The 72089-nt window shown below is 40.1% G+C and overlaps 1 protein-coding gene across 4 annotated transcripts; it reads right to left on the bottom strand.

Moving 5' to 3' along the window:
• Nucleotides 1-50955: 50955 nt before the first annotated feature.
• LOC112869611 (sulfotransferase 1C2) lies at nucleotides 50956-68993 on the bottom strand. 4 transcript variants are annotated; one of them, XM_086701470.1, is made up of 8 exons: nucleotides 68794-68993; nucleotides 65022-65199; nucleotides 64463-64588; nucleotides 58504-58601; nucleotides 54666-54792; nucleotides 54138-54232; nucleotides 53826-54006; nucleotides 50956-51369 (listed from the first exon to the last, which is right to left on the bottom strand). In XM_086701470.1, exons 1-8 carry the CDS (start codon nucleotides 68977-68979, stop codon nucleotides 51257-51259), a joined length of 1104 nt encoding a protein of 367 aa, XP_086557596.1. In that variant the 5' UTR covers nucleotides 68980-68993; the 3' UTR covers nucleotides 50956-51256. The 4 variants fall into 4 exon arrangements, with proteins under 4 accessions (XP_086557596.1, XP_086557592.1, XP_086557595.1 ...); XM_086701466.1 differs by lacking the exon at nucleotides 68794-68993 and having other exon boundaries at nucleotides 50960-51369; nucleotides 65022-65187; XM_086701469.1 differs by lacking the exon at nucleotides 65022-65199 and having other exon boundaries at nucleotides 50963-51369; nucleotides 68794-68894.
• Between the last annotated feature and the right edge of the window lie 3096 nt (nucleotides 68994-72089).

Genomic DNA, 72089 nt, shown 5'->3' with positions numbered 1-72089 from the left:
CTACCTTCAATGGCTAGGTAACTCTAAACGTCTAATTGTTTCTTCTTCTTCTTCCTCTTCTCCTTCCCCTCCTCCTCCTCCTTCTTCTTTTTTTAATTTACTTATTTAAATTCAAGTTAGTTAACATACAGTGTAGTATTGGTTTCAGGAGTAGAGCCCAGTGATTCATCGATTACATATAACACCCAGTGCTCATCCCAACAAGTGCCCTCCCTAATTCCCAACACCCATTTAGCCCATTCCCCACCACCACTTCCCCTCCAGCAACCCTCAGTTTTTTCTCTGTATTCACAAGTCTTTTATGGTTTGTTTCCCTCTCCATTTTTATCTTATTTTTCCTTCACTTCCCCTATGTTCATTTGTTATGTTTCTTAAATTACACATATGAGCGAAATCATATATTTGTCTTTCTCTCACTGACTTCACTTAGCATAATACACTCTAGTTCTATCCATGTTGCTGCAAATGGCAAGATATCATTCTGTTTGACTGCCAAGTAGTATTCATTGTGTATGTATATATATGTGTGTATACACACACACACACACACACACACACACACACACACCACATTTTATTTATCCATTCATCAGTCGATGGACATTTGGGCTTTTTCCATAATTTGGTTATTGTCGATAGTGCTGCTATAGCATTGAGGTACATGTGGGCCTTCAAATCAGCAGTTTTGTATCTTTTGGATAAATACCTAGTAGTGCACTTGCTGGGTCATAGGATACTTCTATTTTTAATTTTTTGAGGAACCTCCATACTGTTCTTCAGAGTGGCTGGCTGCACCAGTTTGCATTTCTACCAAAAGTGTAAAAGGGATCCCCGTTATCCACATCCTTTCTGACAACTGTTGTTTCCTGAGTTGTTTATTTTTAATGATTATTTAATTTTGAGAGAGACAGAGAGACAGAGTAGAGGAGGGGCAGAGAGAGAGGGAGAAACAGAATCTGAAGCAGGATTCAGGCTTTGAGCTGTCAGCACAGAGCCTGATGCAGAGCTCACACTCACAACCCGTGTATCATGACGTGAGCTGAAGCTGGAGGCTTAACCGGCTGAGCCATCTAGGTGCTCCTCATGATTTGTTCATTTTAGCCATTCTGGCAGGTGTGAGGTGGTTTCTCATTGTGATTTTGATTTGTATTTCCCTGATTATAAGTGATGTTGAGCATCTTTTCATGTGTCTGTTAGCCATCTGGATGTCTTCTTTGGGAAAGTGTCTATTCATGTCTTTAGTCCATTTCTTCACTGGATTATTTGTTTTTTGGGTGTTGAGTTTAATCAGTTCTTTATAGATTTTGGATACTAATCTGATATGTCATTTGCAAATATCTTCTCCCATTCCATTGGTTGCCTTTTAATTTTGTTGATTGTTTCCTTTACTGTGAAGAAGATTTTATCTTGAGAAGGTCTCAGTAGTTCATTTTGCCTTTGTTTTCCTTGACTTTGGATACATGTCAAGTAAGAAGTTATTGCGGCCAAGGTCAAAGAGATTTCTGCCTATTTTCTCCTGTAGGATTTTAGTGGTTTCCTGTCTCACATTTAGGCCTTCCATCCATTTTGCATTTATTCTTGTGTGTGGTGTAAGAAAGTGGTTCGGTTTTATTCGTCTGCATGTCACTGTCCAGTTTTCCAAGTACCATTTGCTGAAGAGACTGTCTTTTTTCCATTGCATACTCTTTCCTGCTTTGTTGAAGATTAGTTGGTCATACGTTCATGGGTCCATCTCTGGGGCTCTATTCTGTTTCATTGATTAATGTGTCTGTTTTTGTGCCAGTACCACACTGTCTTGATGATTATAACTCTGTAATACAGCTTAAAGTCTGGAATTATCATGCCTCTAGCTTTGGTTTTCTTTTTCATTACTTTGGCTATTTGGGGTCTTTTGTGGTTCCATACACATTTTGGGATTGTTTGTTCTTGCTCTTTGAAGAATGCTGGTATTATTTTAATGAGGGTTGCATCGAATGTGTAGATTGCTTTGGGAAACATCAACATTTTAACAATATTTGTTCTTCCAATCCATGAGCATGGATTTTTTCCCCCATTTCTTTGTGTCTTCTTTAATTTATTTCATAAACTTTCTATAGTTTTCAGAATACAGATCTTTTACCCCTTTGGTTAGGTTTATTCTAGGAATCTTATGGATTTTGGTGCAATTGTAAATGGGATCAATTCCTTGATTTCTCTTTCTGCTGCTTCATTATTAGTGTATAGAATTGCAGCTGGTTTCTATACATTGATTTCATATCCTGCAACTTTGCTGAATTCATGGATCAGTTTTAGCAGTTGTTTGTGGAGTCTTTCACATTTTCACTGTAGAGTATCATGTCATCTGCAAAGACTGAAAGTTTGAATTCTTCTTTGCCAATTTGGAAACAATATTTCATTTTGTTTTCTGATTGCTGAGGCTAGAACTTCCAGTACTGTGTTGAACAACAGTGGTGAGAGTGGACAACCCTGTTGTTTTCCTGACCTTAAGGGGAAAGTTCTCAGTGTTTCCTCATTGAGGAAGATATTAACTGTGGGCCTTTCATATATGGCTTTTATGATGTTGAGGTATGTGCCTTCTGTCCCTACTTTCTTGAGTTTTTTTTTTTTAATTAAGAAAGGATGCTGTATTTGTCAAATGCTTTTTCTGCATCTATGAACCATAGCATATGGTTCCTTTACTTTCTTTTATTAATGGTGTATTACATTGATTGATTTGTGAATATTGAACCAGACCTGTAGCCCAGGAATAAATCCCACTTGATCATGGTGAATAATGCTTTTAGTGTATTATTGAATTTTATTTGCTAATATCTTTTTGAGTATTTTTACATCCAAGTTCATCAGGGATATTGTCTGGTAATTCTCCTTTTTAAGGGGGTCTTTGGTTTTGGAATAAAGGTAATGCTGGCTTCATAGAATGAGTGTGGAAGCTTTCCTTCCATTTCTATTTTTTGGAAGAGTTTGAGAAGAATGGGTGTTAACTCTTCTTTAAATGTCTGGTAGTCCCCTGCAAAGCCATCTGGCCAAGGACTCTTATCTGTTGGGAAATTTTTGATTATTGATTCAATCTCCTTACTGGTTATGGGTCTGTTCAAATTTTCTATTTCTTCCCGTTTGAGTTTTGGTAGTGTGTGTGTGTCTAGGAATTTGTTCATTTCTTCCAGATTGTCCAGTTTGTTGGCATATAATTTTTCATAGTATTTTATAATCTTTGCTTGTATTTCTGTAATGTTTGTGATCTCTCCTCTTTCATTCGTGATTTTATCTATTTGGGTCCTCTCTCTTTTCTTTTTGAGGAGTCTGGCTAGGGGTTTATCAATTTTGTTTATTCTTAAAAAACAGCTTTTAGTTTCATGGATCCATTCTACCTTTTTTTCTTGTTTTTTTTTCTATATAATTTATTTCTGCTCTAATACTTATCATTTCCCTTGTTCTGCTGGCTTTGGCCTTTATTTGCTGATCATTTTCTAGCTCCTTTAGGTGTAACTTAGGTTGTGTATTTGGGACCTTTCTTGCTTCATGAGATGAACTTGAATTGCAATGTACTTTCCTCTTAGAACGGCCTTTGTTGCATAGCAAAGCGTTTATACTCTTGTGTTTTCAATTTCATTTGCTTCCAGTTTTTTAAATTTCTTTTTAAATTTCCTGGTTAACCCATTAATTCTTTAGTAAGATGTTCTTTAACCTTCATGTATTTGAGGGCTTTCCACAATTTTCCTTGTGGTTGATTTTAAGTTTCATGGCATTGTGGTCTGAAAACATGCATGGTATGACCTCGATATTTTTGTAGCTGTTGAGGGCTGATTTGTGACCCAGTATGTGATATATTCTGGAGAATGTTCTGTGTACACTTGAGAAGAATGTGTATTTTGCTGCTTTAGGATGAAATGTTCTGAATATATCTGTTAAGTCTATCCAGTCCAGTGTGTCATTCAAAGCCATTGTTTCCTTGTTGATTTTCTGCTTAGGTGATCTGTACCTTGTTGTAAGTGGGGTATTAAAGTCCCCTAATATTATCATATTGTTACCAATGAGTTTTTTTATGTTTCTAATTAATTGGTTTATATATTTGGGTGCTCCCAAATTGGCATATTTACAATTGTTAGGTCTTGATGGCTAGACCCCTTAATTATGATATAATGCCTTTCTTAATCTCTTGTTGCACTCTTTGATTTAAAATCTAGATGGTCTGATATAAGTATGGCCACTCTGGCTTTCTTGTGATGTCTGTTAGCATGATAGATGGTTCTCTGTCTCCTCACTTTCAATATGCAGGTGTCCTTAGGTCTAACATGAATCTTTTGTAGGCAGCTTATAGATGGCTCTTGTTTTTTAAATCCATTCTTATACCTTATGTCTTTTGTTTAGAGCATTTAGTCCATTTACATTCAGAGTGATTATTAAAAGATATGAATTTAGTGCCATTGTGTTACCTATAGAGTTGGTGTTTCTGATGATGTCCTCCAGTCCTGTGTAGTCTTTGATGTTTTGGTCTTTTTTTTTATTCCCCCTTCAGGGAGTTCCCTTTAAAATTTCTTGCAGGACTGGTTTAGTGGTCATGAACTCCTTTAGGTTTTGTTTGTTTGGGAAACTATCTCTCCTTCTATTCTGAATGACAGACTTGCTGGATAAAGGATTCTTGTATGCATATTTTCCCTATTTGTCACATTGAATATTTCCTGCCACTCCCTTCTGGTCTGCCAAGTTTCAGTGGACAGGTCTGCTACTAATCTTATGTCTCTACCCTTGTAGATTGGGACATTTTGTCCCTAGCTCCTTTTAGAATTCTCTCATTATCCTTGTATTTTGCAAGTTTCAGTATAATATATCATGGTGTTGACCTATTTTTGTTGATTTTGAAAGGAATTCTCTGTGCCTCTTGGACTTGGATGCCTGTTTCCTTTCCCAGATTAGGGAAGTTCTCAACTATAACTTGTTCAAATAAACCTTATGCCCCCCCCCCCCCTTTTTCACTCTTCTTCATCTGGGACTCCTATGGTAGGGATATTAATTCATTTTATGGAATTACTTAGTTTTCTAGGTCTCCCCTTGTGATCTAGTAATTTCTTTCTTTTTTTCAGCTTCATTATTTTCTATAATTTTATTTTCTATTATACCTATTCTCTCCTCTTCTTAAATCCTCACTGTCACTGTATCTAGCTTATTTTGCATCTCACCAAAGCATTTTAAAATTCTTTCTGACTAGTTCTTAGGTCTTTGATCTCTGCAGCAAGGGATTCTCCGGTATCTTCTATGCTTTTTTTCAAGCCCATCTAGTAGTCTTATGACTGTTGTTCTAAATTCTTGTTCAGATTTATTGCTTATATCTGTTTTGAGCAAGTCCTTGGCTGTGATTTCTTCTTGACCTTTCTTCTGGGGAGAATTCCCCCATCTTGTCATTTTGGCTAAGTTTCTGTCTTTTGTGTGTTATAAAAGCTTGCTATATTTCCTGAACCTGAGAGTATTAAAAAGGGGTCATACGCTGTTCAGGGCCTGGCACTACAGGTTTCTGGTGTATGTTGTGTACACTCTGCTGTTGGTTTTGGCTGCTCTTTCCCACTGGTCAGACCTCTGCAGAGCTCCTCCTTGCTTGTGGTGGTGGAGTGCTTAGACCTTTAACTAGGTGTACTTTGATTTGTTTGTTGAAGTAACCCTGGTATAAAAGGGGTGGGGGTGGGGGAAACCTGATACCAAAAAAGAGAAAAGGAAAGGGAACAAAAAAAACCAATCAGAGAATTAAAAAACTATAAGGCTGATTTCAAAGAAAAAGAAAGGAAAAAATGGAGCAAAAAGCAGAAAAAAAGAAAAAAGAAGGGGAAAGAAAAAGAATAAAAAGGCCTGATCCCAAAAGAAGAGAGAGAGAGAGAGAAAGAGAGAGAGAAGGAAATGAAAAAAAAAAAGAAAAATAAAACCCGAATAAGGAACTATGATCCTTATTCCAAAAGATAAAAAGAAGGAGGAAGAAAAAAAGAGAGAGCAAGAGAGAGGGTGAGAGAGAGAGAGAGAGAGAAAGAGCTGTCTGTTCATGCCTGGGTGGTGGTGGCTGTGTGTTGGTCTTCTTGAGGGGAGGCTAACTGCTTTGGCTCAGAGTCACTCTTGCCCCAGTCAATAAGCAGTTTCCAGGCACAGTGGGGCAGGGTTTGGTATAAGTGGTCCCACCTCCACTGGGGGATGCTATGCTGCTCTCTGAAGTTCCACCATGTTGGGAGGAAAAATGTTGCCACCCCAATCTCTCATTCTTGGATCAGGGATTTTAACCCCTGATGTTCAGGTAGCCCTCACAGAATAGAAAGGGAGGTTAGGTTGCCCTATGCCAAAATTCTCTAGCATTTTTTTCTTCAGTGCGTGGCTGGGGATTTAAAACCCAAAGTCTTAAAGGATCCAGCATGGCATGGATCCACTCTCTTTCTCCAGAGTAGACCTTCTCCATCCTGCTGTTGAAAGGACTTTGGCTAGCACCTGTAGGGTCTTTTGCCTTGGGGAGGCAATAAACCCTCTTCCAAAAGTACTCCAGGAAGGAGACTTTTCTCTCCCGGTGCATTCCAGAGATTGCTACACCATGCTATGCTCTCTAGACCCCTTCTCCCAAAAAGTGTGCACACAGCTCTGCTCCAGAGAAACTCGCACACTCCAAAACCTGAGTTTGAACTCCAAAAGCTGTTTGCAAAAAAGAATTGGGACACTCAGTACTTCTTGCTCCCCAGTCTGTGGTTCAGAGAAGTTTTCCTCTTGTGCTAACTCAATGCTGCACTATCTCAACCCCTCTCTCTTTCTCTCTCTTTTGCCTCTCCACAAGAAAGGGTTCTCTTCCCTCTGTGGCACAGCCATTTTTCTCTCCCCCAATTCACATCCATGCACCTCGCACCTGCCAGGCTGTCTCCCTCTAACTGTGAAGATCCTTGTGCCACTCAGAAGACCAATTTCCTAGGTCCAAGTAATCTGACTTCAATACAGCTGTGTTTGAGGGATGAGGAAAGACCAGGGTTCCCCTACTTCTCCACCATCTTAACTCTTCTCCAAATGCCTAGTCATTTCTTTTTGATTGGCTCATTTCTATTGTATGAAGGGTGGTCTATGGTCATACTGTTCCTTGTGGATCATATATTTTCCTTTCTACTTATTTATAGTCAGGTATTTTGTTTGTCAAATTCCTGAGGGAAACCTGAGGGGAAGTAGGTGGTGTCTGTCATATTTTCAAGAGGAACTTTATGCCTGAGGGAGTTTGCTTGAGGTCAGACTTTCCCACAAGAAATGTTTTAAAATAGTATTTTTCCTCACCCAAGGATCTCAGGTCCTAACCTTTCCCTTTCTGCCTATTTTATCCTACCTTTCCCTATCATATCAGTGCCTTATGAGCTGCAAAATGAAAACCAGTGAGGACTGCTTCAGGCTCTTTCAGATGGATCCAAGTGTTTTTCCACATATCCCGACTCCATACAGGTTTATCCATAATCATTCACTCCTTAAAACAACCTACCTAATCAGTGCAAAGGGTTAAAGGTTAGGGCTCATGAGTAATCACTAGCCAGACCACTCTGAGCTCAACCCACTGCTGCTCAACTGGCTACTATGTGAGAGGTTCTACCTGGAGAAGTGCTGTGTACACTGCTAGGAGCAGTTGCTCTGTGGAGGTATATCAGGCTTTTGTCCACTTCCAGAAATGGGACAAAAATCCTAGGGGCATTCTCATCTTCATTTTTCTGTGCTGTATTGCATACCCCATTCCCTATGCCTTCTATAGTCACAGAAATATATAACTTTAATGGTAGTCCTGCTTGGGACATGCCCAGAACTTTAATCTGCTTTACTACTTTTTGCCTTCTCAAATGCCCCTTGCTGCTCTGATCCCCATTTTCATACATATCCTTTCTTTACCAGGCAGCATAAGAAACAGAGGCACTGTGCAAGTGGGGAATAAAAGTCCTCCCAGAACCTAAAATCCCCACAAGGGCTTGTAGCTCTTTCACATTTTTAGGGGTTGGGTAGGCTTGTACCTTATCAATTACAGCTTTGAGGACAACAAGTCTTACTTGTACAGATGACACCCAAAACCTCACGGTAGTGCTTGGGCCTTGAATTTTCTGTGGTTTCATTGCCCATCCTCTCTCTTATAAATGCTCCAGCAAAGCCCGCCTGGGGTTTTGCAGCAGAGGCAAATTGTTACATGTTAACATCATATAATAAATATAATGGGTCCATTTTACTGTTTGTGAGGAGGGTAAACAGGGACAAGTCCCCAGATACCATTCCATTACATATCATAGGACTATGCAGGTAGTCTCGGGGGGAGCACTTGAAAGTTTCATCATGTCCCTTCCACACGAAGGTAAATTGATCTTAGTTATCTGTGCTTGTCAAAGTCTTTTCCATGAATCTCCTTGAAATGAAGACTTTTGCAGGAACACGTTTTTGGCAAAGCATCAGAGTAAAACAATAACATTTCAAATGACAAAAGATATATATGTCATATGATATGTCATATATGTCATATGTATGACATATATCTCTTTACAATGGCCATGGTTAAAGATCTGATGAGAGTTTATTATAATGCAATTGACAAGGGGATACCATTATAACAGGACATATAAGATTTTAGGAATTTCAGGGGTGCCTGGGTGACTCAGCCAGTTAAGTGTCCAACTTTGGCTCAAGTCATGATCTCATGGTTAAAGAGTTCTGGCCTCATGTCAGGCTTTGTGCTGATAGCTCAGAGCCTGAACCTACTTCAGATTCTGTCTCCCTCTCTCTCTGTCCCTCCCCTGCTTGCGCTCTGTCTCTTTCTCTTTCTGAAAAATAAATAAACATTCAAAAAGATTTTAGGAATTTCATACAAATATATCCTAAAAGAAGTTTAGAATCACTTTTTATTTGACAATGCTTTCCATGAAATTTAACATATATAAAAAGTTACATTGTTGTAAAAAAACTTAGCTCTTTAATAGAGAGGGCCCAATTTTCTCATGTAATCAAAAACATGATAAAGACAAAACACAGAATCTTTTTTCTAGGCAAATTACATGAAAGGTAAGGAAAAACATTTGTTTATAATTTCTTATTAAGAGCAGACCAATAATGTAGGAAAACATTGCTCTTTTAACAGAGAGAAAACCATATTCTAATTTCACATCAGTGTACTTTTGATTTTAAAATTCTTTTTTTTTCCTTTTTAACTTACATGAATCCATTCCAGTTGTAGCTTGATCACACATAAAATTCCTTTTTCAATATGTCTCTTCCACAAAACTTTCGCAACTTTCTATATACATTCAGCTTTCATTTCAAAACCCTAGTAATGAATCTGGTACCCACTCCTATGGCTAAAGATTTTCACTGATATCTATGATCTTTGGAGGCTGTGAAGTGAATTCTGGGCATGGGAACTCCTGCAGAAGTCTGTATTTTATTTTATTTTTTAAAAGATTTTATTTTTTTAAAGTAATCTCTATAACCAATGTGGGGCTCAAACTCACAGCTCTCAGATAAAGAATCGAATGCTTTCTTGACTCAGCCACCCATGCACCCCTACAGCAGTGAAATAAGTCACTGAGAGAAAGACAGATATCCTCATATGTGGAACTTGAGAAACTTAACGGAAGACCATGGGGGAAGGAAAGGGGAAAAATAGTTTCAAACAGAGAGGGAGGCAAACCATAAGAGACTCTTAAATACAGAGAACCAACTGAGGGTTGATGGAGGGGTGGGGGAGAGGGGGAAATGGGTGATGGGCATTGAGGAGGGCATTTGTTGGGATGAGCACTGGGTGTTGTATGTAAGCGATGAATCACGGGAATCTACCCCCAAAACCAAGAGCACACTGTATATGCTGTATGTTAGCTAGCTTGACAAATTATATTTAAAAAAAAAAAAAAAAGCTCTCCTCCTACCTTTTTTTTTTCCTGTCTCTGTGGGCAATGTTTTGGTTATCTCTTGGGGTGTTTACATTTCAAAGACATGATAAGAACAGAGAAAGAATGCAAAGTTTTTTCTTAGGAGTTTGGGGGTAATTGTTATTTAAAATTTTCCTATGTATTAGGGGTCAGAAGTCATGGAGCATTTTGTCTGTTTTCTCACCAGTTACCTCTTCATTCTCATCATCTTCCCACGGATTTCACCTCTTAGAGTCCTAATCAGGCTTTGTCATAGTGCCTGGATCTTAATCAGAGACATTTTTTGTCATTCTAGTTTTGCAAAATGGCATGAGGGTCTCCAGTTTATTACCCTGCTCTCCCACCTTGTCTGCCAACCCGAGGCTAGCATGGTAGTAGACATTCCCACATCCTTGTCTAATCTCAGCTTTTCTTCTAACTTTCTAATTTGAGCTCTAGGTGGGCATCAGTGTCCAGCCAAACCGCTCACGTTAGAGGGCCCACTGCCGCAGCCACTTATTTCCCTCCTTTGCTATAGTGTGCTGTGCACAGTTTTTCAAATGTGCTCATCACAGCAGTCAGCAGTTTTGGAGTATCCCTGTATTTACTTGGAGCTCCACAAGCATCTGACATACAGTACACTCTTCCCTACAGATAGGTCAAGAGGTTGATGGCCAACGAAGGATTTCCCTCATGAATGTCCCTTTCCCAAGGTTAGGGAACTTACCTAAGAGAATATGTAGGCTACCCCTCCCCACATAAAGGTTTGCTGGCCAACTTGGAATTTCCCCACAGATGCCTCATTTCCAAGGTCCATATCTTATCTCCTGCCTGGCTCACAAATTGTTGGTTCACAGACCTCTTGAAGCATCCTGGGTATAATCTGAGACTGGCCCCTGTACTCAGAGGGCAGGGGGAGACTAAAGAAGGCGACTCCAGCTTGGGAGGTGGAGGTTTTAACAAGCAAAGGGGACTTGCATACTAGGCTTGTCATGGGCAGCTGCAAGACGAATGGATCCCAGCACCCCCCTGCCAAATCTTAAAAGTTTATAAAGAGGACTTAACAGTGTTCAGTCACATAAACTGTGCAGGTGTTCTCAGGACCATATCACTATCTCAAGACTATGTCTTTGGAGCAGCCTCTGGAAGTGGGGAAGGCAAACAGAACCCACATTCCAAGGGGAGAGCATGCTGAGCTTCCAATTGCCCAGGTCCAGCTCACAGGTCAACCAGTGTTCATGTGTTTTTGATGCCCTTCCCAACAGAATCCCATTCTATTATCTGTTATTTATTTATTTATTTATTTATTTATTTATTTATTTATTATTATTTTTTTCTCTTAGCTTTGTATGCACGTTAATAGAAACCAGGTAGTCACCAAAAAATGGCGACTACACCCTGGATCTGGGGAAAGGGACTCCAAGGAACTCGGGAACTGAGGACTGAATTAAGTGCTAAGGACTAAGAACTCTGTTAGAGCCCCTGTCAGTCCAGATTGATCTGTTAACCCTGGATGGGAAAGCCAATTAGATATGGAGCTCAAATGGAAAAATCCCACACTGAGAGAGACTTACAACAGCCCTTAGAAATGTTGAGAAAGTGAACTCAGAGAGGCTCAAGGGGTGCCATGCTTGTGCCTCTCTTTGTCCTTGGATTCTGTCAGAAGTTTTCTTTGAATTCTGGTGCTGCCACTAAATCTGTTAAGAGAAAATGCAACCAAGAAAATTTGAAGATCTAATTGGCTTTATTTTTATGTTTCATGAATTGGGCATCATCCCATCTAGCAAGTAGGGGCTCCACTGAGCCACAGGTTTTTAAAGGCAGAGAGAGAGGGCATTAAAAAAGGATTTTATTAGCAAGGACTTCATAGCAAGACCCTTCTAAGTTGGAAGGATCTCCCAGGGGATTGCCTCCAGGAAATTCCACTCTGGCTAATTAATGGTTACATTCCTGAGAGGGTTGAAACTACAGTTAGGTTAGGTATTAAATCTTGGTTTAGTGACATGGGGCCTTAACTTAAGTGATTTCACTGGAGAGTTTTTTTTTTTTTCAGCACACCCTAAAGCTACTAGTTGGAAACCTCTGCTCTAAGTGGAAGCTAGGTGGAATTATAGCTTCAAGACCAAAGCCTGATAAGGAGTCTTTCTAGACTTCTCTCTGAAGCTGACTTTAGCCTAGTTCCCATAGTCATGATGTTACTTCACTTAGCAAAAAGTACTGGTTTGTTTTTTCTGGGTCTAACTCTGCACTAGAGCTTGGTTGGCCTCCTTAAGGACAGAGTCTAGAAATTTCTAACCGGTATCCTCCTCAGTTCCTGTGGTAAACATGATTTATAGAAATTGTGAAAATGTACTTTAGGAAACAGACCCCAAAATGTGCATTCCAAAGCATTAAGAAGACATATTAATTTCTCTCTGTGAAGAGAGCAGGATATTGCCTTATACATCTGCTTCCTAGCATTTTAAAATAGATTACATGTGACAGTGCCTGTGGGAATTTCAAAGTCTCTATGGAAGAAGTCATTAGTAACACAGGACTCTGTTTCAAAAAATTTACGTATGAAATTATAATTATTTATGCTACTTAATAATTTTAAAGCTAAGTGATAAGACAGAAAGCAAAAACTAAGAACGAGAGTTATATTTATTGATTTTATGTCTCTCCATGAAAGCACCTGAAGGGCAGGGACTGTGTCTAATTTTTCCTTGATGTTCTGGCATCTACAGCATTAAATGGGTAGATTGCCTTGGATAGTATAGACATTTTAACAACATTTGTTTTCCCAATCCAGGAGTATGGAATGCCTTTCCATTTATTTGTATCATCTTCAATTTCTTTCATCAGTTTTCATCTGAAAACTTTATAGTTTTCAGAGTACAGATCTTTTACCTCTTTGGTTAGGTGTATTCCTTGGTATCTTATGATTTTTGGTGCAATTGTAAATGGGATTAATTCTTTAATTTCTCTTTCTACTCTTTAGTCATTGGTATATAGAAATGCTACAGGTTACTACCTGTCGATTTTGTATCCTATGACCTTACTGATTCATTTATCAGTTCTAGCAGATTTTTGTTGGAGTCTTTCAGATTTTCTATATAGAGTATCATGTCTACAAATAGTGAAAGTTTTACTTCTTCCTTCCTGATTTGGATGGCTTTATATCTTTTGGTAGTCTGCTGTGGCTAGGACTCCCAGTACTATGTTGAATAAAAGTGGTGAGAGCATACATCATTGTCTTGTTCCTGACCTTAGGGGAAAAGCTCAGTTTTTCCCCATGGAGGATGATATTCGCTGTGGGTTTTTCATATATGGTCTTTATTATGTTGAGGTATGTTCTCTAAACCTACTTTGTTGAGTGTTTTTTATCATGAATAAATGTTGTACTGTGTCAAATGCTTTTTCTGCCTTTATTGAAAGGATCATATAGCTTTTATCCTTTTTTTATTGATATAATGTATCATGTTGCTTGACTTGTGAATATTGAACCACACGTGCAACCCAGGAATAAATCTCTGACCGTAGGGAATTATTTTTTTAACGTATTGTTGAATTCGGTTTGCTAGTATTTTATTGAGAATTTTTGCATCTATGCTCATCAGGGGTATTGACCTATAGTTCTCTTTAAAAAAAATTTTTTTTTAAAGTTTATTTATTTTTGACAGAGAGAGAGAGAGACAGAGTGTGAGTGGGGGGTGGGCAGAGAGAGCAAGGGAGGGAGACACAGAATCCAAAGTAGGCTCCAGGCTCTGAGCTGTCAGCACAGAGCCTGACGTGGGGCTACGAGATCATGACCAGAGCTGAAGTCAGATGTTTACCCGACTGAGCCATCCAGGTGCTCCAGACCTATAGTTCTCTTTTTTAGTGGTATGTTTAACTGTTTTTGGTGTCAAAATAATGCTGGCCTCATATAATGAATTTGGAAGTTTTCTTTCCTTTTCTATTTTTTTTTGGAGTAGTTTGAGAAGAATAAGTATCAATTCTTCTTTCAATGTTTGGTAGAATTCACCTGTAAAGCCATCTGGCCCTGGAGTTTTGTTTGTTGGGGAGTTCTTTGATTACTGACTCAATTTCTTTGCTGGTTATTGATATGTTCAAGTTTTATATTTCTTCCTGTTTCAGTTTTGGTAGTTTGTATGTTTCTAGGAATTTGTCTATTTCTTCCATGTGGTCTAATTTGTTGGTATATAGTTTTTCATAATATTCTCTTATGATTATTTGTATTTCTATGGTGGTGTTTGTTATTTCTCCTCTCTCATTTGTGATTTTATTTATTTTAGTCGTTTCTCTTTTTTCTTGACAAGTCTGGCTAGAGGTTTATCAATTTTCTTGATTTTTTTAAAAAGAACTAGCTCCTGTTTTCATTGACCTATTGATTTTTTTTTAGTTTATATATCATTTATTTCTGCTCTAATCTTTATTATTTCTGCTCTAATATTTATTATTTCTAGTTTATTTTTATTTTTCTAGTTCCTTTAGATGTAAGGTTAGGTTGTTTAAGATTTTTCTTGCATCTTGAAGTAGACCTGTATTGCTATAAACTTCTCTCAGAATTGTTTTGGCTGGATCACAAAGGTTTTGGACCACTGTGTTTTCTTCTTTCCTTTGTTTCCATGTACTTTTTAATTTCTTCTTTGATTTCCTGGTTGACCCATTCATTGTTTAGTAGCATGTTATTTAACCTCTTTATATTCATGGTCTTTACAGATTTTTCTTGTGGTTGTATTCTAGTAAGACTTCTGGTAAGAAAATATGCATGGCATGATTTTGATCTTCATGAATTTGTTGAAGTTTGTTTTCTGGGCTAATATGTGATCTATTCTGGAGAATATTTCATGTGCATTGAAAAGAATGTGTATTCTGCTATTTTAGGATAGAATGCTCTGAATAAATCTGTTAAATCCATCTCTTCCAGTGTATCATTCAAAGCCTTTATTTCTTTGTTTATTTTTTGTTTAGACGATCTGCCCATTGATGTAAGCAGGGTGTGAAAGTCCCCTACTATTATTGTATAATTATTGACTAGTTCCTTTTTGTTTGTTATTAACTTTTAAATGTATTTGGGTGCTTCTATGTTGGGTAAATAAATATTTACAATTGTTACATCTTTTTGTTGGATTGTCTCCTTTATTACTACATAGTGTTCTTTATCTCTTGTTACAGGCTTTGTTTTAAAGTCTATTTTGTGTGATATGAGCATTGCTACTCCTGCTGTCTTTTGACATCCATTTGCATGATAAATGTTTCTCTATCCTCTCAATTTCAATCTGCAGGTGTCTTCAGGTCTAAAATGAGCCTATTGTAGGCAGCATACAGATGGGTCTTATTTTTTTAATCCATTATGTCACCCAATATCTTTTGATTTGAGTGTTTATTCCATTTACATTAAGAGTAATTATTAATAGATATGTATTTATTGCCATTTTATTACTTGGTTTTTGGTTGTTTTTGAAGATTTTATCTCATTCTTTCTTGTCTTTCTCTCATGTTTTGCTGATTTTCTTTACTAATATATTTAAATTTCTTTCTCTTTATTCTTTGCATATTCATTAGTGGTTTTTAATATGTGGTTACCATTAGGTTTGTATATAACCTCTTCTGCATATAGCAGTCTACATTAAGTTGATGGTCATTTAAGTATGAACCCATTCTTCTCCCCACATTTTAGGTATATGTTATTATATTTTTTTATCCTTTTTTTGAGAGTTCTTTGACTGATATTTTCCAGAAATATTCATTTTTACTACTTTTGTGTTTCATACCTCTATACTGTCATGTTTGGTCTCTCCTTCCAGTCAAAGTGTCCCTTTTAGTATTCTTTGCAGAGCTGGTTTGGTGGTCATGAACTCCTTTAGTTTTTGTTTGGGAAACTCTTGATCTCTCTTTGTATTCTGAATGATAGCCTTGCTTGATAGAGTATTCTTGGCTGCAGATTTTTCCCATTAACACGGTGAATGTAAGATGCCACTCCCTTCTGGCTCGCAAAGTTTCTGTTGAAAAATCTCCAGTTAGCCTTATGGGTTTTCCCTTATAATTTATAGGCTTCTTCTGTCTTGCTGTTTTTAGAATTTTTATCATTATATTTTGGAAATTTAATTACCAAGTGTCTTGGTGTGGGTCTGCTTTTGTTGATTTTATTGGGGGTTCTCTGTGCCTCCTGGATCTGGACATCAGTTTTCTTTCCCAGATTAGGGAAATTTTCAGCTATTATTTCTTCAAATCAATGTTCTTCCCCCTTTTCTCACTCCTTTTCTGGGACTTGTATAATATGAATGTTATTTTGTTTGATGGGGTCACTGGGTTGCCTAAGTCCATTTTCATTCTGTGTATTCTTTTTTCTCTTTTTTTTTCATCTTGATTACTTTCCATTATTTTGTCCTCTAGGTCACTAATTTGTTCCTGTGTTTCTTCCATCCTGCTGTTCATTCCATCAAACATATTCCTCATTTCATTTATTGAGTCCTTTATCTGTGCCATGTTATTCCTTATCTCACTCATGTCTCACTCATGTCTTTCACACTTTTCTAAAGTCCAGTGAGTATCCTTATGAATATTGCTTTAAATTATCTATGAGTCATGTTACTTATATCTGTTCTGATTAGATCTCTGGCTATGGACTTGTCCTATTCTTTCATTTGGGATAAATTTCTCTGTCTTCTCATTTTTTTGGTCTCTATGTGTTCTAAATAAGATTATATTGTCTAGAACTTATGAAAGAAATGGTTTTTGTTTGTTTTTAAAAAAATTTTAATGTTTATTTATTTTAGAGAGAGAGCAAGAGAACGAGAGAGAGAGAGAGAGAGAGAGAGAGACAGAGCGTGAGTGGGGGAGGGGCAGAGAGAGGGAGACAGAATCTGAAGCAGGCTCCAGGCTCCTAGCTGTCAGCACACAGCTCAAGACAGAGCTTGAACTCATGAACTGCAAAATCATGACCTGAGCTGAAATCAGGTGCCGCCTGACTGAGCCACCAAGGCTCCCTTAAAGAAATGGCTTTTGTTAAAGTTTATTTATTTACTTTGAGAGAGAGAGAGAGAGAGAGAGAGAGAGAGAGAGAGAAAGTTCATAAGAGCAGGGGAGGGGCAGAGAGAGAGAGAGGGAGAGAGAGAATCCCAAGCAGGCTCCATACTGTCAGCACAGAGCCTGATGTGGGGCTTGATCCCATGAACTGTGAGATCACTACCTGAGCTTAAATCAAGAGTTGGATGCTCAACCAACTGAGCCACCCAGGTGCCCCTGAAATGAATGTTTTAATTAAAAGAAAATATAATAGAAGATGGAAAAAGATTGTATATAAGAAACAGGAATGATTAAATGTGTAGCATGTTGGCATGTTGAAATTCACCTAAACACTAAAAATCTACAGATAGAGAGTTAAGAAAAAACTTTAATATTGATACTAGATAGTTGAAGTCACATTGGGGTTAATCCAAAAAGAAAGATCAGAGGGGATCTTGGGGGACTTACTGTGTTAAGCATTCCACTCTTGATTTCAGTTCAGGTCATGATCATGGTTCATGGGATCAAACCCCTGATCAGCCTCTGTGCTCACAGTTCAGAGCCTGCTCGTGATTCTCTCTCCTTCTCTCTCTCTCACACTCACACCCTTGCTCTCTCTCTGAAATAAATAAATAAATAAATAAATAAATAAATAAATGTTTAAAGAGTAAACACAAAAAGCAAATCAGAAATTCAAGACTAAAAATGTCAGTAGCGTTATGCTTTGATTCCTTTCTCTTTTGCATATCTACTATAGGTTTTTACTTTTTATCACCATGAGGCTTATATAAGACATCTTATAGATAGAATAGTCTATTTTAAGCTGATAACAACTTTTACATATAAGACTACCCTTTTACCCCCCTCATTTTTAGTTTTTGATGTTATAATTTATATTTTTACATTGCATACATTAACAACTTATTGTAGCTATAGTTAATTTAAAATATTTCTTTGTGTAACCTTCATGCTAGATTTAAAACTCATTTATATTCCACTATTATAGTTTTAGAATATTCTGAATTTGACTATATACTAAGCTTTATCAATAAGTTTTTTTTGCTTTCATATGTTTACATGTTACTAATTAATGTCTTCTGGTTTCAGCTTAAAGAACTTCCTTTAGCATTTCTTGTACAGCAGGTCTCTTGGTGATTGATTCCTTCAGCTCCTATTCATTTTAAAAAGTCTGTTCTCTCATTTCTGAAAGACAGCTTTACCAAAAAAGTATTCTTGATTGACAGTTTTTTTTCCTTTCCTTTGTTTTTTCTTTTAGAACTTTGAGCATATCACCTCACTTTCTCCTTGCCTGCAAGGTGTGTGCTGAAAACTCTAGTGATAGCCTATGGGTTTTTTTTTTTTTTTTTTTTTTTGTATGTGAAAAGTCTCTCTTCTCTTTTTGTTTTCAAATTTCTCTGTCTTTGATTTTTGACAGTGTAATTACAATGTGTCTCATTGAGGACCTCTTTGGGTGAATCTGGGGACGTTTGAGCTTCAGGTCCCTGGATGTATATAACTGTTTTCAGATTCAGGAATTTTTAGCCATTATCTTTTATTCAGTGTTTTGTGCATATCCTTTATTTGTATAAATTATTGCAAAATATATACTACTCTTTTGTGTGCATGTGTGAGGGCGTATAGCCCTCAATCTGCTTTATTTTTTCCCTAAGTTTTTATTTAAATTCCAGATAGTTAACATACAGTATAATATTAGTTTAATGTGTACAAATTAGTGATTCATCACTTACATATAATACCCGGTGCTCATCACAACAAATGGCTTCCTTAATACCCATCACCTGTTTAACCCAGCCCTCCCCACCTCCACTCCTTTTCCACCCACCTCCCCTTCAGTAAACCATCAGTTTGTTCTCTATAGTTAAGAGTCTGTTTCTTGGTTTGCCCCTCTTTTTCCACCCTATGTTCATCTGTTTTGTTTCTTAGATTCCATCAGCCATTATATCTTTAAATAAGCTTTCTGCCTTTCTCTCTCTCTCTCTTTTCTCCTTTTGGTGTTCCCATGATTGTATATTGGTACTCTTGATGGTACCCTACAAATGCCACAGAATTTTTTAAATGTTTATTTTTGAGAGAGAGAGAGAGAGACAGAGTGTGAGTGGGGGAGAGACAGAGAGAGAGGGAGACACAGAATATGAAGCAGGCTCCAGGTTCCCCACTGTCAGTACAGAGCCCGATGTAGGGCTTGAACCCACAAACCATGAGATCACGACCTGAGCCAAAGTTGGATGCTTAACTGACTGAGCCATCCAGACACCCCTAAATGCCACAGATATTTTTTTTTTTACTTTTTCTAACTCTTTTTTTCCCTCTAAGTGAGTGATTTCAAATGACTTGCCTTGAGTTTGCAGTTTCTGTGTTCATAGTAACAAGTCCTAGAGGTGAAAAATACATCTTTGTTCTTTTCCACTCATCATCTAGGCAGTCCAGTATAATCTTGTGAAAATGCAAAGCTGATTAGCTTGTTCCCCTGTATAAAAATTTTCATTATCTGTACTTTCCTCTTAGGATTAAGTTCAGAATCATAGACCTGGTGTACAAGCCCTGCATGTACACTAGCTCTCCATTTCCCCTTGCCTACAGCTTGCAGGTCATGCTTACCTTCTTTTCTTCCTCAGTAGCACCTTCTTTGCATCTCTCTTCTAATCTTTCTTGCCAGCCTTTTTCAGTGCGTCCTGCTCTGCCATTCTTCTTTTAAATCAGGAGGTCTTAAACTGATGAACATCAAGAGGACTGTGCCTCTCTCTTGGGGGCAGGTTATTGAGAGGATGTGAGCATGGTTGACCCATGAGCTGGAGCCCAACAAATTGGAGGCTCCTCACCCCATGCCCCTTTCTTGGAATGTGGGTTCTGCTTTCCCTTCCTGTCCTCAGAGGCTGCTTAAAGATATAATGTTGAGATAATGCTGTGGTATTGAGAGCATGGATAGTATATGTGACTGAACCTAGTTGACACTTCTACATAAACCTTTTTTAAAGTTTATTTATTTATTTTGAGAGAGAGAGGGAGAGTGTGTGTGGAGGGGGAGGAGGGGCAGAGAGAAAGGGACAGAGAGAATCCCAAGCAGGTTTCCTGCTATCAGTGCAAAGTCTGACATGGGGCTCAATCCCACAAATCATGAAATCATGATCTGAGTTGAAACCAAGAGTCAGACACTTAACCAACTGAGCCACCCAGGTACCCCAGTCTATATAAACTTTTGTCCATTTGTCTTTCCGGTGCCCAAGACAAACCTTATATGTAAATTCCCTTGTTAATTAAACCTACCACATACCAATCTGGAGTGGCCATCTCTTTCTTTGGTCTGTCCCTGAGTTCTAAGAATAGAAGCTGTACTCAGATTGTACCCAGGGAGCTCCTGAAGGGGTTGCAAACTAACATTATCCCTAAAATAGTATGCAAATTTTTGTGTAGATGTGCACTTTGTCAGAAATGAAGACATAACTCCTTCAGATTCTCAGTGGGATTTGTCATTAAAAGTTTAAAATCTTTAATTTAAATGTTGGGTTTTTTTTAGGGCTTTGCTTGGAGCCTACATTTATTCTCATTTTGTTTACTTTTCCTGATTTTTTTTGCCATCTTCTTTCACTGCTGTAAATCTCTTATATTTATTACTCAAAATTTATCCCTAAACAATACCTCTTTCCTAAGCTACAGGCTCCTATATCTGTATCTCCATCTGAATGTGTTGCAAACATTTCAGATTCAATAGGCTCAAAACTCAATCCATCTTCAGACAAACTTCCATTTCTTCCATCATTCCCTTTTCCCATTACTGGTACCACCATCAACACAATTAAAATCACAAATCATACTAGATGTCTCTTTTTCCACTTCTTCCATAACCAACCTTTGACCAAGTCCTATAGATTCTGTCAGTTCTGTATATTTGGAATGCATCTCTTAACTGCCTCTGCCTCACTTTGAGTTTTCTGAATGCTTTCCTGGACTGTTGCCATCATCTTCTCATTGGCATCCTGCTTTCAGTCTATTCTGTTCACTGAACAGTCTATTCTGTTCACTCCTCCACACCACCATGCCCCAGGGAGCTGTCTAAAATTTAAACAGGTTCCTTTCACTTCCTTCTTTAAATTCTTCAGTGGGACCCAAGTAGCTTGCAGGACAAAGTCTAAACATTCTAACACAGCAATGAGGTTCTTCACCTGAGGCTCCTATCTACCTTCCAGGCCTCATTTCTGACCTTGCATGTATTCTCTTAAGTGCAAAGGTCTCAGCTTCTGCTCTTGTTGTAAACAGGAATGCTCTTCCCTTCCTTATCACTTGGAAAATTCCTATTTACTCCTCATGACCCAATTCCTTTGTTACCCTTGTCAAACTTCCTTGTCAAGGAGTTACGTATTCCTACCTTTCTACTTCCAGAACACGGTACTCAGTTCTTCATTATGGTGCTCATCAGATTGCTGTTATAATTATTCTAATTTTACTGTTATCCCCAACCCAGGCCTGGCTCTGACTATACTAATAATATATTGTGTTTGTCTTCAGTCACTTTTTCTTTTCCCTGGACTCCAGATCTACACAGAAAAACATACTAGGGTCAGCAAATTAAGGGCCTGAATACACTCTGGAAAACCAGGAATGGTTTAAGATGCTGATCTTGACAAGAATGTCAAAGGGCACAAAACTGTCCCATGGACAGGGAAGTATAGTGGCTGTTTTGGCTTAGTTCCAAGGGCCCCTCTGTAGGTGAGCACTTCTTTAGACCAGAAGGCAATAAATGGTCTCTTAAGGCTCTGAAAAAGTTGAAACAAATTCCTTAGTGACCAACTGAATATGTATGTGAAAAAGTGCACATTAGGCTTCAATATGGAAAGTAATTTTGATGTTTATAAAAGTTTGACAAAATAACATGGATTTCATCAAGTTTCAGAATGACCAGAACTTGTGTCGTTAGATACTTGAAAGATAGTTTGGCTACAGTGAAATAAAGTAAGAGGATAGTAGAACACATGGTTTCTGAGATTTCTTTAATGCCATCTTCTGATCACTTAAATAAATACTCATGACCTCAAGGCCAAGAGCAGGCCAGCTGTGTGTGAGCTTAAGAAGAATGTTGTGGTTGTAGGAGGCATAGAGTAGGCCATTGCCTACCCCATTGTGGGGTAGGGAAAGATCATGGACTGTCAGGTCAAGAAGATCTGGATTTGCAGTCATCTCTTCTACCTTCAGGTGTTTATTATTGGACAAGTTGTGTAACATCTCTGAGCAGTAGTGTTCCCTTCTGTAACTTCCACTCATAAATTATTGAAGTGATGAAAGATGCTTAAAATTGAGCCTAAAAGATGTTGGTCCTCGCCCTCTTCTCAACATAGGTATGTACTGAGACCATCTGTATCAATGAGAGATGAAGAACATGGAAGATGAACTTAAGTCCAATAATCTATTTATTCCTTTGCGCTCCTGGAAGATACAACATAGGCATAACTGGGCAATGGTTATGACACAAGATTCTTACAGGGAAAACCCATCTCTGAATATTTTCTGCTTCAAATTTACCTTACAGTTTTTCTCCCAGGAAGATAGAGGCAGAAGTTATGTGGAAAGATGAGTTTTCAGGGTCTTTAGGGAAGCCATTGCATTAGCTTGGTCACCTCCCGAAAAATTGTTCTTCTTATTATTTAATGTTTAAAAAGTTTTATATCTTATGTAATTGATTTTGTCAGTTTTTTCCCCTTGATTTCTGGCTTCCGGATTTTATGTCATGTTTAGCTCTTCTTCACTTCTAGATGGTAAAAAAAAAAATCATTTTTGTTTTCTTTTAGTGCTTGGTATTTTATGTTTCATTTTGTATGTTAAGATCTTTGATATGTTGTTGTCCACTTGGTGTCTTATTCACTATTATGTACTCCTCCACATTTCTCATCCTGTTAACCTTCAATAATTACACTAGTACCACTCAGTATCAAGGGATTGTTGACACAGATGCAAATGAAGACCCTAGGACCATGTGGCAGAAATTAGTGTATACACTGATCATTAGATGATCCAGAGCATGCCTTCACAGTATTTTTAAATTGCCATTCAAATAAAATAATAACTAAGAAATTGTTGTAGAGGTCGTGAGGACTCCCCAAAATGTGTCCATAGATGGTCTCTAAGATCAAACCCAAATTACTTAGTGTAGCCTAGAACATTCTTTGAGATATGTTCACAGTTATTTTTAACCCTCATTTTTACCACTTATACGTGACACTGACCAAGTGGTTTTGAAACATAGTGCATGTTTGGCTACTTCAGAGAGGGAGAGAGAGAGAAGAAAATAAAAGACAATAAACATTAGTTAAATTATTTTCCAAATAAAAGTTTATAATTAATTGTTTTTTCAGATTGGGTTAGAATGGATTCCTGTTGAAACAGTTATTAAATATGACCGGTTTCCCATGCTAGTCACCAGTCTCTTTAACTCCATCCTATACCTCAGATACATATGCCAGGAGTATTCCAACAAGAGGTACACACATACACATGCACATACTATACCTTAGTAGTTCAGAGCATGGACTTTAGAAAAAGAATTCCCAAGTTCAAATCTTGGTTCTGTTACCTATTAGTTGTGAATCTTGAGAAAATCATACCCTCTCTGTTTCAGTATCTTCCTCTGTGACAGGGGTATAAAATAGTTACCTCACAAGGTTGTTGTGAAAACTAAATACATTAATACATGGAAAGTGTTTAGAATAATGCCTGGCACATGGGTAAATGCTACAAAAATCTTAGCTATGACTGTACCATTTATTATTTTTTCATGGAAAGTACATTGTAAAATCTCACTAGACACTAGGGTTCTTGGTGCTAGCCTTCCTTGACGTTGGCACTGGGGTCCCACATGGGAAAGCAAGGACTCTATTGGGGGAGGACTAGGTAGATATTCTTTGGCACTTGTAACCCATTGATACTTCATTTAGTAGAGGGAAAGCACCTCTCTATTGTTAAATAGTAGGGTTAAATAAATTTCTAAGTGAAGGGACCTATGTAGATTTGCACAAGAAAAGACAACTTTCATCCAGTATTTAGATAGCATTTTTTTAAATACGAAATTTATTGTCAAATTTGTTTCCATATAGCACCCAGTGGTCATCCTAACAGGTGCCCTCCTCAATACCCATCATCCACCCTCTACTCCCTCCCACCCCCATCAACCCTCAGTTTGTTCTCAGTTTTTAGGAGTCTCTTAAATTTTGGCTCCCTCCCTCTCTAACCTTTTTTTTTCCTTCCCCTTCCCCATGTTCTTCTGTTAAGTTTCTCAGGATCCACATAGGAGTGAAAACATATGGTATCTGTCTTTCTCTGTATGACTTATTTCACTTAGCATAACACTCCCCAGTTCCATCCACGTTGCTACAAAAGGCCATATTTCATTCTTTCTCATTGCCACGTAGTATTTCATTGTGTATATAAATCAAAACCACGCTCAGATACCACCTCACGCCCGTCAGAGTAGCTAAAAGGAACAAATCAGGAGACTATAGATGCTGGAGAGGATGTGGAGAAACGGGAACACTCTTGCACTGTTGGTGGGAATGCAAACTGGTGCAGCCACTCTGGAAAACAGTGTGGAGGTTCCTCAAAAATTAAAAATAGATCTACCCTACGACCCAGCAATAGCACTGCTAGGAATTTACCCAAGGGATACAGGAATGCTGATGCATAGGGGCACTTGTACTCCAAAGTTTATAGATAGCATTTTTAAAGTTTATTTTATTTATTTTAAGAGAGAGAGAGAGAGAGGGAGAGAGAGAGAGAGAGAGAGAGAGAGAGAGAGAGAGAGAGAGAGAATCCCAAGCAGACTCCACTCTGTCAGCGCAGAGCTTGATGTGGAGCTCAATCCCACGAAGTGTGAGATCATGACCTGAGTTGAAATCAAGAGTAAGATGCTTAATGCACTGAGCCACCCAGGAGCCCCTCATCCAGAATTGAAACTATTAAGATTATTTTTTCCTCACCAGAAAGTTTAAGGGAAGAAATGCTACATTCATTTTTATATTCCAATGGTGTAATTTTAAAAATCTGAATGTACACTGATATTTCTAGAAAATGATAATACAGATAATTATTATATGTAACAATAGGGGTTAATTTGAAAAATATTACTATTCAAGGAAAATCAAAGAAATTTCCACTTTTACCATTAAACCCTGACTGCTAATAAGTAATCTTGTTCCTCAACCCTGTTACCTTTTTTTGAACTGTGAAGTTAATCCAATGCCAGCAATATGAAAAGGAAGGAAAAGTAAGAATTCCAAATAATCACAAACCGAAGAAATCTAGATTGAATGAATTTGTTATCAAAAGGCAAAGAAAGACTCAATGTAACAGTGACTCCTACAAAAAAGTTGAATATTTCAGTTTTTTTAATTTTTGAGAGGAGAGAGGAGCAGAGGGAGAGGGAGAGAGAATGTTAAGTAGGCTCCATGCCCAGTGCAGAGGCTGATGTGGGGCATGATCTCATGACCATGAGATCATGACCTGAACTGAAATAAAGAGTTATATGCTTAACCAACTGAGTCACCCAGGTGCCCCTTGAATGGATTTTAAACGGAAAAATAACCTTTGCTCTATTTGGGGGTATTATTTGTTTCTTTATAAGGCTTCATTGGCTATCTCCTCATAGATTCTGGGGAGTTCCTCTCAGCCCCGAGTCCCCTTAGCCTGCCCAAAAAGTGTCTCCCTGTTTGGCTTCTGGGACACTTGGCAACCTGGTCTTGTATCTCTGGGAGGAAGCATGGTTTGGGTGTGTGTGGGGCTGTCGAATTACATGGACTCCAAGCCTATCTCTGGGACATAGGAGTTGAGTGGTTTTGGATAAATTATGTAAAACCACTGGAAATCAAATATTCTTGTGTGTTTTTGAGAATTAGAAGAGAAAATAAGCAGAATCCAGCTTATGGTAGGAACTAAATAAACAATGTGCCCTAATCTTTTGACTGTGTTGATGCTAATATATTGGGAGGGCCAGAGCCAGGACATGTGAGACCATCTTGCTCAGGTAACCCCTGGAGAGAAAGATGTCATTGTTGTAATGGTGCCCTCATGCCAGTTTCCCAAGATCCTGGTTCCCCTTTCCTTAGTACCTTGATGGTGATCTCTGGGTGCTGTCTTAAGTCTCCCCTTTTAGACTGTACTCTAGTACCATGTCTGCTCAGCTCCTGGTTGGTACCTATTCTGCAGTAAAACCAATTTCTCCTTCTCCACTTCCAAAATTAGAGTTAGACTCATCTGTGAAACTTTTGTTGCTTTCTTGTCAACTTATTGTCCTGACTCCGTACTGTTTGGTTCTGCCCAATCCAGGCTGCTTTGAGATCATCACAGAGCTCCTTCTCTACACAGACTGGCTCTGCTTCCTTTTCAGGACACTTGAGGGTGGCCAAGCCTCTCAAAGGAAGTTGTGGTTCCCTATATCTATAGATTCCACCTCTGGGCTTGGCTTTGATGTTGTAGGTGCTGTGAACATCTCAGAAAACCTGGGTTCCCTCAGATGTTGGTCCAGGCCATCCAAGGGCTCCTGCAAGACTTCCTTGCCTCACACTCCAGACTTGCCTTGCAACACAGCCTATTGACAAAGACCCTTACACTATGATTTGAAGTCATCAGTAATTACCCCCTCTAGTCTCAGGAGAGCTGAATCCTACTAGCCCGTGCTCCTGGAGTCCTCAGTATTGCCTGACTTTCAGTGCAGTCTGATATCTTCCTTCCTTCCACGGACCCTAACTGCTAGCTGGAATCTTCCCAGAAATGAATGTTAACCTGAATGGAACCTCAGCAAACTATGACATGGCTCAGGCAAGCTGTGGCTGGAGTTATGTCCTATACCCATATGTGGAAGGTTGTAAAGGGTGAGGGATAAGCCCCTTAGATTTCTCTTCTGAACAAAACTGTTTATTCCAGTTACTAGGGGTGCTGCTGATAGACAGCTCTCAGGTATTCCTTCCTTTCTGGGACCAAGTTCATGCCCCTTTCCTAAGTCAACTTACATCTGGTGATTGGTTGGTACCTGGTCCTCTCACCCAAACTGGGATGGCACCAGCTGTGAAGGGCCATCCCAGCTTCAGAGCATTGGATGAGGCCCTTTCTGGGACTAAGTTGAAGCTTAGTTTCTCCCTTTGTTCAATCCTACCTCCTTCTCTACCTTCCAGAGGAAGTGATCCCAAGAGCACTCCCTTTAAACATAACACACAATTATTTCTGATTCAGAGTCTGCCTTCCATGGAACATGATCTATGACATGGACAGAAAGGGGACTCATTTGGGAAAGAATATCATGAACTAGGATTACAGCAGGCTGACTCAGGTAAGTAGCAGATGAGTACCTAGAACCTTGTATGACCTTATTTGGAGTTAGGGTCTTTACAGAAGTAATAAAGTTAAAATAATGTCATTAGGGTGGGTCCTAACACAATATGACTAGTGTTCTTAAAAAAAGGGGGGTAAATTTGGAGATAGATGTGAATACAGGGTGAACACTATGTGAATATGAGGACAGTCATCTGTAAGCCAAGGAGAGAGGCCTGGAACAGATTCTTCTCTCATAGCCCTCAGAAGGAACCAACCCCAATGACCTGTGATTTCGGAGCTATAGCCCCCAGAACTATGAGAATGACTTTCTGTTATTTCAGTGCCCCAGTGGCACTTGGTTACAGTAGCCCTGAGCAGACTAGTTCAGCTTCTTTTTTATACCTTCCTCTATCTAAATTAGGGGCCACTGATATTCTACCCTTTATTTTTCCTTCTTATCCCTTATTACATGCTGTAATCAAAGATCTGTGTAATGATTTGATTAATGGCTTGATGTCCTACAGACTGCACTGGTAATGCCAGAAGGGCAAAGATAATGAATATTTTATCTATCACTATGTCTGGTGCTGGTCTCTGGTGTTTAAAATATTCTTGATGAGTTGCTGTTGAATAAAAGGAAAACAAATGATTAGCATAGATATTTTGACCTACAGAATCTGTTTTATCTGGTTGTATATTTTCAATAAATCAACTATTCTATTTCTGAAAAAAAAAAAAAAACCTTGGGGGAGCAAGGTACACTCTAACTCCCTTGTCTCCTTCACGTTTATGCTTGGCCATTCCTTCCAACTTGGTCTTAGGCACTAGCGGGGGAAAGTGAAAAGTAAATGAAAGTTAGGATTCACATAGGCTTTATATCCCCAGTGCCTATATCCACAGAGCGCTATTCATTTTTTACAGGTATGTATGTTCAGGCAAACAAAGAGAGGTAATTTGAATGACTCTGCATCCTGAAAGAAACTGGAACAAAATCCTTAATGTTGTGCCAGAATAGCCTTCCCTGACTCTTCCTTGTTGCTGTAAGAAGGAAGAGCAGTGGGAAGATAGGTCAGCTAGGAGGCCAGCCCAAATCCTGGAGGTCATTTCCTGGTCCCCACAAAGATGAGGGATTGAGAAATGTCACTGAAGAAATGTCTAGAGCAAGCTTCCAGGAACCACCCTTTCTTCCTCCCTCTCTTCACCCGCACTTAGTAATTCTTTGTTCTAGGCTTGGTCATCCATGAAGATTTGGAGAAAATATCTTCCCTAGACTGAAAAGAACTGAGTTTCTGTTAGCATGTCATATGTTAAAGGCACAAGTTGATATTGCCAACTGGGAAAGTTCAGCTTGGAATTCCATCCCAACTTCCAAGGTTGAATTAGAGTTACTTAATTCTCAGGACTCTATTTTTTGTAAGCATGAAGTTAGATTGTAATTGAATTTTTAAAAATCAAGGCATAATATACAGTAAAATGCATAAACCACAAATTACATTCTGATGGATTTATTTATACATACACTCATGTAAATACCACTCAGATCAAGGTAAGGAATGTTTCCATCACCTCAGAAAGTTCCTTCCTGCCTCTCTTCAGTCAATGCCTCACTACCAACCAATGCCCAAGGCAAGCACTATTTTGACTTTGATCACCACAGATAAATATTACTTATCCTTTGTTTATTCAAGTATAATTAACATGCAGTGTTATATTAGTTTCAGGTGTACAATATAGTGATTCAACAATTCTGTACATGTCTCAGTGCTCATCAAGATAAGTGTACTCTTAATCCCATTTATCTATGTCATCCCTCCACCTTCCCCTTGTAACATCCAGTCTGTTCTCTATATTTAATAGTCTGTTTTTTGGTTTGTGTCCTTTTTTTCTTTATTCATTTGTTTTATTTCTTTAAAAATTTTTAAAAGTTTATTTATTTATTTTGAGAGAGAGAGAGAGAGCAAGCACGAATGGAAGAAAGGCAGAGAGAGAGAGAGAGAGGGAGAGACAGAATCCCAAGCAGGCTCTGCATTAACAGTGCAGGTTAGGGTTTGAACTCATGAACCATGAGATCTGCCCTGAGCCAAAACCAAAAGTCAGAGGCTTAACTGATTGAGCCACCCAGGTTCCCCTCGTTTGTTTTATTTCTTAAATTCCACATATGAGTGAAATATATATATCTCCATTCATCTATCAATAGACACACTTGGGTTGCTTCCATATCTTGGTTATTGTTAAAAAATAATATATATGTATATTGTTAAAAATATATTTATAGTTAAAATATATATATTGTTATATATATTTATATATATTGTTTAGAAATATATATAATATATATATTTAATGGTCAACAGTTTAAAAAATTGAAGTATAGTTGACATAAAATATTATATTACTTTCAAATGTACAATACAGTTATTTGTTTATTCTTTTTATTTTATTTATATATTTTTTTACATTCATTTTTGAGAGACAGAGTAAGACAGAGAGTGAGCGGGGGAGTGCAGAGAGAGAAGGAGACACATAATCCGAAGCAGGTTCCAGGCTCTGAGCAAGCATTCTGCACAGAGCCCAATGCAGGGCTTGAACCCATGAACCGTGAGATCATGACCTGAGCCAAAGTCTGATGCTCAACCTACTGAGCCATCCAGGTGTCTTGCTTATTCTTTTTTTTTTTTAAGTTTTTATTTTAATTCCCATTAGTTAATGTACAGTGTTACATTAGTTTGAGATATACAATATAGTGATTCAATAATTCCGTACATCACCCAGTGCTCATCATGACAAGTAAGGTAGTGCTTATTCTTTAACTTTACATCAGTGGCATCATATATTGTATACTCTTTCCTGTCTTGCTTTGTTCTCTCAGCAGTTTTTGATATGATTACAAGTGTCAGTAGTTCATGTATTTCTATTGCTGTATACTGTACCATACTATTTGTTTATCCACTCTTCTTTTGATGGACATATGTGTTGATTACAACTTTTGGTGGTTATCAATAAAGCTTCTATGAGATTTTTGTATATTTTATGAGATTTTGTACATTCTATGAGATTGTGTGTGTGTGTGTGTGGACATATCTTATTTCTCTTGGGTATATGCCTAAGATCTGAACTGCTGAGTCATAGATATACTTAGCTCAAGTAGAAACTGCCAGTTTCCCAGTGCACAGATAAGCACACAGATTAATGACTTAATGACGTCAAAGAGCCACATGACTACTTGTCTGAATGACTTCCAAAAGCTTCTAATTCTGAGATTCTTTCTAATAGAGTAGGAGGAAGGGCAGCCTTTTGTTTATCTCAGTTGCTGGCTCAGGTGGGATCAGCCTGGTAGGATTGTAAGTTTCACTCACTTTGGACTGAATCCAGCAAGTCCCCATGTCACTCAGCGCCACTGTGTTGGACAGTCAGGCTTCTCTGGGAATCACCTCTGCTGAATTTCTCTCAGCCTCAAGATTGACAACACTGGAAGGGGACTCTTCTCTATGTCACCTTAAAGGAATTTTAGAGCCCATACTTTTCATCTATTTTGTAGTATGTTTCCTTTGGCATGCTGGACATTAGCTATAATCACAAATTTCAAGCAAGCCATTACATAGGCCATCCAGGAAATATTCGTTTCTCAACTTCACCCTCAGCTACTACTGCTGCTTCCTCTGAGAGCCCTCACATGTGCTGCAAGAGTTTTTCCAGAGAAGACCCACCACCTGGAATCCCGGAGTGAAGGTGCAAAGAAAGGAAGAGTGTGCTAACTGTATCAGAGCTGATTGCTTTATTTCCTTTAGATAAGTCTAGATATTTTCCCATTTATTTTACTCTATCATCTATCTATCTATGTCTATCTATCTATCATCTATCTATCTATCTATCTATCTATCTAATTAGTTTGATCTATCTGAAGTTGCTTTTGAGATTAAAAAGGTCAGACATTGGCTGGCCCAGCTTTAAATTATTGCCTCTCATGTCTGAGTCCACCAGTATGTGGTATTTCTTGAGATGCAGGGGCTGGAACAAGGCATTCCAGGTTTCTGCTTGGCTGGCTGGCTCCTCTGAGTCTCTGCACCAGGGACACTGAGAGACAAGAGGAAGAACTTGGATTTGCTCCCTCTGTGAGCAGAACCCCAAGCCGTTTCTTCCTCCAGTGTGCAATTCCCTCCTGTAGCAGCAGCTGAACCCGGTGTGCAGGTTACCATCACTTACACAACCAGACTTTTATGGCCTCCTCAGGGACATGAGCAGGGCCAAGCAGTACTTCCTCCCCAGAGGTTGGGGTTTCCATTCCAGGTGCCCCATCCCCCAGCTTCTCAGTGTTAGTAATTTTAGTCATTCTGAAGTTGCTGCCTTTGTGATACTTAAGTGTTTTTTCTATTTTTTTGTGGCCAATTTCAAATGATTCAACCTCATATTTACTTGCACATTTGAATTTAATAGTAAGGTCACTCTGACAAAAGGAAAATAATGTTCTCTTTTTCAGTGAGATGCAGACACTTGGCACATGAGAGATTTACTGAGGACAATGTTTGTGAAGGAAAAGCAGGAAGGGGGCTGTCAGAGCATGGTGCAGGACAAACCCCTGTGGAGGAGAGGGGGAAAGAAGAAAGACCAGGTGAGAAAACTCTTAGGCCGTGGTCAAGGTCTAAGAGTTTTATTTTATTTTTTTTTTTAATTTTTAAATTTCTCTTTTTATTGTTTTATTTTATTTTTTTTATTTATATATGAAATTTATTGTCAAACTGGTTTCCATACAACACCCAGTGCTCATCCCAAAAGGTGCCCTCCTCAGTACCCATCACCCACCCTCTCCTCCCTCCCACCCCCCATCAACCCTTAGTTTGTTCTCAGTTCTCAACAGTCTCTTATGCTTTGGCTCTCTCCCACTCTAACCTCTTTTTTTTTTTTTTTTTGTTCCCCTCCCCCATGGGTTTCTCTTAAGTTTCTCAGGATCCACATAAGAGTGAAACCATATGGTATCTGTCTTTCTCTGTATGGCTTATTTCACTTAGCATCACACTCTCCAGTTCCATCCACGTTGCTACAAAAGGCCATATTTCATTTTTTCTCATTGCCACGTAGTACTCCATTGTGTATATAAACCACAATTTCTTTATCCATTCATCAGTTGATGGACATTTAGGCTCTTTCCATAATTTGGCTATTGTTGAGAGTGTTGCTATGAACATTGGGGTACAAGTGCCCCTATGCATCAGTACTCCTGTGTCCCTTGGATAAATTCCTAGCAGTGCTATTGCTGGGTCATAGGGTAGGTCTATTTTTAATTTTCTGAGGAACCTCCACACTGCTTTCCAGAGCGGCTGCACCAATTTGCATTCCCACCAACAGTGCAAGAGGGTTCCCGTTTCTCCACATCCTCTCCAGCATCTATAGTCTCCTGATTTGTTCATTTTGGCCACTCTGACTGGCATGAGGTGATACCTGAGTGTGGTTTTGATTTGTATTTCCCTGATAAGGAGCGACGCTGAACATCTTTTCATGTGCCTGTTGGCCATCCGGATGTCTTCTTTAGAGAAGTGTCTATTCATGTTTTCTGCCCATTTCTTCACTGGGTTATTTGCTTTTCGGGTGTGGAGTTTGGTGAGCTCTTTATAGATTTTGGATACTAGCCCTTTGTCCGATATGTCATTTGCAAATATCTTTTCCCATTCCGTTGGTTGCCTTTTAGTTTTGTTGGTTGTTTCCTTTGCTGTGCAGAAGCTTTTTATCTTCATAAGGTCCCAGGAATTCACTTTTGCTTTTAATTCCCTTGCCTTTGGGGATGTGTCGAGGAAGAGATTGCTACGGCTGAGGTCAGAGAGGTCTTTTCCTGCTTTCTCCTCTAAGGTTTTGATGGTTTCCTGTCTCACATTCAGGTCCTTTATCCATTTTGAGTTTATTTTTGTGAATGGTGTGAGAAAGTGGTCTAGTTTCAACCTTCTGCATGTTGCTGTCCAGTTCTCCCAGCACCATTTGTTAAAAAGACTGTCTTTTTTCCATTGGATGTTCTTTCCTGCTTTGTCAAAGATGAGTTGGCCATACGTTTGTGGGTCTAGTTCTGGGGTTTCTATTCTATTCCATTGGTCTATGTGTCTGTTTTTGTGCCAATACCATGCTGTCTTGATGATGACAGCTTTGTAGTAGAGGCTAAAGTCTGGGATTGTGATGCCTCCTGCTTTGGTCTTCTTCTTCAACATGACTTTGGCTATTCGGGGCCTTTTGTGGTTCCATATGAATTTTAGGATTGCTTGTTCTAGTTTCGAGAAGAATGCTGGTGCAATTTTGATTGGGATTGCATTGAATGTGTAGATAGCTTTGGGTAGTATTGACATTTTGATAATATTTATTCTTCCAATCCATGAGCAGGGAATGTCTTTCCATTTCTTTAAATCTTCTTCAATTACCTTCATAAGCTTTCTATAGTTTTCAGCATACAGATCCTTTACATCTTTGGTTAGATTGATTCCTAGGTATTTTATGCTTCTTGGTGCAATTGTGAATGGGATCAGTTTCTTTATTTGTCTTTCTGTTGCTTCATTGTTAGTGTATAAGAATGCAACTGATTTCTGTACATTGATTTTGTATCCTGCAACTTTGCTGAATTCATGTATCAGTTCTAGCAGACTTTTGGTGGAGTCTATCGGATTTTCCATGTATAATAAGAGCGAAAGCTTGACTTCATCTTTGCCAATTTTGACGCCTTTGATTTCCTTTTGTTGTCTGATTGCTGATGCTAGAACTTCCAGCACTATGTTAAACAACAGTGGTGAGAGTGGGCATCCCTGTCGTGTTCCTGATCTCAGGGAAAAAGCTCTCAGTTTTTCCCCGTTGAGGATGATGTTAGCTGTGGGCTTTTCATAAATGGCTTTTATGATCTTTAAGTATGTTCCTTCTGTCCCAACTTTCTCAAGAGTTTTTATTAAGAAAGGGTGCTGGATTTTGTCAAAGGCCTTTTCTGCATCGATTGACAGGATCATATGGTTCTTCTCTTTTTTTTTGTTAATGTGATGTATCACGTTGATTGATTTGCGAATGTTGAACCAGCCCTGCATCCCAGGAATGAATCCCACTTGATCATGGTGAATAATTCTTTTTATATGCCGTTGAATTCGATTTGCTAGTATCTTATTGAGAATTTTTGCATCCATATTCATCAGGGATATTGGCCTGTAGTTCTCTTTTTTTTACTGGGTCTCTGTCTGGTTTAGGAATCAAAGTAATACTGGCTTCATAGAATGAGTCTGGAAGTTTTCCTTCCCTTTCTATTTCTTGGAATAGCTTGAGAAGGATAGGTATTATCTCCGCTTTAAACGTCTGGTAGAACTCCCCTGGGAAGCCATCTGGTCCTGGACTCTTATTTGTTGGGAGATTTTTGATAACCGATTCAATTTCTTCGCTGGTTATGGGTCTGTTCAAGCTTTCTATTTCCTCCTGATTGAGTTTTGGAAGAGTGTGGGTGTTCAGGAATTTGTCCATTTCTTCCAGGTTGTCCAATTTGTTGGCATATAATTTTTCATAGTATTCCCTGATAATTGTTTGTATCTCTGAGGGATTGGTTGTAATCATTCCATTTTCATTCATGATTTTATCTATTTGGGTCATCTCCCTTTTCTTTTTGAGAAGCCTGGCTAGAGGTTTGTCAATTTTGTTTATTTTTTCAAAAAACCAACTCTTGGTTTCGTTGATCTGCTCTACAGTTTTTTTAGATTCTATATTGTTTATTTCTGCTCTGATCTTTATTATTTCTCTTCTTCTGCTGGGTTTAGGCTGCCTTTGCTGTTCTGCTTCTATTTCCTTTAGGTGTGCTGTTAGATTTTGTATTTGGGATTTTTCTTGTTTCTTGAGATAGGCCTGGATTGCAATGTATTTTCCTCTCAGGACTGCCTTTGCTGCGTCCCAAAGCGTTTGGATTGTTGTATTTTCATTTTCGTTTGTTTCCATATATTTTTTAATTTCTTCTCTAATTGCCTGGTTGACCCACTCATTCGTTAGTAGGGTGTTCTTTAACCTCCATGCTTTTGGAGGTTTTCCAGACTTTTTTCTGTGGTTGATTTCAAGCTTCATAGCATTGTGGTCTGAAAGTATGCATGGTATGATTTCAATTCTTGTAAACTTATGAAGGGCTGTTTTGTGACCCAGTATATGATCTATCTTGGAGAATGTTCCATGTGCACTCGAGAAGAAAGTATATTCTGTTGCTTTGGGATGCAGAGTTCTAAATATATCTGTCAAGTCCATCTGATCCAATGTCTCATTCAGGGCCCTTGTTTCTTTATTGACCGCGTGTCTAGATGATCTATCCATTTCTGTAAGTGGGGTGTTAAAGTCCCCTGCAATTACCACATTCTTATCAATAAGGTTGCTTATGTTTGTGAGTAATTGTTTTATATATTTGGGCGCTCGGGTATTCGGCGCATAGACATTTATAATTGTTAGCTCTTCCTGACGGATAGACCCTGTCACTATTATATAATGTCCTTCTTCATCTCTTGTTACAGCCTTTAATTTAAAGTCTAGTTTGTCTGATATAAGGATGGCTACTCCAGCTTTCTTTTGGCTTCCAGTAGCATGATAAATAGATCTCCATCCCCTCACTCTCAATCTAAAGGTGTCCTCAGGTCTAAAATGAGTCTCTTGTAGACAGCAAATAGATGGGTCTTGTTTTTTTATCCATTCTGATACCCTATGTCTTTTGGTTGGCGCATTTAATCCATTTACATTCAGTGTTATTATAGAAAGATATGGGTTTAGAGTCATTGTGATGTCTGTAGGTTTTATGCTTGTAGTGATGTCTCTGGTACTTTGTCTCACAGGGTCCCCCTTAGGGTCTCTTGTAGGGCTGGTTTAGTGGTGACAAATTCCTTCAGTTTTTGTTTGTTTGGGAAGACCTTTATCTCTCCTTCTATTCTAAATGACAGACTTGCTGGATAAAGGATTCTCGGCTGCATATTTTTTCTGTCTAGCACACTGAAAATCTCGTGCCAATTCTTTCTGGCCTGCCAAGTTTGAAAAGAGAGATCAGTCACGAGTCTTATAGGTCTCCCTTTATATGTGAGGGCACGTTTACCCCTTGCTGCTTTCAGAATTTTCTCTTTATCCTTGTATTTTGCCAGTTTCACTATGATATGTCGTGCAGAAGATGGATTCAAGTTACGTCTGAAGGGAGTTCTCTGTGCCTCTTGGATTTCAATGCCTTTTTCCTTCCCCAGTTCAGGGAAGTTCTCAGCTATTATTTCTTCAAGTACCCCTTCAGCACCTTTCCCTCTCTCTTCCTCCTCTGGGATACCAATTATGCGTATATTATTTCTTTTTAGTGTATCACTTAGTTCTCTAATTTTCCCCTCATATTCCTGGATTTTTTTATCTCTCTTTTTCTCAGCTTCCTCTTTTTCCATAACTTTATCTTCTAGTTCACCTATTCTCTCCTCTGCCTCTTCAATCCGAGCCGTGGTGGTTTCCATTTTGTTATGCATTTCGTTTAAAGCGTTTTTCAGCTCCTCGTGACTGTTCCTTAGTCCCTTGATCTCTGTAGCAAGAGATTCTCTGCTGTCAGCTATACTGTTTTCAAGCCCAGTGATTAATTTTATGACTATTATTCTAAATTCACTTTCTGTTATATTATTTAAATCCTTTTTGATCAGCTCATTAGCTGTTGTTATTTCCTGGAGATTCTTCTGAGGGGAATTCTTCCGCTTGGTCATTTTGGATAGTCCCTGGCGTGGTGAGGACCTGCAGGGCACTTCCCCTGTGCTGTGGTGTATAACTGGAGTTGGTGGGCGGAGCCGCAGTCAGACCTGATGTCTGCCCCGAGCCCACCGCTGGGGCCACAGTCAGACTGGTGCGTGCCTTCTCTTCCCCTCTCCTAGGGGCGGGATTCACTGTGGGGTGGGGTGGTCTGTCTGGGCTACTTGCACATTGCCAGGCTTGTGGTGCTGGGGATCTGGCGTCTTAGCTGGGGTGGGTAGGCAAGGTGCACAGGGGCAGGAGGGGCAGGCTTAGCTTGCTTCTCCTTAGGTGATCCACTTCAGGAGGGGCCCTGTGGCAGCAGGAGGGAGTCAGATCTGCTGCCGGAGGTTTGGCTCCGCAGAAGCGCAGAGTTGGGTGTTTTCGTGGAGCGAGCAAGTTCCCTGGCAGGAACTGGTTCTCTTTGGGATTTTGGCTGGGGGATGGGCGGGGAAGATGGCGCTGGCGAGCGCCTTTGTTCCCCACCAAACTGAGCTCTGTCGTCCGGGGGCTCAGCAGCTCTCCTTCCCTTTGTCCTCCAGCCTTCCCGCTTTCTGAGCAGAGCTGTTAGCTTATGACCTCCCAGACGCTAAGTCGCGCTTGCTGTCGGAACACAGTCCGTCAGGCCCCTCCGCTTTTTGCAAGCCAGACTCAGGGGCTCTGCTTGGCCGGCGAGCCGCCCCTCCGCCCCGGCTCCCTCCCGCCAGTCCGTGGAGCGTGCACCGCCTCGCCGCCCTTCCTACCCTCTTCCGTGGGCCTCTCGTCTGCGCTTGGCCCCGGCGACTCCGTTCTGCTAATCCTCTGGTGGTTTTCTGGGTTATTTAGGCAGGTGTAGGTGGAATCTAAGTGATCAGCAGGACGCGCGGTGAGCCCAGCGTCCTCCTACGCCGCCATCTTCCCTCAACCCCTCCAAGGTCTAAGAGTTTTAGCAAAGACACTGTGGAATTCTTGAGCCAAAGTTGCCTAGTAGAGAAGATACTCTTGCAGGGAAGGTCAGGGACAGGTGAAGGATGAAGTTGGCCAGCAGACCTCAACAACTTCATACCTTGCTTTAGAGACATAACCACCATTTTCCTAAGTTCCATAGTTATTGTTGCAACTATAAACTCTGTGCTTAAAGACCTGCAAAACCAGCGCATTAGTTAACGTAATGTTTTTATTTCCCAAGTGCATGCAAAAAGGAAAAAAATGTACATAATTTCTAGTTCTTGCCTGAACAACTTGAGCAGGTTCAGAAAGTCATTTCTAAATGGAAAATGATAAAGAAAATTAAAAAAACCCACAAGATAAGGTAATAAAATTTCCCCTGAGTATTCTAGATTTTGTCTTCCTCTCTGTAGAGTTCTGTGTGGAAGGTCAGAGAAGTGCCAGGCATCTTCCTCTCACAGTCTTCACTGAAACTCTCATTCTGTGCACTTTGAAGTAACTCTTCCAATCTCCCATTATCCCTGAAAGACAATGAAATCATACTTGAGAGATTGGGTAGGAAGTCTATTCTGAATGCTTTCCCCTTGAAGTGAAATTTTAGACATAAGTGAAAAGCATTAATTTCTGTTACTAATTTTATTGCACGTCACAAGCTATTTTCTTTCAAATAATGGTTTGAGAAAATCTCAGTTATTGGCAGCCTAGTGACAGTTAAAAATTTAATGAGCATATTCTTTCCCAAAATAATAGTTACACAAGAGAATTGTTCTCAATGAGCTTCTTGATGTCTGCAAAGTATCTTTTTTTCATAAATGGGGAGATGTAGAGGTTCACAACTTTAGAAGACAAGGTTTTGTAGCTGGTCATTGGGTTTGTCTTCATAACTGTGAGTGAAGTGTGCTGAACAATCCTTTGACAGTTCTCTCCCTCTAGCTTCTTCCCCACAAACACTCCATCTTTTCATGTTCCTGATGGTGTGTGGGGGAAACAAGTGTTCATTAGGGGATTTTGGTAAGAAAATCAAGAAAAGCAAGGAAACAAAATTGGGAGAGGTTTTTTCAATTCTCTTTATCTTAGTAATCATGCTCTTATTGGTCTTGCTTACCTGAAGAACATGAGGTGTTCTTCATCTTGAAATTCATTACATTATTTTGATTTATTTCTCTCTGTGTTTCTTCTGCTTTTCTCACCATTCAACAGTCTTCACTGTAGCTTCCCTGTCAGAAGATACATTACCTTTCAGTAAAGGACTGAACATATCTAGAGCTTCTACCCTACTCTGATGGGCCTGTGTCTCTGCTCTATTACCCTATCCCTAATCCCTGCCCCAGACATAGACCCTAATTATTTTCTTTGTAGTTTCACTGAGCAGCTCCTGCTCTGACCTTCCCCATTCCCATTTTTTTCTCTTACCTACAGAATTTTCTTTATTCTTGATTTTGTACTAGAAACCCCTTCCTTAGAAAAATATTTGAGGGGTGTCTGTGTGGCTCAGTTAGTTGAGCACCTGACTTCGGTCACGATCTCATGGTTTGTGGGTTCAAGCACCATGTTGGGCTCTGTGCTGACAACGCGGAGCATGCTACAGATTCTCTGTCTCCCTTTGTCTCTGCCCCTGTCCTACTCACTCGCGCGGGTGCACGCGCTCTCTCTCTTTCTCTCTCTGTCAAAAATAAATAAATATTAAAAAAATAAAAAATTTATTTGACTAATATTCCACCTGGAGTACTCTCTTAGCTTATGAGTATGTCTTTACATATTTATTTTACTTTCTAAGGAGCACAAATGCTATGAATAATATGAAACATGTAGGAAGATGACTTTCATTTCTGAATTTTTTAAATTAGAGAAATAAAGTAGTGTAATCACCCTGGTAGGTATTTTTCTAATCCAAGTATTGGGCAATATTTGCACCAAAGATTGACAGAACCTTTCCCCAGGGAGTTGAACAAACTAACTAATGGTTTCTGAGTCAAGTAGAACACGAGTTGGAGAAAAAAAAATGTTTTATGTGATTTATGGGTACTTTGAGGTAATAACCTTACATGGATCTGATAAAGAAAGAAGTAAATTATCTCTGAGAATAAAGTGAGAATACAGACAATTTGAGAACTAAGAAGTCTGTAGAAACCAGTTGCATAATTTTTGCCTTCCAAGAACCTCTTAGAGAGAGAAAACTATTTTGGATTTCCAAAGGCTACCATGGTTCAACCTGCTGTCCCAGACATAAAGGTCTAGGAATTTGGTTCCTGCCACATGGCACAAGGCAGTGTATGTGCATATTTTATCCTGGTAGTTTGCTTGCTTTGCTGATATGTGTGCAGTGAATGGAGGGGGTATCTTGCCTCCTCTCTTTCATTTCCTTGTGGAAACAGTGGTTTATTAAATTCCACCTTGTCTTTCTCTTTCCATCATCCTTTTACATGGTTGTACCAGGAATCCCTGTGCACTGAAAGAAAGGAAGAAAATGTGGGCGTGGGTTGACTTGCCTAAATGCTAGTATGTGAAGGGTCCTTAGGCTGGGGCTGAGGTGTCAAGGGGAGGTGCTTAGTGAAGTTGGCTTCAGAGCTGGATTGTTTTTGTTTCCTTTCCTCTCACTGCAGAGTAGACATTACTAAGACTTCAAAGGACCCCACGAGATCCACTCTCCCCTTTCACAGATGCTTCAGAGTACTGATTCCATGTTCCAGGGCCAGTGGGATGTGGTCATCCTGTGGAAGTAATAGCAGGACACTGTGTTGTCTTTGACATTCCTTGCCAAGTAAGTTATCTGTGATGATGGGTGAACCAGAGGTGAGAGAAAGAAAATTTTATTATTTGTGTTGTCACTTGTTTGTAAATCAAAGAATGTTCCCACAGGGAGTAGTAAATGCTTGGGGTCTCTAGCAGAATTCAAGGAGCAATTTAGTTCAGGAAATATTTTAATGTTCTTTTTCTTAGTTTGTGCAAATTTAATGTTTTTCTTCTTTGTTCAGTGAATATAGTAATATTTTGTTTCTTTCAGGCTAACACTGAATCTTCTGACAAGCTCCTAGGGCTCTTGCTCAGGCCTGGATACCCTTACTTCCTTTTTCTCTTTGTCATAGGATCCAAGGACTCAACCTGTTTGAGTTCTTTTTTAAATCTGACATTGCCCAAATTAACTCTCTGTGTTGGTAGTACTAATATGACTTTCCTAACTACTAATACTAATTACAGCAAAACAAAACAAATAAAACTTCCTGAGCCCTTACTAGCTGGAGACTTTCCCAAGGGCTTTATATGCTCCAACTCATTTATCCTTCAAACTTTATAAGATAGATAAGAGTCTGACATGAATTCATGAGTGTTTTCCCAATACCACCAGGCAATTCTTCAGCCCCAACTGGGTGTCTTACAGTTCAACTCAATTCTGACACTATCTACATAGACATAGTGTCAGATCCCACAGGTTAAGGGCTCAGACTGACAAGACTATCCTCCCTACACTCTTACTTGAGATATTAATTGCAAGTCCAGGTTGTTACCCAGGGTTTGGACCTACTGACTATAGATCAGAGTTTCCCATGCCCCCCTTCTTGGGTTCAATTAATTTGTTAGAGTGGTTCACAGAACTCAGAAAAATATTTTCTTTGCTAGATCACCAGTTTATTATAAAAGGATATAACTCAGGGTCAGCTAGATAGAAGAGATGGGTAGGCAAGGTATGTGGGAAGAGGCATGGACTTCCACATTTCATGAGTGTATCACTCTTCCCAAATCACCACATGTTTACTAATGTGAAAGCTCTAAAAATCTAGTCCTTTTGAGTTTTTGTGAAGTCTAATTATATAGACAATTGATTAAATCATTGGCCACTACTGGTTCAACTAAATCTCAAGCCCCTCTCTCATCCCGTGTTTGGAGTGGGGCTCAAAGTTCCAATCCAGCTCCCATTACTATGTGACCCAGGGGTTTTCCAGAAGTCACTTCATTAACATAACAAAAACACTTTTGCTGCTCTCAGGACCTGGGAAATTCCAGGGTTTTAAGAGTTCTGCGCCAGGAATGAGATAAAAACCAAATATATATTTCTTATTATAAATCATAATATCACAGTTGGTATGATCATTGACCCCATTTTCCAGATGAGGAAACTAAAGCCAGAGAAGTGAGGTGACTAGTACAAGGATGCACATCTAATAATTGGCAGAATCAAGGCTCAACCCTTGCAATGAGTTCCAGAACTTATTAGATTGCTTGTCTAGGTTGACAGAGTCATTAGCATGCCCCTTTCATGTGACCTTGAAAGCAGGACCCTCAAGCTAAGCATGAGGACACTTTCTGAGAGTTTTATGGCTGTTCACTGTGGGGAACTAGTCCTGGGACATCCTTAAAATAATTTTAAAAATTTAAGAATCTTAGCAAGTTCTGACAGTCTTTGTGACTAAAGTCACAGATTCCCTTTCTTGATGTGGAGCTTGTGCAAGCCTCCCCTGCTTCAGCTCCAGCCCTTCACTAGGCATGATAATTTCATCAGTTTTTCCTGCACTGATCTGAGGGCAAGCATATCAGAAGCTTTAACACAGGAGTGAATTAGACTCCTAGCACCCACTCACTGTGAATTTATGGGGACCTTCAGAATGAGTGATGCCCATCTCCTTGCTAAGGAAACTTTTTTCTTTCTTTTCTCTTGTCCTGTCTATAAGTTGGCTACTATTGATCACTCCTTCCCTGATGTTCTCCCTTGCTCCTAGGTTCCTGCATTCATTTATTCATTCATCAAATACTTACCCAGCACCTGTTATACACCATCTAACAGACATGATCTCTTCTCCCAAAGGCACTTCAATACTAACAAGGAAGTCAAGGGTAAACAATTATTCACATAATTAATTGAGTACATTGTGTTTTGTAAAAATGGGAGAATTTTTTTGAAAGTTTTTGGAGACACCCCTCCCTCCCAAGCCATCAGAGAAATGAGACAAGGGATCATTGAAATGACACCAAATAGACCAATGGAATAGAATACAGACTCCAGAATTGGACCCACAAATGTATGGCCAACTAATCTTTGACAAAGCAAAAAAGAATATCCAATGGAAAAAGTCTCTTTAACAAATGGCGCTGGGAGAACTGGACAGCAACACACAGAAGGATGAAACTAGATCACTTTCTTACACCATTCACAAAAATAAACTCAAAATGGATGAAGGACCTGAATGTGAGACAGGAAACCATCAAAACCCTGGAGGATAAAGCTGGGAAAAGACCTCTCTGACCTCAGCCGTAGCAGTCTCTTACTCGACACATCCCCAAAGGCAAGGGAATTAAAAGCAAAAATGAATTACTGGGACCTTATGAAGATAAAAAGCTTCTGCACAGCAAAGGAAACAACCAACAAAACGTAAAGGCAACCAACGGAATGGGAAAAGATATTTGCAAATGACATATCGGACAAAGGGCTAGTATCCAAAATCTATACAGAGCTCACCAAACTCCACCCCAAAAAACCAAATAATCCAGTGAAGAAACGGGCAGAAAACATGAATAGACACTTCTCTAAAGAAGACATCCAGATGGCCAACAGGCACATGAAAGGATGCTCAACATCACTCCTTATCAGGGAAATACAAATCAAAACCACATTCAGATATCACCTCATGTCAGTCAGAGTGGCTAAAATGAACAAATCAGGAGACTATAGATGCTGGAGAGGATGTGGAGAAATGGGAACCCTCTTGCACTGGTGGTGGGAATGCAAACTGGTGTAGCCATTCTGGAAAACCGTGTGGAGGTTCCTCAAAAAATTAAAAATGGACATACCCTATGACTTTACCCAAGGGATACAGGAGTGCTGATGCATAGGGACACTTGTACCCCAATGTTTATAGCAGCACTCTCAACAAGAGCCAAATTATGGAAAGAGCCTAAATGTCCATCAACTGATGAGTGGATAAAGAAATGGTGGTTTATATCCACAATGGAATACTAGTTGGCAATGAGAAAGAATGAAAAAAGGCCTTTTGTAGCAATGTGGATGGAACTGGAGAGTGTTATGCTAAGTGAAATAAGTCATGCAGAGAAAGCAGATACCATATGTTTTCACTGTTATGTGGATCCTGAGAAATTTAACAGAAGACCATGGGGGAGGGGAAGGAAAAAAAAAAGTTGGAGAGGGAGGGAGCCAAACCATAAGAGACTCTTAAAAACTGAGAATAAACTGAGGGTTTTGGGGAAGTGGGGGTGGGTGGGTGATGGGCATTGAGCAGGGCACCTGTTGAGATGAGCACTGGGTGTTGTATGGAAATCAATTTGGCAATAAATTTCATATTAAAAAAAAAAAAGAAATGACACCAAAGAAGTGATGGGTGGATGAGAGCTGAAGCATTGATGGCATGGTCAGCCTTGGGTGGGAAGGGGGTTCTATCTGCCCCAGAGACAAGAGGGGGAGGTCTAGATAGTCACTGGGAGACTGGGGGGGGGCGGTTCAGGCTTTGAGAAGTCAGAGGAAATTTTGGCAGAGACAGAAGGACATGGGGAGGAGAGACACCAGAATTTGCAGTGATTTCTGCAGCATTCTTACACAAGTTTTGTCAAACAGTTCTGTGGCTTGAAAGAGAGAAAGCTAAAAGGTGAATTGATCCAGACCTGGGCATTGCAAGTTGAAGACAACAATTAAAAAGCAGAGTAATTGGAAGTAATGGAACCAGAAAGAAGGATTCCAATTCAGACAGGAGGCAATTGGTATTTAAGATGTCTGAGGCACAGCAGTTGTTTCTATTTAACCACCCATTAAAGGCAAAATGGGCTAGTTTCTTCATAAGACATGGAAGAATTTTCAAGGGCCGTGAAAGCTACTGGGACTCAGATTACTGAATGTTGTGAATTGACATTTGGGATCTTACAGTGGCCTGTTGGCCTAATGGTCAGGGGTTTTAAATTCTATTGCGAACTATGATTTGCTATGGTGTATAATTAGCCAGGAACATGGTACCCAAGGTAATTCTGGGGCTTCTTTAAAAGACCTGATAACAACTTTGAGTAACTCACAAATTTGAGCTAATGGAGAGGGAAGTTAAAGAACAAGCTTAATTTCAGAATTACTTCAAAGCAACAATAATGTATTACATTAAATTACATTTGATGATTTAGGACAATTGCTAATCAATGTTTCCAAGAAGAGGTCTTACCAATTTTACTTCAGAGAGTCTAAGTGTTCTCTATAATTAGCAGTAGGGTATTACTGTACCCATCACAGGTTATCAGTGGAAACATTGATAACCACATAAACATATGGAAACGTTGATTTGTGTAGGAATAATGAACATACAAGAGTAGTTTGGTACTATTTAATCCTGTACTGGGTTATAACATTCCTTCTGAAATCTTGTTTATACAATTAATAGTTTAGCAAGGCATTTTTCCTAGGTGTTACAAAAAGCAAACAAGCTCAGCCTAAATTTCCACAAATCCAAAATCCTTTAAATTAAGTGGGCTGTTTAATTTTCATAAAATAGCACTTTTTTTCTTTTTGCTTCTTAACTTGCAATTCCCCCCCCCCCAAATGGATGGTGACATCAATTGCAAAATGAGTTGTTTTAGTGATTTGTGGGAAAGCATTACATCAGCCTTTTCTAAGCCTGTAAACTGATTTGATTTTATTTATGTCTGTTTAAGAAACTTAATTTGGGGGTGCCTGCGTGACACCATCAGTTAAGCATCCAACTTCAGCTCAGGTCATGATCTCAAGGTTCATGAGTTTGAGCCCCACATCAGGCTCTGTGCTAACAGTTCAGAACCTGGACCTGTTTCAGATTCTGTCTCCCTCTCTCTCTGCCCCTTGCCTATCGGCACTCTGTCTCTGTCTCTGTCTGTCTCTCAAAAATAAATAAAAACATTAGAAAAATTAAAAAAAGAAAATTAATTAGAAGATGTTTCTACATAGGTGATTTTGTTTGCTGGGTGATGAAGGAGAATGCTCTATCACTAAGTACTTTACCTGCTTCCTCCCCCATATCCTGGGAGCTATGGTCACAAAGAGATGTCTTCTCTAACAGCCTACCTTGCATAAGTTAGTGCTGTGGCCACAGTCGATCCCACTTTCCTCTCTTCATCCAAACACATCACTCACAACTCTCCCAATCTGTCCCTCCTTTCTGCCTTCACTGTGTCTATTGTCCTTCACTGCAGCTACTCTTGCCAGTGCTCTCAATGCCCTTGCTTTTTTGTCTTTCCTTTTCATTTGGAGTTTGGATAAATATTGATCAATGTTCTCTGCTTCCACAAGAGGGCCTTTTTCTCAATCTATATACTCTCCATGGTTAATCCTAGTCCCTCGCTGGGCTTCACTTCCTGGCCATGGTCTGGTGACTCTCCTATTTACCTCTCTAGTCCAGTGGCCTCTCTCTCTCTTCTTAATTTTTTTTTATTAAAAAATTTTTTTTAAGTTTATTTATTTGTTTTTAGAGAGAGAGAGAACAAGCAGGGGAGGGAAAGAGAGAGAGGGAGACACAGAATCTGAAGCAGGCTCCAGGCTCTGAGCTGTCAGTAAAGAGCCCAACACAGGCCTCAGACCCATGAACTGTTAGGTCATGAACTGAGCCGAAGTCAGATGCTTAATTGACTGAGCCATCCAAATGCCCCTCTAGTGGTCTCTTTGGAGTCCTATCTCCACTAACACATTTCATGGGCACCTCCTAATTCCCCAAAGAAAACTAAACCCACCATCTTCCCAGGTGCTCAAGTTGGGGACTTGGTAACATGGGAGGCCCAGAGAAGTTAATTAACTTGTCCAAGATCACACAGCTTGTAAGTGGAAGAGGGGGGTTGAAGGATTTTCTCTTTCCACTGATCCACATAACAGCTTCTCTTTTATTTAGGGGTTAGGACTATTTTCCTACTCATCTTCAGGTCTCCAGTCATACATAGCACAGTGCCTAGCACACTGCAAAGTTCAGTAAATTTTTATTAAAACAAAGAATGCAAGTATATTCAAACATTTTCTTCCACTTCCTCATTATGCTTGTAAGAAAATGAAAGCCAAAGGAGTTAGAGCATTTTCTCATGGGTGTGGTGCAGACTCACTCTTGGCACTTCATACACATCACCAACTGACTAAGAATTGGATTGATTTCTCTTCTGCTTCTTCCATCATCAATAGTTAATGGATCCAGTCAGTTAAGCGTATGACTTTGGCTCAGGTCATGATCTCGTGGTTTGAGCCATGTGTTGGGCTCTGTGCTGACAGCTCAGAGCATGGAGCCTGCTTCAGATTCTGTATCTCCCTCTCTCTCTGCCCCTCTTCCCACTCATTCTCTCTCTCTCTCTCTCTCTCTCTCTCTCTCTCAAAAAGACATTATTAAAAAAGAGCTAATGAAAGGAGAAGTAAGAGGATATGAGGAGAATATCTAAAATAAAATAGAATTATATGGAAACACTACTGAGGGGATGCTCAAGGTCAAGATGAAGCAGGTTTAGGAAAACTTACTTCCACCTGTATATATCTCACTCCTGGGCAGGGGTAGATGACAATGCTGCCTGATTCTGTATGTGTGTGTGTGTGTGTGTGTGTGTGTGTGTGTGTATGTGTGTGTGCATGTATGTGTATGCGTGCATGCATATGTGCCAGTACTTTGGTGTTTTGATGCATATTGCCTAGCACTATTCACACTGATGCTTGCTCTGCCAAGGGGAATAACCAGGAGATTAGAGGTGATGTGTGGGAGCACTAACCCTACGTTACCCATGAGGGTACATGCGTGAGAAGCCTTTGCTCTTAGATGTGCTCTTTGGCTTCCCATAACCTGTCTTTCTATCTTCCTCAGCAATTTTGCACACCTGCTTTAGGATATGTAGCAATGAGATCATTAAGCCAGCCTGGAAGCACTGAATTTCATTCCAAAAGGCATACATGGCTTTGGTCAACAAAATTCCCTGCACATCTTCCATTTTGGGGTGCTGAATTTGGTCTTTCTGCTCTGGGCCATTGGGAAATGGTATTCTAAAATAAAACAAATAAAATAAAAAAGAGAGGGCAAAGTATTTTATTTTAGTTGATGTAGTTTGTCTCAGTAGAGATGTTCAGAAATGTACAAGCTTACAGCAATGTGTAAGCTTGTCTTATTCGGGGACAGTTCTAGCTGCCAAGTGGTAGGGAAGGAAATGCTCCCTGGAAAGAGAGGATCAGGGTGTGATTTCACTTGCAGTGCTGTTGTTTATAGCTGAGGCACTGTAATTTTTATTTTATCACATCATGACTAAGCACAATGGGAGATGTCAGCGTGTTAACTCTTGGCACACTCTGAAATGGTTCACCAGAAGACCTAAGAACACATCTCATTATGACTTGGCTGAGTGGTATTCTGACTGTCTCCACAACTGGATGAAGAGCCTGAAACAATTTAAACTGGTCATGTGGGGTTAGGTAGCTTGTTATCTTCTCTTTTTTCTTTTTGTTCTTTCTTCCCCTTTTCCTTCTCTTCCCACTTCTTCTTTACAAGTTAATATTCATTAGTATCCTGCACAGTTTTTACCATGGCTTTCTTTTGTTGAAAATTTCTGTAAGTGTTCACTCATTGGAGTGGTGGGAGAGGCGGACAAGAAGAGCTTTGCCTAAACATGACCTACATTTCATGTGCCATTTGATTACTAAATCATACCACTAATGTAATATTTCATTTTCTTGATTCATTCTTCATTCTTGCTTGGTTACTACTAATCATTAGAGAGTAAATTTCCATTTTAAAGATATTATTCAAAAAATCAGTGGGGCACCTGGGTGGCTCAGTAGGTTAAGTGTTTGACTTTGGCTTAGGTCATTATCTCATGGTTCATGAGTTGGAGCCCCACATTGGGCTCTCCATTCTCAGTGTGGAGCTTGCTTCAGATCCTCTGTTGGCCTCTTTCTCTGCCCCTCCCCCATGCTCTCTCTCTCAAAAATAAATAAAAACTTAAAAAATTTAAAAATATCAGTGAACTATTTTCTGTAACAACAAAACTTTGCACTTAATAAGCAAAAAAATTAATACCTTGCTGTTTTCACTTCTTTAAAATTTTTTTAATGTTTATTTGTTTTTGAGAAAGTGTGTGAGTGGGAGAGTGGCAGAGAGAGAGGGAGACACAGAATCTGAAGCAGACTCCAGGCTCTGAGCTGTAAGCACAGAGCCTGATATGGGGCTCGAATCCACAAACTGTGAGATCATGGCCTGAGCTGAAGTCAGATGCTTAACCAACTGAACCACTCAGATGCCCCTATTTTCACTTCTTTAAATTTCACTGAATTATGAATACAAAACCCCAAGCAGTCACATAGAATGACAGAATTGAAGAAACTAAAAATTTGCATCTTTGTTCTTATAATTACTGTGCTATCATTGTTCTGAATCTACTACTGTTGAAACAGGAATATTCATATACAACAGGGACACAAATTGTACTTGAAGTGAGTTTGAAGGATTCTGAACCGTTATGAACTTACCCTGAAAGGAAGCAGGCATCACTGCATCTGTGTGTCAGTTACAGAGGCTGGCTGTATACTTGGGTGTTCTCTGAATTAACTTCCATACAGAGGTAAGTAGACATGAAACCAAATCGCAAAAAATTAAAATCTAAAATTGCCAAATATGAGGGATATAAACAACTTTTTTTTACACAGGAAAAAGATGCTAATTTGAACTTACATACATATGATTAAAATTTAGTAGGGGCGCCTGAGTGGCGCAGTCGGTTAAGCGTCCGACTTCAGCCAGGTCATGATCTCGCGGTCCGTGAGTTCGAGCCCCGCGTCAGGCTCTGGGCTGATGGCTCAGAGCCTGGAGCCTGTTTCCGATTCTGTGTCTCCCTCTCTCTCTGCCCCTCCCCCATTCATGCTCTGTCTCTCTCTGTCCCAAAAAATAAATAAACGTTGAAAAAAAAATTAAATAAAAAAAAAATTCAGTAGTAACCAAGCAATTGTTTAGAATTTAGGGCTAATAGAAGATGGCCTTTTGCCCCCCACTGGAATATTTATCACTGATATTGTTTAGAACTGCCAGAGGAGGGTGATTATAAAAAGCAGTCAATTTTAGTTGGCTTAAATCAAACTCTTATTGCCTTCTCCCCAGGTAAACTGCTCCTATTGCCCTCAGCTTTGGAATGCCACTAGTTGGAACTAAAAGTTGGGAATCTGTGATATGAAATGTGCCCACCTTCCTATAGTCATTCATCTATGCATTCATTTGCTTATTCACTACATAGTTGGTGGACACTTGTTATGTACCTTGCATTGCATTACGTACTGGGAGTAAAATGTTGAATAAGACGTGGAACAAAGTGCTAAAGAATTTATGATCAAGTGGGAGATATAGACAAGTAAATTGACAAATCAATATGGAGCAAGAGGGCTACAGCTGGGGTAAAATATGGGAAACCAGTGAAAAGGTCTTGCATCTTGGTTATGCAAGCCCTCAGTGGACACAGCATTGCGGTTGAGACTATCTTTAAATCTGACAATCATGCCTGGGCTGACTTTGCTGATGCTATCTCCCATTGTCTGCTTTTAGCAGGATATGACTCAGGCTCCCAAGTGGACACCCTTAAACTTCCTGTTTCTGTAATTAAGCACACTATGACTCCTAATTAGGTTTTGGTCATCTGGCATCCCCCTCCATGCCCTTCCCTTTTCTTCCTCACCATATATATTCGCATTATGGACTACTGCACAGAAGTGAAAAGCAGTGAACTGATGCAAGCCAATGGAGGAATCTCAAATGTTACATTGAGTGATAGACAGCAGACACAAGCAGGTACATACTGTACGATTTCATTTATATGAAGTCCAAGAATAGCCAAAGTCAATCTGTGCTGACAGAAATTAGAATGGTGGTTTTATCCAAGGGTAGAGAGATTAACTGGCACTCTGGACATGTTTTCTCAGGGCTGGCTGCATCAAGACTACCCTCAAAGTGTCCCTTCCATGCTAATCAGGTGGAACCCCAGAACCTAGCACAGCTGGAGTTTCTTGAATGACTGGGACAGATATCAGTGATTTCATATTTTCAACATAGATATAACCTAGTATTTGCATATTTACACCCAAGGTATTTTATATTACACACTAGAAAACTAGGAAGCACTTTCCAGAATAATGGAGACCTAAAAAAAAAAAATCTTTGCAGTATTCAAGTCTTTATTTTATATTTTATTTTATTTTACTTTATTTTATTTTATCTTATTTTGTTTTGTTTTGTTTTACTTTATTTTATTTTATTTTATTTTATTTTATTTATTAAGCCATTCTATTTCTTACTTTGGAAAGGATGGTTGAGAAAATAAGCATTAGACATGATCCTTTTGAAAAATGGGGTTGGTAATAATCACAGAGACAGTGGTACCACAATTGTATATTTTTACAATATGCTTTCAGAGATTCTTTGGGCTTCACTGAAGGATTGAAGATAGCTTCCCCATTCTTGTCATCTACCTTTCTATGTACATCTTGTTCAGAGTTCCATGCAGAAATTTATTGAGGTTCCTTCCATCTTTTGTCTGTAGATTTCATCAAATCTTTCACTCTGAACCACAGTGAAGTGGTTTTTCCAATCCCCCACAGTTCCTAGAAGAGGAAAACCAAGCTTGACAACACGTTTGCCTTTCTCCACCTCCCCCTCGATGCCTACCCTTCCACCTGCGGCCCTCTGATCTAAGAAGGACCCTAGCATGCTCTGCACAGGGGGTGGACTCTTAGCTAGAGTGGACAATTGCCTCAAAGGTGCTGGTGCTTGGCCTCACTTGTGATATATTCACATAATGGACCACTGCACAGAAATGACACAGGCCAATGGAGGAATCTCAGACGTTACACTGAGTGATAGACACAACACACAAGAAGGTACATACTGTATGATTTCTTTTATATGAAGTCTAAGAACGGGCAAAATCAATCTGTAGTGATAGAAATTAGAATGGTGGTTGTATCTGAGGGTAGAGATTAACTGGGGTGCTGGTTATATGGGTGTATACATTTTTCAATATATTGAACTGCATACTTCAGAGTTTGCATTTTTTGGTAAGTTACTTCTCAATTAAAAAAAATAACTTTTGGGAAAAATGTCATTGAGACACTGGATATGTATGAGCTTTTTCACCAACTAGTAACTACTAAAATAATGTTAAAAAGGGGAAATACTCTATATGTCCACAGTGCATCTTCTGAAAATTTGTGCAACAGAAATAAAAGCATCAGGACATAACGTGCATACAAAGATGTTTACTATAACATTATTCATAAAGATAAAATATTAAAAACAAAATAAACTGTGGTATCTTTCACTAGGGGAATAGTTGAATGAGTTATGATGCATCCGTGCTTCGGCATAACATGAGACCACTAAAAACAGTGAGCTATATGGACCTACATGCCTTGCTCTGGAGGGATGTCTGATATTCTGGCAAATGAAGGTGTGAAGTATGACCACATTTGGGTTTTAGCCTTCACCATGTTCTATATTTTTGTTTGCATATGTATGAGCCTGAGGGAAGGAGGGTGTATAGAAAGATAAATTTGTCTGGATCTGAAGAAGGGCTACTTGCCAAATCATCACCATTGATTATCTGAAGAGAAAAGGAATGGCATTTTTTGGTTTGCTGCACTAGCATGGGATGATGCTGTAAATTCAAAAATGCAACAAAATAAAGTAAGAAATTAAAAAAAGAAGAAAAGTTGCAAAGCAGTAGTATACCATGGTTCCTCTGTTGTGCAAAAGAAGTCTGTGTTCTTAAATAGAAAGGGAGCCATACTATTGGTGGCTACTTCTGGGGGGCAGGGTTTTGGTGAAGAAAAAAAAATTTTTTTCATTGAAAATGCAATTCCATATTGATCTAATTTTTTTTACAATGATATATATTACTTTTTAAATAAAAAAATGATAAGGCTTTTTTTCCTCAAAAAATATTAGCTGGGGCCAATTAGAATTCCTGTTTTGGGAAGTAGAACTAAAAAATGAAGACAATGAAGCAATGCTCAGTAGCAGTGATAGTTGGAAGTATGATGGCCCATGTGTGGGCCATCATCAAGACCAAGCTATGAGCAGGGGTGCCTGGGTGGCTCAGTTGGTTAAGTGTCTGACTCTGGCTCAGGTCACAATCTTAGAGTCTGTGAGTTCAAGCCCTGTGTCGGGCTCTGTGCTGATAGCTCAGAGTCTGAAGTCTGCTTCAGATTCTGTGTCTCCCTCTCTCTCTGCCCCTCCGCCACTCTCCCTCTGTCTCTCTTACTCTCAAAAGTAAATAAACATAAAAAAATAATTTAATAATAAATAAAGACCAACCTATGAGAAGAAGCCGAGTCAGCAGAAGCTATAAAGTAGAAGTGTAATGGGCAGAGTGACAGGAAGCTGGTCAGTGGAGGAAAGCACTCCTAGCAGATATGTGAAGGACAGCTGAGTCCTGTAAGGGATGAAGCCTTCTAGCAAAAAGCTGTACCCTCCTGCTGCCGAGGCTCTTACTCTGAGATCCAGGGATCCCCACAAGGTCTAGACCAATGGTGGCTCCTGCTCTTAACTACCTGCAAGACTGCATTTCTCTTATACCTCTGCCTGACTTCTCCTAACAAACCCCTGTTTCTTACAACCAAATACCCCAGAGAGCTCTCTTCTGTAACAAGATTAAATCCCCACCTTATTAGTGGCATATTATTTTTAATAGGCTAAGTGTATTGTCTTGAAATTAATAAAACCTAACATCTTCTTGGGGCACTTGGGTGGCTTGGTTGAGCCAATGACTTTGGCTCAGGTCATGATCTCGCACTTTGTGAGTTCGAACTCCACATTGGGCTCTGTGCTGACAGCTCAGAGCCTGGAGTCTGCTTCGCATTGTGTGTCTCCCCCTCTCTCTACCCACCCCCCCACCACTCACACTCTGTGTCTGTCTCTCAATAATAAATAAATTTTAAAGAAAAAAATAAAAAAAGAACCCTAACATCTTCTTGCTAAAAGGCAGACAGATATTACTAGACAAACTGAGTGTTTGGTTTATACTTACTTATATTTATATAGTATTTGAGGCCACACACACCTTTTCTCATGAAGGGGGAAATGGACGGGTCCAGGATGGATTTGGGAACTGTAGATCGATTTGTCATGGGATTTTCTTTCATTTTCTCAAATGACGTCTCTTGGACAATTTTATCTAGCACTGTTTCATGCAAGCTCTTTCCCATGAACTGCATCACTTTCTGAATTTCTTGCTTTGGGTCCTGTGGTGAGGGTAACATTGCATTGGAATGGAAGATGGTATCAGGACACACATAAATTCTTCAGGGTGTCCCTCCCAGAGGTGCAGCCCTGAAAGAGCCTAGAGTGATTTTTCTGAAGGGCCATTACTCACCCGTTTTATGTCCTCAAAGAAGAGGAAGAGAATCTGGTATCTGTCTTTCATCTCCCACCATCCCTTTACATGGTCATACCAGGAACCCCAGCCCACTGTAACAGACACAAGAAACATAACACTCTACATAGGGATCACCCAAAGTCCCAGATATATCCTGAGTCCTGATCTGTTTGACTTAGAGGGTGATATCGTATGGTATAGCCTTGGGGTAATTTATCCCAACATGCTACCTAAAATGGATTCATATTTATTGTGTATAATCACATATGCCCTGATATTGGAACAAGGATTCTCTTTGGAATGGGGGTGACTCTATGGGTCAGGTAACCTGGGATAAAGGCTTTCAAATTGGGTGAGAGATATTTGCTGGGACTATGGGTATTCACTCTGAGCTCAGCCAGCCTGCCCTTCTCAGTCCCAGTCTGAGGTAGGACACATATAAGGAGGAACACAACCTTCTAAGGAATCAAATGATTCCTAGATACCTGGATTGGGAACCCAAAGATGTGAAGGATTATCCTTTACCTTTCCCATTGATGAAGGTTTCAAAATACTCTTCCCAGGTGCCAGGGTCAGGAAGCATTTGATTCATCCTTTGGAAATGGTAGTAGGAAACCATGCAGTCTTTGGCATTTCGAGCCACATAAAGGAACTTTGGGGTGACAAGAGAGGAGGGTAAAAGATGGTATGAAAAGTGAATTTTCACAGAATTCACTCAGTTTGAGCCATGCCAAGGGTGGCCACACACACCTGCCTCAGCTCTCCTGTCTGACAGTTCGACTTGGCCATGACCTCCTCCTCCTCTGGCTGTCCCCTGCTTCTCTGCTGATTGTCCTCTTTATCCAAACTCAGTCCTATTAAGTAGCCTGATTCTTGCTTGCCCCTTTAGTGTCAGAGTCCAGTCGTTCTCTAGCAACTATGACCTCCCGTCACACAGAAACTACCACATGCATGTGCTGATGATCCTCCCAACATCTCATCTCAATTTCCTGGAGAAGCAGGATGACGTCTCGGTCTTATTTCTTTCCTGTTCTCAGCAACTCTATTATTATCATCTTGAATCACTTCAGGTCTTGCCCTACAAAGCATCCTGTTTAGGTTTCATTTTGACCACAACCTTGACTCCTACCCTCTCAGCCTTTCACTTTAACCAAATATGACCTTTAATGATTGCTAAGTACTCAACTCACATTCTGACAGCATCAATCCTGAGCTGGTCTCATTGACTAGTCACCTTAGATCCATAACTAGTCATTTCAATGTTGTTTGTTTGTTTGTTTGTTTGTTTGTTTGTTTTTACCCTAAAACAGTTCTCAACTAGGAATGATTTTGCCCACTGGGGGACATTTGGCAATGCCTGGAGGTATTTTTTGTTGTCACAACAGGGGGTGGCAGTGCTACTGGCATCTAATGAGTAGAGGCTAGGGATGTTGCTCAACATTTTACAGTGTACAGGGCAGCCCCCTGCCTCTCCACCCAAAAGAATTATCTGGCCCAAAACGTCAGTAGTGCTACTTCCTATATTCTGATGCTTTGACATCCTGGGGCTTTGCTAACCCTGGATGGACTGCCCCTGCCAGGTTTAGCAGGTTACTAGAGATAGTAACAACTCACAATCATGCTCACTTATCACTCCACCAGTCTGGAGCCTGCGTCTCAAACACCTCCCTTATTAGGCTCTCACACTCTGTGCCACTATCCATCTGCTCTAATCACCCCAGGGCCAGGACCACAAAAGCAGGAGCATCATCCCTTCTGCCCCAGAGACTGCAGAAATCATCCAAACTACCCAATCTTAAACCTGCTTACCTGCCTCACCCATTCCTTCCTTCGGAAACCAGAATAAAGGCTCTTGACCACATGTTACCCTTGCTCCCTCTGCCTCCTGACTGACCCTGGTGCTTCCTAGGCGTGAGAAGTTTAAAAAAAATCCACCTGAATTCTTAGGCTTTTTAATTTCTGGTTGGCTAATCATTTAATTAATCTTCCTATCTTATTTCTCACTTCCAGCCACAAGGCTCTCCCTTCTCTCCTCAAAACTTCATCCCATTTCCCCCACCAAGTTCATTTATTCTCTCTTTTGTGGTGTCCGTTCTGCACTTCACCTGTTGTTGAATTTGTGTGTGTGAGTGTATTATTAGCTTTTTTTAGTTCAGAAATTGAAAGGGCTAGAAAGAAAGGGACTAAGTAACAGTGTGAAATAGCCACAGGTAATTAATAACACATTTTTTTGGAAGATGCATGACAATAAGTGGCGACAAAAGCTATTTCTGTGGCAATCTCACATCCCACAAACACTGACAAGAAATTTGATTGTCAGGGCTTGGGTTCTACTTCCAGTTTTGCGGTCGTGGTTCAGGTCTGAGGAACACCATCTTTCTAACGCTGGTGCTTTTTATCCGAAAGCAGAGACCATGGTGATGGAGCTTAAGGCCACAAACCCGGAGACAGCGAGAGGGAGAGAAGAAGGCTTGGCTTGTGAGGGTCAGTCCTGCAGGCGCAGATTCGCGATGGGGTCCTAGTGCACAGCAGGAGCGGATACCCTCCCGCAGGCAGAGGACCCAGAAGCAAGTGGGGAGATGAAGTGGGACGGGGCACCTCCTCTCTCACCCACGGCGGTCTCTTTGTCCCCGTGGCCACCCTGCTGCAGCCAGCCCAGGCACCCTGGCCCTTCCGGGGCCTCGGCCGCCCCTCGAAGGCAGCACGTGCTGTGTCCTCCCAGGTCCATGTGAGAGAGCCACTGCAGGTGTTGGCAAATCAGAGAGCTTTGGTTGGATTTTTATAGCAGATGCTTATATATTATTTCAGTCACAGAAATCCTGATTATTTAACTTAATAAAAATTATGCTTTAAAAATAGCATCTTATTCCCTTCTTTGATTTTTCATTCAATCTTTCAATTTTCTTACACAACTTATATTTCTATATCTGGTCATTTTGATATCTGAAGTCCTTGAGGTCCAACCCTGCTGTTTGTTCTTTCTGCAGACTCTTTCTCTTGCTGGCTTGTTCCTTTTGTTGTTGTTGTTGTTGTTCAGTTTATTTGTTTGGTTGGTTTTTAATATATTTTTAGCTTGTTCCTTTGTATATTTTGTAATGTGAGATGGTCGACTCAAGAGGGAGCACTGCAAGCAGAAGGTATTCTCCCTCCCCCTGACCATCCCATGTTTGTGTTTGCTGGTCATCCTGGGGATGCCACCAATGGAACCACCTTATACAGTTTCTCAGCATGGGGCTTCTTGGACAATGCAAGAAGTGCAGCTTGAATTTCCTCCTTTGAAGAGGAGACCTTCAAAATGTGGCCACACATTTTCAGGGAAGCTGAGAGCCCAGGTCAACACAGAGAGACTTCCGTCCATTGACAGTGAAGCCCTTCAGCTGTCCCAGCTTGGGCTCCTTACTTTTCTGGTTCCTTCTGCTCTGGGATTTGCCCCTGTGCAGCCATTGAAACTCACGCTGCTACATTCTCCAGGTCATCAAATACCCACAGGACAGCTACAGTGTCAGTGACCTCTCTGAGTTCCAGTGCCCTCTTCATTGTGGGACTGAGGGATTTCCTCAACTGTATCTGGATCTCAGTTACACATTTACAAGGAAACTTGTCATTTGTTATGTGTAATTGCTAAGTGTTTTATACAAGAGGTTTCAGGGTGTTTAGTCTTAACATAATCCCAGAAATGGAGGTTCTTGTTCCCTTATATAACTTTACTGAAAGGACCCACATAATCGCTATTGTTCCCTAGAAATACACCCTTCCTAGCCCTTTGTTCCCTTCATTCCCACTTTTGAGAAAACTTCCTTAACATCGCTGGCTGACACCTCAGTTTCTTTCCATGACCTAATTCATTTGTTTTTCATTCAGCAAACACATTTTGAATGTCCTCTATGTGCCAGGAACTGATTAGACGCTGAATACAGAATAAAGTCCCAGAAGCAGTAAAGCTAAGAGCCCAGAGTTTACTAGAGGTTAAGGCCAACTGCTCCCCTCAAGAAACACTGCTCCATCTATTTACCCTTTTAAACAATCATCAGGGGTTTTTTTCTCCTCACTTTTTCTTCTGTCCTCTATTATGAGAATTCCATTGCCCACACCCTTGGATCAACTGTGGACACTCACTATCTCTTGTTATCTCCAAAAATTCGTCTGTACCTTCAAACAATCCACATCTTATTTGAAAACATTCAGGTGAATATCCTGCTGAGTATAGAAGTTTACATTTTCTCTTATTGCTGATCAACAGCAATACTGCAGAGATAGCGGAGAGGTAAACATGATGGCAGTGTTGTGAGTTAGGGTCTGGCGGATTTGCTCTCAGGAGGGTTAGTCTCCCCGCCTGTCCCCAGGGAAGCTATTGCTGTCTTACCTTGCAGTTATTTTCCCAGAAAGATGGAGGCAAGAGCTGAATTGGAAGGTGAGTCCTTAGTATCCGTGGAGAGGGCATTGCTTTGGCTTTTTCCACCCCTTTGAAGTAAATCAAGAGGAAACATCTGTGTAATACAAGTACTGCATGGGGGATCTTATATTCTGGGCTCTGTCCAGAATGTCCCATCACCCTCCACCCCCATCTCTTGACTTCCTTTGGGATTTCATAATAAAATTATTTATTTTACCATCACTTCTGTAGACTCAAACAGCTTGAGAGTTGGAAGGGAGCTTAGATTAATTTACTCTGTCACTTTCAGGATGTGGAGACAGAAGCTGAGAAGGGACAAGTGAGTTCTTATTGTAGCAGAGCCAGGGGGAACCAGAGTGCAGGCCTCTCTTGCCTCCCAGCCAGTGCCCACCCCTGCGTGTCTGCAACAGGCTGCCCATGTACTTGGCCCATGTGCTAGTCACTTGTTTCATCTCTAAAAACATATGTACTTGATGTCACATGAGTTGTGATTTCCACTCTGTCCTCTAAAACACTGACTAGACACTTGCTCTGTGCAATCATTGTGTTAGACTGAGGGAGGGGATGTGAGATAATAGAAAATTTATATTTGTCTCTGCTTCTGCTTCTCGGCACAGAATTCCTGAAACCTCTATAATTTCCTGGGTGATAAGGGTGCCCTGCTTTTTGAAAAAAGTTTTTTTAATGATTATTTATTTTTGAGAGACATAGAGAGAGAGAGAGAGAGAGAGAGAGAGAGAGAGAGAGAGAGGAAGTGCATGAGCAAAGAAGGGGCAGAGAGAGAGATGAAGACACAGAATTGGAAGCAGGCCCCAGGCTCTGAGCTGTCAGCACAGAGCCCAATGCAGGGCTTGAACTCATGAGGTGTCAGATCATGACCTGAAGTTGGATGCTTAACCAACGGAACCACCCAGGCACCTCAGGGTGTCCTGTTCTAATGAGCTGACTCTAGGTGGGCTCCTAGATGGAGGCTGGTCACCAGCAAGACCAGCCATGATTAGAAGCTTGGAATTTTCAGCCCTATCCCCCATTCTTCAGAGAGGGAGGAAGGGCTGAAAATGGAGTAAATGATAGATCATACCTGCACGATGAAGCCTCCATTAAGTCCCTAAAGTCTGGGGTTTGGAGAGCTTCTGGGTTGGTGAACACATGGAGACTGGGGAGAGTGCTGCTCCTTTTGAGCAGCTCAGACCATGTGCCTCTTCTGTTTGGAAACCTTCTATACTCAAGGTGGTTTTTCACACTTGCTCCCCAAGCTATGTGTTTGAGGTAAGGGATTCAAGGTGGAGTTGAAAGGATGTGTTTCATTCTGGTCATCTTTGGTTTTGCTTATTTTATATGTTTGGAACCCCTAATAATTTTTTTTAAAACTTGCGGTAAGATACACATAAAGTAAAATTTTCCATCTTAACTCTTTTAAAGAGTACAGTTCAGTAGTGCTAATTGCATTCATGTTGTTGTGCAACCAATCTGCTTAAACACTGTACCTGTTAAACACTAACTCCCCATTCCACCCTTCCCCAGCCACTGGCAGCCACTATTCTTTCTGATTCTATGAATTTGACTCCTGTGGATACCTAATATAAGTGGAATCATACAGTGTTTGTCTTTTTTTGGTGACTGGCTTATTCCACTTAGCATAATGTCCTTAAGGTTCATCCTTGTTGTAGCAGGTATCAGAATTTCCTTCCTTTTTAAGACTGAATAATCTTTCATTGCATGTATGTATCACATTTTACTCATCCATTCATCTGTCCTGGACACTTGGGTTTCTTCCATCCTCGGCTATTGTGAATGATGCTTCTATGAATGATGCTTCTCTAGTCTCTGTCTTTAATTCTTTAGGGCATATACGCAGAGGTGGAATTATTGATTCATATGGTCCCAATAATTAAAAAAAATTCTGGTACTGAAAAGAAAAATTAGAAAGCTACTGGTCTATAATTAAAGCCCATATTCCTTAGCAAGACTGTGAAATTGTCCTGCGTCTAGCTCCTTTCCTCAGCTTCCATCGTGTCTCCTGCTCACATGTTACCCTTCAGAGCTATTTACACCTGTTCTGCTTCTCCAGGTCTCTTGTCTTCCTTGCCTATATCTCTGGGCACCTGGTTCGTCCCAGTCACTTTTTAGAGTCTCTCCAGACACTTCCACTGCTAGCAATATAGTGTTCCAGACACTATGAAGACCTCTTCTGTTGTAAAGCACCTGTAAAATCTGATTAAAACACCACAAACATCCTTTAAATGCATAACCAATCTCGCAAGAAAACTAAGAAGGCTCCCCAGGGGCCCAAGTGCAGAGGGACTTGCAAGAGAGGGAGGTGAGAAGGAAGAAGATAAGGTTGTGATGACCTGAGCATGTTTGCCCCTCAGATCCTGGGCTCAATGACCCCTGTGTGGGAAGGGGGCTGGTAGTCTTGGGTTTTCATCCTCACACGCAACCCTCCCAGCAGGCTTGACCCAGCTCCAGCTTCAAACTTTGCTCCCAAAGAACCCCTACAATAGACAGAGATTCTGCAGGTTTAGGGCTTTACATGGAGCATTCCACCCATGTTTTATTTCACAGATTCAAGCAAATTATATGTTTTCTCCTTCTCTCTCTCTCTCTGTCTCTTATCAGTGCTTCAGGAGAGCTGGTTGGGGTGGTCTCATTTCCTGGGCACTCTGCCATGAGTGCTCAGCCTCAGGGGGTGAGAAGGGCAGGGGAGAGTGTCCATGAACACACCTCAGGTCATAAAGTCATTCCCGAGCCTGCCCCGTGGAAGAAGAGGCCAATGGAATAATTTTTGGCCCTAATCATCTGCATGAGAAGCTTGCAGTCTGGCAGGAAAAACACAGCAACAGCAGCAGTAGCAGCTTGTCATTGCAGGTGTCAGCTTCTCCAGGCATTGGTTTTCAGGCACGTTCTTCACCCTGCTGATGGTGTCCTATGCTAACCTCTACCCAGCATACCCATTCCTTGTCATCATATGGTCTGCCTTTGCCTCCTCCATTGGACCATGAACTATTGAAGGCAAGTGGAGGTATGGAGTTGTATATGCAGCCCAGGGCCTGTAGTATAAGTTCTTGTTGAGCTGTAGGAGTTATTTCTAGATCTCACCTATATACAGTTCTCGCTCTCTCTCTCTCTCTCTCTCTCACACACACACACACACACACACACGCACCTTTTCAAATTCTTCCCGGCCTTGCTTTTATTAGGCCATATATGCAATGCTTTAGATGTCAAACAGCTCTGTTGCTAGGAGTTGGTGGGAGGGTAGGAGGGCTCCTGGGAGGGAGACTGACCACGCGGGACACAAACTTCCATTACATCCAGGAGTGTCCGCTCACTCTTGAACCCTCTGAGGGTGGTCGGTATACTTGACCAACACCCATCAGTCTATTTCAGCAACCATATTACCCTCCTAATGGTAGCCCTCACCTCAGGTGGCAGGGACCATCTGCTCTTAAATAAAACTACTGCCTAGCCGAGTCTTTACCCAGCCTCTGTCTGTTTATAGCTGGAAAGACCATAACCCTTTTCAGTGTTTATCACATCTTTGGACATGGGGCACCTTGTTTTTTTTTTTAATTGTTTATTTATTGTTGAGAGAGACAGAGAGAGAGAGAGAACAGGGCAGGGGCAGAGAGAGAGAGGGAAACACAGAATCCGAAGCAGGCTCCAGGGTCTGAGCTGTCAGCACAGAGCCTGATGTGGCGTTCAAACTCAAGAACTCGAGTCAAAGTCAGACGTTTAACTGACTGAGCCACCCAGGCACCCCAAGGGCACCTTGTTTTGTAAAGATCCATCTTGATTTCTGTATGATGTGCCATGCTGGGCTATTGGTTATTATCCTTTCTTGAATTCTGTAGCTACTGGCATTGCCTTGAGAGAAGCTTTATCCTGCTTTTTATGCTGACTTAACAATAGCATATGCTTATGCTGGATACTCTGCTCCCCACTGCCAAGAATGCCTCACTAGAAATCATGTTTAGGATTTTTTCCCTCTCTTTAATCTCCCAGATTGTCAGAGGTAAGATGATGGTGGCTGGGGTTGAATGTAGAAATAAGATAAAAAACTGGGCTTGGATGACCAGGGAACACATGCCCTTGTGGGGCAAGGGATTTAGCCTAAGAGGTGATCGGGAATACCTAACACTTAAATGGTATCTACTCTGTGCCAGGTGTTGTTCTAAGCTTTTAACACATATTAACTCATTTAATCCCTACAATGACTTTTTAAAGTAGGCACCAATTCTATTGACATTTTGCAGCTGAGGCAATTGTAACACAGAGAAGGTAACTTGCTAAAGGTCACTGAGCTGAGTGAGTTATGGCATCAGGATTTAAACCCTTGTTGTCTTTATTCATTATACCATCCTGCTGCTCAAGGGATCAAAGGACCAGACACCAACAAAAATGGAAGGCCCTGGCTACACACAGAGTGGGGTCACAGTTAAGCAGGCAGAGAGTACTCTGCGTGCAGTGTCAGAGACTCACAGGTAGTTCAGAGCAGCGATCAGACCAGGCACTGGATTGCTAAACTAGTGAATAACCAGGCAGACAGGAATTGAGGGTCATAGGAGTCTGAGTGGCTAGGCAAGTAGAACCAGAAGGACAAGAAAGTACCTAAGGCTATTCTAACTTGGACACAAGTTTAAGGTTTGATGGGCATCAGATAAGGAACTTCTCTATCACAAGGCATTGGTAGCTCCGTCCACAATTGGTTCAACACTAGAGTTGTGCTGCCTATAATATTGCAGCTCTAGCTAGTTGTGTTTCCAGTTTTTCATTGTGCTGTCCTATGCAATACTGAAATAGCAAAGTAGGTGTTCCTCTTATCCTTGTTCTGTAACATGCTTCCAGCAGCTGCCAGTTACCTGGAATGGCTTCTTTTGCCTTCTGGTTGCCTTTTTTTTTTTTTTTTTTTTTTTTTTTTAATTTCAAGAAGTTTATTGAATTCCAAGAAGTTCTGGTTGTCTTTTTGTCTTTTTTTTTGTGTGTTTTGAATACTCAATTCTAGGTTGAGTATTACCCTAAAAAAGTCTCCTTACAGAACAGAAATAGTTGGCTGCAAACGCATTATTTTTGATGATTATCTGTCACTTTCTTGGCTGCTCTGGAATTTTGTATGGTGGAGTAAGGAGAGGAGAGAGTGCAAATTGTTTCATAAATAGCTCTCTACCTTCTCTGTGTGTTCTATAGTGTGATGGTCAGAGGGAGCATTTAAGAAGAAAATAAGGCAACTCCTTTTTACTTAGATTCACTTTTGGCAAATAATTTTAGGTAATATGTAGAAAGAATGAGAAAAGGGAGAAAGGAGGAAGAGAGAGGAAGAGAAAGGGATAAGGAGAGCCACTGGAATGCCCTTGAGTAGGTGAATGGATAAATTGTGGTACATCTAAGCAATGGAATATTAGCACTGAAAAGAAATGAGCTATCATGCCATGAAAATACATGGAGGAAACTTAAATGCACATTGCTGAGTGAGAGAAGCCTGTCTGAAAAGGCCACATACTGTATGATTCCAACTATATGATATTCTGGAAAAGAAAAAACTGGAAAGAGTAAACAGATTAGTGGTTGTCAGAGGTTGGGGAGAGAGGGAGGGATGAACGAGTGGAGCACAGAGAATTTTTAGGGCAGTGGAGCTACTCTGTGTGGTATTACAGTGCTGGATCCAGGTCATTATACATTGGTCCAAACTCATAGAATGTACAACATCCAGAGCAAACACTGGGCTTTGGGTGATTATGATGTGTCAGTGTAGGTTCAATTGAAACAAATGCACCATCTGGGGGAGGGGGTAGATATTGATAATGGAGAAGGCTATGCATGTGCGGAAAATCTCTATGACTCTACTTTGTTGTAAATCTAACACTGCTCTAAAAAAAATCTTAAAAGAAGAGAAAGAATGGAGTCATAGCAATAATGGGGGAACTCTCACCAGAAGGCTGGGGTGGCCGAGCCCACTCGATGAATGGATGGCGGTGTTGAATTACGGCTCTCTGACATTTCTCCACATCTCCATTCTGCTCAATCATGTCTACAATTTCCTGAATCCACGTGGTCCCTGGGGCCCAAATGGAAAGGGTGAGATATAGAAACTGGTTAGACAATCTGTCTTAAGTGTTCTGGGTGAAAAAGGGGACGTGGAGACTGATGGTGTTTGGTTCAACCTCCCCTCAGGTCAGGATCCTGTCCTGAACGTCCATGTGGGAAAACCCCACAAGGTCTCTATGGACAGAAGGAGCTGCATGACGTTGTCACCCAAGAGCAATCCATAATAGAGCACAACAGCCTGGGTCCTCTAAAGCCATTATGCTTGACCCTAATAAACCCAGGGACATTAGGCATCCCAAGATTGCCTCATCATGGAATAGCGAGAAGGAGCAGCTTTCCTTGAATGAGTGAGTGCACTGTATCAAGGGGGATTATAACTGACATGAGCAGCCCTTTCTTACTCCACAGGCTGAAGTTTGGTTGTCCCCTAACCCCACAGTCACCTGATTTAGGGTAGGTACAGATGAGGAGATCATCTGGCTTGGCCTCAAAGTTCTGGATCTGGCTCCAGTTGTCCACAGTGCTAGCCTGCAGGGGGATCCCTGCCACCTCTCTCAGTTGTAGCTGTGTCCTCAACTCTGTGGTCAGGGCCATACTGTCTTGCAATGGGAGGGGGAGTCCCTGTGGGCACAGGATAGAGGACTTTTTTTTTTTTTTAATTTTTTTTTTCAACGTTTATTTATTTTTGGGACAGAGAGAGACAGAGCATGAACGGGGGAGGGGCAGAGAGAGACGGAGACACAGAATCGGAAACAGGCTCCAGGCTCTGAGCCATCAGCCCAGAACCTGACGCCGGGCTCGAACTCCCGGACCGCGAGATCGCGACCTGGCTGAAGTCGGACGCTTAACCGACTGCGCCACCCAGGTGCCCCAGGATAGAGGACTTTTAAAACAATTGCGGTAAAATACACATAACATAAAATTTACCATTTTAACCATTTTTAAGTATCCAGTTCAGTGGTATTAAGTACATTCTCATTGTTGTGCAGCCATCACCAACATCCATGTCTAGAACTTTTTAATCTTCCCAAAATGAAACTACACCATTAAACACTAACTCCCCATAGTTCTTTTCCCCTATCCCCTTCTACTTTTTCTATGAATTTGTCTACACTAGGTTCCTCATGTGAATGGAATCATACAATATTTGTCCTTTTGTGACTGGCTTATTTTACTTAGGATAATATCTCCAAAGTTTATCCATGTTGTACAATGTGTCAGAATTTCATTCCTTTTTAGGGCTGAAAAACATCCCACTGTGTGACAAAAACTACATTTTGCTTTTCATTCATCCATGTATGGACATTTAGATTGCTTCTAATGTTTGACTTTTGTGAATAATGCTGTTATGAACATGGGTATTTAAATATTTCTTCAAGATCCTACTTTCAATTCTTTGGGGTATATACCCAGAAATGGAATTGTTAGATCATATGGTAATTTTATGTTTAATTTTTTGAGAAATTGCCATGCTGTTTTCCACAGTACACAGTACACTAACATTCTCACCAGAAAGGCACAAGGGTTCCAATTTCTTCACATCTTCAACAATATTTGTTATTTTCTGTTTATTTTATTCATTAAGTATATGTTTAAAATGTTTTTAATTTCTAGAATGACTATTCTAATAGGTATGTGGTGATATTTCATGTAGTTTTGATTTTCATTTCCTTAATGATTAGTGATGTTGAGCATCTTTTCATGTGCCTATTTGTCATTCATATATCTCTTTTGGAGAAATGTCCATTTAAATGTTTAGCCCATTTTTTGAATCAGGTTTTTTGTGTGTTTTGTTCTACTGAAAGAAATGTATGAAATGCACAAAATGAGAAAGCCAGGAGAATGGGCCACTATTACTCCAGAATAATTGGCTACTGCGATCCCAGAAGACATTTATTGCTACTGCTAGTAATTAAATATTACTTAAAAGCTAACATTTATTGAACACTTCAATTTGCATGTGCTGGGATGAGTTCCTTGTATACATAACTATTGTATATAAATTCAGTGCCAGGACTTTAGAGTTGAAAGCATCCTTACAGGAAATGTTCCATACTTACTGGAAATTGAATAAGAGAATCTGGCCCAGCCTTTCCAGGCAGTGGGTGAGAGGGAGTTTGTGCTGCCATAGTAAGGCTCGTTTTCAAGGTTCTACTCTCAGAGTGAGGTAAATCTCTTAGAATGGAGACTATGTTTTAAGAAAATGAAAGATGAACTATTTCCAAAAAAAAAAAATTCAAGTGTAAGAAACAGCTGGTTTGACGATATGTCAAAGAAGGTAGAGTTTGGATAATATGAAAATTACCATGTGATCAACATTAAGAGGGAGGTGGGAAGAGAACTAACATTTCTTTAAAAAAATATTTTAGTGTTTATTCATTTTTTGAGAGACAGTGAGAGACAGAGCATGAGTAGGGGAGGGACAGAGACAGAGGGAGACACAGAATTGGAAGTAGGTTCCAAGCTCTGAGCTGTCAGCACAGAGTCCAATGAGGGGCTCTAACTCACCAACCATGAAAATCATGACCTGAGCTGAAGTCGGACGTTTGACTGAGCCACCCAGGCATCCCAAGAGCTAACATTTCTTACAGGCCTTCTATGTTAGATCTTTTATAGACTTTTCTTTTCTCTTTTAATTCATATCACAATTTTATAATTTACATTCATAAATGTGAGGAAGCTGGGAGTCACATGATCAATAAGTTGTCCAAGGTTGTAGCCAGTGTGTGTCTGCAAATTCCAGATTCCTTTAAAAAAAATTAGCTCTCTTGTTTTTTATTGTGAGTGTATATATGTACCAGAAAATTTGGAATAAGCCCAAATGTATGAAGAAAAATTATTTTTATGTTTTTATGTTTTTTTCAAATATATATTGATATGTCTATATTGAGGGGCACACACAATTATAATCTACAATATAAACATATTCCAAAAAAGATGGGATTCAGAGAGCTTCTCAGCTGATGAACACGTGGAGGTGCTGGAAGCATGGTACCCCTGGAGAAAGCATGGGAACTCATGCCCCTTCCCACACACCTTTCCCTATGCATCTTTCCCATCTGGCTGTTCCTGAGTTATGTCTTTTTCTAGTAATCCAGTAATATATTAAGTGAAGTGTTTTCCCAAGTTCTATGAGCCATTCTAGCAAATGAATTAAATTAATGGAAGGGGTCATGGGGACCTTCAACCTAAAGGTAGTTGGTTAGTGGGGTGACTGGGTGGCTCAGCTGGTTAAGTGACCCACTCTTGATTTCACCTCAGGTTGTGATCTCACGGTCGTGAGATCGAGCCCCATGTGGAGCTCTGCGCTGAGTGTGAGCCTTCTTTAAGATTCTTTTTCTCCCTCCTCCTCTGCCTCTCCCCCCATTGTGTGCACACTCCCCCATGTCAAAAATAAATAAAAAATAAAAATAAAAAGTGGTTGGTTAGAAACACAGGCTGTAATATGAATTTGTGACTGGCATGTGAAGTCAGGGTTGAGGGGAGCAGTCTTGTGGGGACTAAGCCCTTAACCTGTGGGATCTGATGCTATCTCTAGGTAAAGAGTGTCTAAACTGCCAGTATCCAGAAAATCTGAGGATTGCTTGGTAAACTGCCCCCACCCTGCCCCATATCTGGTCCCAGAAAGTATAAAGTATGTATGAAGTATGCTACTTAAGTAGCATAAAGGAGAGGCACAGAAAGAGTTCTTCCTTTACAGGCATAAAAGCATAAAATTTCCACTTGAGAAACCAGCTGGAAACTTTGTCATCCCTAGGTCAGGGGCCTCCTTTGTGAAGCTGTCTCTGACTCCATGGACAGAAAGAGTTGTCCCTTCTCATGGGATCTTGTAGCATTTTGTGTGTAGATTTTATAGCTCTTACTCCACTGTCCTACAATTACTTCTTTTTATTTCTAGCCATCCTGAAGCCCAGGGACCTACCTGGTCTAGTCCCCTTTGTAGGCTCAGCATGTAGGGGAGAGATCCAGGTGGGAAGGAGAGATGATATTATGGGACAGGGATTTTGGAGATTTTTGACTCAGCTTCCTGAATTTCTAGACTTACATTGTTAAGCTGGTATTTGTTGGTTATAAATAACTTTTATTTTTTAGGTTCCTTAAAATATTCTCTGGCTTTAGTTAAGCACTTCTATTTATATCAATATAGCAGCACCTACATAAAAATTTGAAAAATAAATCAGTGAGTTGAGGATTTCTTTTAAGCCATATTCTTACCTTCAAGTTCCAGCTGAAAATCGGCAGCCCAAAGTCCTGACCAAGGGTCAGTGGACACACAAAATGCATTCCAAGGAAGCAGGGTAGCATTCCCTGGGTATGGCAATTGCAGAGGCTCAAATTACCACTGTGTCTGAGGCATACGGGGCCTTCAGCAGGTAAAGGCCCTTTGGGGGCTCTTGGCATCCATGTGTTAAGTTGGAGCCATTCCTGGAAGAATTAGTCCTGAACAGGAACTAGCCCTGTGACCTGGCCTGATGTGGAAGAAATGTAAACAAGGTCAAATGTGGCTTTGACCACTCTGCAAAAATATCAGCTCCCTTGACTTGATGCAAACTTGAGGGTTGTGTGGATGTTCCTTCCTCTGAATTGGCTTCTCAGTATCTGTGCATGCTCGGTGGATAGCTGAGTTTGGCAGCAGAATCCAGCTTTCAAGTTGCTGCAGTTTCTCTGCCTGGCAGAGAATCTAAAACACCTGGGCCTGTGGGAAAACAGGAAGTTGGCTTCAGGAGCAGATGCATCCAGCTCCAGGTAGACTCTTGCTCCTTTGGTGTTCTTTCGTTTGACTTCTTAGCCTGACTCCCTGTGAGTGACAGTTCCTGTCTCTAACTGCTGTTTTAAGATTAAAACCAGCAATATTAATGAAAACACCTTTCCTAGTACATAGTAAGTGCTTAAAATGCTGGTTCTTCCCAACCTGTATTTATCCAAGCCTAAATGCAGAGAGGACAGAACCACAGTCTAGAGCTTGGTGTATATCTATTTATACCTTGCCTTGTCCTACATAGGGTGTACTTTTATGGAGGCAAATTATATTCCCTAGTATCCTTGGCTACCTGGAAATTTAATCCATTCTTGTGTTAAATAATCTCTGTTACTGCTATAGTTTTTGCCAACTCCCAACCTTGTTTATGACCCAGGGATTTTCTTTCTTGAGTTCAAGTGTAACCAGGCACCCTAGCCTCCATTTCTGACAATGTCTTCTTGTATTCTTTGACCGCACCCTCGGTTGCTTCTTCACTGACATCTCTGCCTCCTGTTTTCCAAAGATTTTTTTCTATAATCTCAACCCATTTTTCTTCATTCTGCTCTCTTCTCTTTGACAACCTCACTGATTTCAGTGCTGTTAACTCATGGAACCTTGGATAACTCGTTAGTTCCCAGCACTAGCTCGCTATCTTTTTCTGTGAAGTCCCTCATTACCAGCCACCTACTAAGGTTCTTCCAATGTCAGAGACACCTGGCATTGTGTACTTCACCTGCCCCACATTCTCTGCTGTCAAGGTAGCACTATTATCCACACCTGAAGCATCACCTTGGACTAAGGATGGGAAAGCCCCCCTACTTAGCAATGTCAGTTATTAACATATAGTACTGAACACAAATGTAAGCAGTGAATAAACCCATGGCCCTCAAAGAATTTGAAGTTAAAACTACTGTATATGTCTGCTTCTTCCATATCCACAGCAGATGAAGTGTAACATCACAGAACTTTCTAGCATATCTGCTCACCTCTGGCCTCTTCTCTTCTGGTCTCTGGTGCACTTAGCATATAAATTAAGTTTTATGAGTCCAGATCAAGTTATCCACTGATTGTTTATGGCCCAAAGCTTGAATGCTTTTAACTTAAAGTATCTGATATCAAGATTTGTTATAAAAGCACATTAATTAAGGAAGTGTGGTATTTGTGTAAGGACAGACAAGTAGTCTGATGAGACAGAAAGGAGAGTCCTCAAATGGAACCACACAGAGACAGCTATCGAGTCTAGAAGATGGAACTGCAATGGAGAAGAGGAAAGTGTGACCTTTCCAAAAAATAGTGCTGGAAATTGGATATTCAGCTGAAAGAAGCTGAATCTTCACCTCATTGTATGCCATACATGAAAACCAGGTCTAGGTGGATTGTAGATCTAAATGTGAAAGGTAAAACAATAAAGGTCCTAGAAGGAAACATGAGAGAACATTTCTATGACCTTTGGAAAAGCCAAGCTTTATTAGATGGGCTAAAACAGACATCCACCATAACGGAAAACAATCACAAAATTGGATTAAATTAAAGTGAAGAACTATGTTCATCAAAAACACATTAAAAGAGTAAAAAACAATCTACACAGGAGGAGAAAGCATTTTTCAAAGACTCATATCCAGATTACATATAGAACTCCTTCAGATCTTTGAGAAAAAGATTAACAGCCCAATAGGAAAATGGGCAAAAGACTCGAATGGATACTTCACAAATAATGACATGGCCAACAAATACATGAAAAAGTACTAACGTCAATAATATCTAGAGAGATAGATTTAATCAATAAATTAATAAATTAAAATTAAAATTAATGAAATAAAAACTTACATCACAAATGCAACTACCCAACCACCAGAATGTGTAAAGATGAAGACCAGGTTTCCCAAGTTTGGGGGATGATGAGTAACTAGGATCCAATTCCACTTGCCTTTTCTTTTATTTTCTTTCTGTTTTTCTGTATTTTCCAAATTTTCTACTGAATTTGTGTTCTTTTGTAATCAGAATATAATGATATTTTTCTCCAGAGCATATTTTATTTTTTTAAATCCTTCTCAGCTATGCATCTGAAAGCAAAATTACCAGCAGAATGGAGGAATCTATCCAAATAAATCTGGTGGGTTTGCCCTGATTCCTCAGAGTGCATGGGAGGGTAAACTAAGGGGAAGAACTTTTGAATTTTGAAGGAAGAACTTCAGGAACATGTTTTGGGTTCATGCTTCTCAACAAGTAGAGTACGGATGACTTTCATGGTAGTGGGTGATTGTCCCCCTGAGTCTAATAGTTTATGGGGTCAGTGACAGGTCACTGTTGCTCTTTCTTTGGCCTCAGTTCTTCCAGGACTTCCTACTCTGCTACACTTCTCTCCAGAAATCATTACAGTTGTTGGCTGTCCAAGTACACAGCAGACTTACCTAGCCTGGTATTTTATCTCTGTGTACATCTCCATGATGTGGATGTCAGCCAATGTGAGTAGGATTTTCTTTCTTGACATTATAGTCATAATTCTTCAAGGTGTTTGTGTTCTAGTGAATAAACTTGAATAAACCACATTAGTTCATTGTTTAGCAGCTTCCTTTCTTTAAATTAAAATCTCTCTTATGACATTAAGGATGATATAATAAGACTTACTCTATAACTGGCACTGTTCCAAGAATTTCACAGTTTTTGGTATTTAATTTAGACCTCTAAATTAATGTGGGGTGGATGCTACTTTTGTGTCATAGCAGAATGACCTGAAGCACTTGGGTAAATTCTTCACTCTGGATCACAG

The sequence above is a fragment of the Puma concolor genome, chromosome A3 (assembly GCF_028749965.1).
Source record: "Puma concolor isolate L17-30 chromosome A3, mPumCon1.1.hap2, whole genome shotgun sequence".
In the NCBI taxonomy this organism is placed as follows: domain Eukaryota; kingdom Metazoa; phylum Chordata; class Mammalia; order Carnivora; family Felidae; genus Puma; species Puma concolor.
This window is presented reverse-complemented; position numbering and strand designations above follow the sequence as displayed.

Excerpts from the sequence above, each read along its gene's own strand:
- LOC112869611 (XM_086701470.1), bottom strand. The coding sequence starts at position 68,979 with ATGCCAAGAGCCCCCAAAGGGCCTTTACCTGCTGAAGGCCCCGTATGC. Across the intron at positions 64,589-65,021 it reads CTGTACCTACCCTAAATCAG|GGACCACGTGGATTCAGGAA; the intron begins GTGACTGTGGGG and ends TTTGGGCCCCAG. Across the intron at positions 54,793-58,503 it reads TCTGGGAAAATAACTGCAAG|TTCCTTTATGTGGCTCGAAA; the intron begins GTAAGACAGCAA and ends GTCACCCCAAAG.